The sequence below is a fragment of the Hydra vulgaris genome, chromosome 12 (assembly GCF_038396675.1).
Source record: "Hydra vulgaris chromosome 12, alternate assembly HydraT2T_AEP".
NCBI lineage: Eukaryota > Metazoa > Cnidaria > Hydrozoa > Anthoathecata > Hydridae > Hydra > Hydra vulgaris.
Window position 1 is genome coordinate 59,302,447 of NC_088931.1, and position 72,089 is coordinate 59,374,535.

The following is a 72,089-nucleotide window of genomic DNA, read 5'->3' on the forward strand; positions in this document are numbered from 1 at the left end:
GTATAAGTAGTATAGTATAAAAGTTTATAAACATATTATAATAGTTATGAAAAATATAAAAAATAAGACTAGGTCTTTTATAACTATATCTTATTTATAACTTTCATTACTTTTATAACTATATCTTATTTATAAATTTCATTACTTTTATAACTATATCTTATTTATAACTTTCATTACTTTTATAACTATATCTTATTTATAACTTTCATTACTTTTATAACTATATCTTATTTATAAATTTCATTACTTTTATAACTATATCTTATTTATAACTTTCATTACTTTTATAACTATATCTTATTTATAAATTTCAAGGCCTATATAATCCTATAACTCTTATTACTTATATAAAGTTAAAAAGTTATAACGTAGTTTTATATGTTATATAGTTTTAAAAGTAGTTTTATATGTTATATAGTTTTGTAAAAGTAATATGTTATATAGTATATGTTATATATATATATAGTATATAGTATATGTTATATATATTTTGTAAAAGTAATATGTTATATAGTTTTGTAAAAGTAGTTTTATATGTTATATGTTACGTAGTTTTATATGTTATATAGTTTTAAAAGTTATAACGTAGTATATTTGTTTTAAAACTTAAATAAAATGAAATTACGTTAACTAAATAAAAGAAACTATTAGACAAGATCTGAAAGTTTAATATACGTTTACTTAGACTAAATCTAAACGCTTTATATACGTTAATTAGACTAGATTTAAACGTAAATTAGACAAAATCTAAACGCTTTACATACGTATAATAATCCTATAATAGACGTCTAAAATACGTTTGAATATAGACGTTTTATGGACGTTTGTTTTAAATGTTAATCTTGATTTCATTCTAAACAAATAATCGACCAAATCTGAACATTTTGTCAAAACGTTGTTGTACTTGTGTTTACTGCGCTACTAAAATTAGCTGATGTTTTAATACTCAGACGCATTTAAAGAACCGTAAGTCAGTATAAGGACAGTATAACCGTAAGGACAGTAAGCCAGAGATAAAAATAAAAAAACTGTCTGAACCATAATCATTTTTATTAATGATTTTTGAGATACCCCTTGTTGATTCTAATGTAAGCAAATAAAATGCATCATAAAGATTGCTTTGTGATAGATGCAATTTGTTTGCTCTAAATTTCCGTCTAATGAAATTTTATTGCAGGTGCATATGCACCAAGATAGTAAATATAGAACTTACAAAGAACCATATAGTCTCTTCGCTTGAAAACATTTTTAATTGATGCAGTTATGCCAAACTTTAATGCTTTCTTAGCTATATTGTATGTAGGTGATCCAACCTCTAAATTGTTCCAGATTCAGCTAACCAGGTTATCTGATGCCGGTCAGTGCAATCATCAAATCTTTAATACGTGCTTCAATTTTTTATTTTTTTAAGGTTCAAGTGCAATTTTGTCAACGACACTGACAGCATTGCATTTAAAAAAATTTTTCATGAAAAAAAAGCTGTAGAGTATTTGAAATGTTCTGAATAGCTCTCAAAACCTGTAAAAATCTGTACATAACCATTCTAAACAAAAATTAAATATTTATTGTCTATATAACCTTAACTACATAATTAAATTTCAAGGATTGAATTTTTCCTTTGAAGTGATTCAAGTTTTTCATTTTATTCTACACTTAATAGATATTATCTTTGATAATGATGATTAATATTTGAGAATACATATATATCTTTAATATTTTCGATTCATTAATGGGAAATAGTAGGAATATAATGTGTGACTTTAAAGTTATGTAAACAATGAATATGTTTTTTGCGGTAAAAAAAAAATTGTTTTTGCGGCATTTTAATGGAAAAGTTTAAAGATTTTTTGAAGCTATTTTTTGGTTAAATAAATGAAAACATGGGTAATTGCAATAATTTTGATGAAGAAGTAGCAATAATTGCCGCTGTATCTCAAAAATATAAAAATAGCAAACTGTTTCTATGCAGGAGGCCTGGCAAAAAATTTCCGAAAAAACCTTATCAGTTTATGCTACCTACAAAAAGTTTGACCAGAACGAATAAATAGTTGGCATTTAAAAAAACGACAAAATGGAGAAAGTCTGAAGAAAACTGGTCCAAAGAATGTGTTAACTGAATATTAAGAAGAACAATTGGTTAAAGAAGGTATGGTTGGCTTCATACCCTTGATCTTCCTGATGCTTTTTACAATATCAATTAGACAAGTTTTGAATTAAATCCAAGTTTGAAGAAAGTTCTCTCAAGGAAAAGTGCAAAAACGGTTTATAAAGTTGATTCATCAAGGTCTAAAGAAAACATTACTGGCTGTTGTTGCTTTGGAGCTAATGGTTTTATGTTTAAAACCCAGGTTATTTTGAAAGAAAAGTTCATTCGGATAGAAGATCTTGCTTATGCTTCTGGAACTATCAATGGCAATTTTTTGTTCACTGAAACTGAATCTGGATGACAAAAATAACGCTACTTTAAAGATTATATTCAAAGAATTTATAAACGACGAATTGAAAGATGTTGCACGTCCTGTTTTGATATTCTCAGACAACCATCCAACAAACATTAATTTCATTTATTTAAAATGTGCAAGGATTGGAGAATTCACTTAATTTCTTTTCCTCAAAATTGCAGTCAGATTCTTCAAATGTGTGATACATCAATTTTCAGACCAGTTAAATTAGGATAGGAAAAGGAAGTTAATAATTGGAAAAGAAAAAAATGGTTGCAAGGAGATTCATGAAGTTGAGTTTATAAAAATTTTAAAACTTATGAATAATAGAACTATTACAAAACCAAAAATAGTTAATGGTTTCCGTGGTACAGGAACTTTTCCAATAAATATTGAGAATGTTCATCTTGAGTGGTATATTGGAGTAGATAATGATTCTGAATCTGCTTCCAATTCAGATGCACAAGTAACTTCTAAATGTTTTGAAATTCCTACTTTTTCAAACGCAGCTTCATCTAGTAAAAAAATTATCAGTAATGAACTAATTGCTCATGTTCAAGGTTGTCAGTATAAATGAAATGGTTTATTATTTTGATTAAACATTTTTACGTTGATTTTTTCATGTAGAATCTTGTGTACCAATTGATAAGATAACAGCTATTCTTCATTACGTCTCAAAAATATAGGAAAATACAGAGCCATTGCATAACCTTTTGAGCAACACCCCTGGTTACTATGTTCTGAATTCGTTAGTTATGAAGCAGCAGCTTGATATACTTTCATCAGCATTTCATAATGAAACGGCAAGTCATTTGAACCTGCTGCTAAAAAGAAGCGTGAATTACCAGCTAAAAATATTTAATAATATGTTTTTAATTGTTATAAAAAACAAAATTCGAATTTCTTTTATTCTTACAAGTTCAATCATATTTAATCTTAATGTTTCTTTATAAATTAACTGTATTTTTTTCAAAGAAGAATTTATAACAGTCATTTTTTGATATCGTACAAATACCGCAAAAAATAAATTTTTCTAACGCAAAAAACAATTTCATGCCGGAAAAAATATATTGGTTATGTAACTTTGTTTTTAAGTAAAAAGTCTGAGGCACAATAAAAATGGGATATTAACACGTATAATATTTTTTTTACTGCACATTTTGCGGCATATTTCATTTGAAGACAGTATATGAGTAAATAGCTATAAGCAAACAAAGTTTCAAAGAGCGGAATACAGCAAAAAACAAATCTTTTGCTCTATATATGAATGTGTTTAAAGGTGAGTTTCCACTTATACATTTTTCTACGTGAACGGGAAAGGAAAGAGAAAAATGATCACGTGAGTACGCGTAGTTTTCTTTCGAACCAGTTAAAACTTATTTTACGCTTGCTCGCGTGATTTTTTTTTCCTTTCCATTCCCGTTCCTGTAGAATAAAAGATGAGTGGAATGAAACTAACCACAATACAATATCGTACCCAACTAGAATATTATATCCCCGTAAAAAAATCGAAAACGCAGACGCAATTTAAAGTTACAGCACCGTAACTTTGGGTAACTTTGCGCAAAAAGTTGAAACTTTTTGCTTTGTGTTTCTAAAAATTAGCTTAAAACATCTCTAATATTTATAAAACTTTGCCAAAAATTTTCTTTGGACTATTCAAAAACTGTTATTATTAGAATTTATTTTTTTAACCATTTAAGAAGGATTTTTCATGGGTGTCTAAATTATGTTTTAAGTTAACCGGGGTTTTGGATAACTTTGCACAGCCTTATAAAATTTGAAAAAAACTTTACCGTTTATATGAATTTTGCTATTTAAACTCATTTTATTATACTGTTTAAAGGAAATTTTAAAAAAAAATCAGATTTACGATTGTTTTGGTTAATAAAAAGTTTAACATGATAAAAGAAACACAGCCACATTAAAAACTAAAAACACAAAATTTCTTTTAATGTAGGCAATTATATATCTTTAAAATAAAAAATAAAAGCTAAATAAACAAACTTCAACAGAAATGAAATTCTAGTAGAGGTTCTTTGTAAAGTTCTCTGGTTTAGGTTATTTTTTGAGGCTTCTTAATGTGAAACAAGTATTGTCCCATTCATAAAAATTTTCTTGTGTGTCAAACAAGCATTTAATATTATTACCATTGGCTTCACGTAAGCACTGTTTTCCTTGGCATTTGTAATTTGTCAAGTAAAAGTTCACATGTTTCAAATTTTCTGAGTTTGATTTCTCATTCTTATTATATCTGTTTACAAGTTTATTTTCAATGCTACTCAATGATTTTGAGCTATAACTGTGATCATGGCACTCTTTCGGATCTTCTTCAGATTGAACTTTTGACTTTATGCTCTTCATGTTTTTATTCAGCTTTTTTTTCTTTGCAAGCTTTGAGCTAATATCAAAACTGTTACTAAACTTTTCTAAAGCTTCTGTGCCAACACTTTTACCTGCAGGAACAGAAAGCTTTTTTTTTCGTTGTTTGGTTTCTGAAGACTGCAAGGGTTTATATTTTTCTTGTAAAAAAATCTTAAAGCTGTCTTCTGAAAATTCTTTATCGTATGATTCTCTCTCTCTAAATTGTGTGAGAAGTTGATTGACATTTACTGGATAAATACCACACTTTCTAAAACCTGATTTTAAGTTGTTAGCCTGATTTAGTTCTATAGCAATCAATAACTTGTTTCAAAGTTCTAGAAAATGTTGTTTTTCAAGAGATGTTTTTGTGAAGCCAGCAGGAGAATCTTTGTACTCTGAAATAATTCTACGCCAAGCTGTTTAAAGGTTTAAAGAAAGCCACATCTAGAGGTTGAGTTATATACATGCTATTAAGTGGCAGGCAAACAAATAGTATTTCATTTTTTTCACAGGCATTAATTACTTTTGGAGAGATATGAGAGGATAAGTTATCGCCTTACAAAACTTTAACTCCTTATTTTTTTTTTAAAGAAGGTAAAACTATAGAAAAAAACCACTCTTCAAAAGCTGCTCCGTCAAACCAACCACTTTTAGTGTTTAAGTATCTGACTACTTTAGGACCTCCTTCACACCAAGTTGACCACAGATTTACAACTTTATAAACTACAAACGGTGGTAGAACTTCAACTGCAGCATTACCTGATATCATAATAGAAATACTTGTCTTAGAAGTGATTCTTATATTTGCTGGGTATTTATTACCTCTTTTTACCAAGCCTTTTTTTGAACCTGGATCATCACTCAAATTTGTTTCATCGTAATTATATATGTTGCTTGGAGGTACATTTTGTACAGTTTTTGATAATTGCTGACTATAATCCTTTAAAATTTCTTCATTAACCAGCTCGAGATTTTTTTAAGTTTGGCACAAGTTTACTTGTAAGTTGTGGATGTTTTTGTAAAAATGAGTTAACTAAATCAGGCCCAGGAAAGGCTTTAAACTCTTTTACTTTTTTTCCTGACCTAATTATATAACTATTCATAATATGACGTAAATCTTCTTTACCAATTGGCAATCCAAAATCACTCAATTGAATAGTACACTTCACAAAAGCAGCCTCCTCGAATTTGGAAAAGAAGTATGGCTTACCAGGTTTTAAGTTGTGTTTTCCTTTTAATTTATAACAAATTGTTCTTCGACTGATGCCATATTTAGCAGCAGCTTGTTTTTGTGTCAGTTTTTTACATTTTACCTCTTCAAGACATTTGGATAGGTCATTATTTGTATAGTCTTAATATTTTCTGGCTTTGTAACAACTTGACATCTGGAATAAACATGAGTGTTATTTAGGAATAAGCAAAAAATGTTAATAAAAACAATAAAAATATATGTAATAATTATGCTTATATATAAAATTTACCTCAAGTTTTAAAAAGTATTGTTTTTAGATGATTAAAGACAGTTGTGGTAATTTTGCACATTGTGTAAAGTTATCCCAGTTTAGTCCGAAATAGTAATTTATTTACAAAAATTAGTAATTTTTCTTCACCTATACTGACAATCGCATTAAAACATAAAATAATTCAAATTAATATTATGATGAGCATGTTATGCTGTTTACTTACCTTAGCCAAAGGCTTAGGGTCTAATTCTGATCTGCTTAACAGATAAAAGTTGCAAGAAATTATTTGCGTGACTTTTTTCTATGTTTAAGTAAAATTACTTGCGTAGAAAGAAAACTCGTTAAAATGACTTTTTTACACTATTTTTGTATTAAAACTAGAATAAGCAGCTGACTTCAAAAGTGCTTTGCAGTTATAGTTAAAATTTTTAACTGCTAGAGAATAAAATATCTTTGACTTTAGTTGTGCAATGTTACCCACGGTTGTGCAATGTTACCCAAAATTACGGCATTTAAAAGTGGATCTAAGCCGTCCGAAAAAAATTAACAAAAATAAAGATAATCTTTATAGAAGGTATATTTAAGACAGAATTTAAACACAATATAATATTCTAAGGTAGAAATTGACATTATATGCTATATTTTAACAAACTTTATGCCAAATACAATTGTTATACATGCGGAATAGGATCATCTAAGATAAAATTGATTATAAAGGTTATATTTTATATCAGATATGACTGTTATACATGGAATACGGCTGTGACACATGGGGAATATGATGATCTAAAATAAAAAACGATTTCATAAGCTATATTTTTTTGAGTTTTATATCAGATACGACTGTTATACATAGGGAATAAAATAAAAATTAATTATACAGTAAATTCCGGTTAAATCGAACCTCCAAGGGATAAAGGAAAACGGTTTGATTAAACGAATGTTCGACTTAACCGAAGTAAAACAAAATACAGAAAATAGTTCGAGATAACAAAAGTTTGCTTTAACCGGTGTTTGACTTACCGGGAATAAACTGTATATGCTCTATATTACTAAGTTTTATGCTCTACATTACTAAGTTTTATATCGGAAGATATTCATGAATAAGAGATTATTCTAATATACAAAGTGACATTATGTGCAACATTTTACAAAGTTTTATGTCAGATACGGTTGTTATAAATGGGAGATATGGTATTCGAAATAACATATTGATATTATACGCTATACTTTACCATATGTATGACGAAAAGATTCTTCATACATATGAACGTAAAAAAAATTTGGAATATTGTTTTTGTTTAAAAGTTAGTTATTTCAAACATTTAAAAAACTTCCTACGCCACTATAATATATATAATATATATATTAGGGCAAGCCTACGCAAAAAATTTTGAAAATTCTCTTGAATTAAATTCTATTTTTGATTTGCTATCTTATAAACATATTAGTCAAACAAGAGGAAATGGAAAAAAAGGTGGAGGGGGTTAGGGCTTTATGTCTCAAAAAAGCATGATTTCAAGGTAAAAAAAATAAAATGCTTCTCAAACGATAATTATGAAAGCCTTTTCATTGAAATTATAAATAAAAAATTTCGAAGTATTTTAATTGAACGCGTTTATCGTCCATTAAGTGGTAAAATCAAATCATTTCAAACTTTTATCAAAATTACAATTACAAATAAAATAAAGAAAATAAAACTTTATACGTTATTGGAGACATGAACCTTGATGCTTTAACTTTTTCAAAGTCTCCGAAAACAAAATCCTTTTTGATATGTTTCTTAAATTTAATGTCTTGTCAGCAATTAATAAGCCAACACGAGTGTCAAACACTTCAGCAACGGCAATAGATAATATTTTGATTAATAATTACCTGGAAATGGAATTTGAAATCGGGGTATTTATGATTGATATTAGCGATCACTTTCCGATATTTATAAAAGTAAGAAATTTAAAAGCCATGTCTGATTGTGAACCTATTTTTTTTTAAATTTTGTTATTTAGGTGTCCCAAGAAGACCTAACAGTCTTATCACAGAGCTCCGCGGAAACGCATTTAACTAGGAAGTTCACGCCTCCTTCCTTACCGTGACGCAAATATATGTCCAGAGTTCGTTTCGAACCTGCTTCCAAAGCAAGCGCTCTAACCACTGCGCCACAGCCACACAACCAAAAATTATAAATTTGAAAAAACGCAATCTTAAAACAAGTAATACTAATGAATTATCGATTAGACTAAAACAAGAAACGTGGTCCAACGTGTATAGATGTCATGATACTAACGAAGCTTTTAATAATTTTTTAGATATATTCCTAGATTGCTTTAATGAAACCTGCCCTTAAGAGAACATATAAATTAAGACAAAAGCAGTTGCCAATCCGTGGATGGATAAATCACTGATAAAATGCTCAGAAAAAACTCTATAATAAATTAAAAAAAAATAAAAACACTGAAAATGCGATAAACTACTAAAATTATAAATATTTTTACCAAAACAATATCAAAAAGGCTAAAAACAAATACTACAGTAATCAAATCATTAAATGCAAATCTGATAATAAGAAAATGTGGTCCATCATTAATGAGATAATGGGAAGGAAAAAAATAAATTTAACTTCTTTACCAAAAAGAATTAATATTAACAACACTGAAATTTTCTGTAAAAAACAAATCTCAGAAGAATTTAACAAATATTTTATAAATATTGGTCCTAATCTCGCTAATAAAATAAGTCCAACATCTGATTCATTTAAAAACTACCTAAAACCCGCAAATAACGCTATCATGTATGATAATGAATTCAACTATCAAAGAATTCGGAGAAATCTTTTCCTCTTTAAAAAAAAAGAAAGCACTAGGGTTTGATGAAATAACTAGCAATTTAGTTATCTTCAAAAAAATTAGTCTAAGCAGACCTCTGATCCATATACTTAAGGTCTCAATAACATCGGGGATTTTCCCTGATGTACTTAAATTAGCATCAGTAATTCCTATTTTTAAATGCAATGAGCATTCAGACATAACCAATTATAGACCTATATCCTTTCCTATATACTTTCTGTATTTTCAAAACTTTTTGAACGTGTAATTTATAATAGAATCTATAATCACTTCGCTAAAACAAACTACTTTACCCAAACCAGTTTGGATTTCTAACAAACCTCTCAACAGAGCATGCAATCATTGAATTAGTTAATCAAATAACTGATGGTTTTAAACAAAACAAATTTACTCTAGGAGTATTTATTGACTTATTAAAAGCTTTTGACACAGTTGACCATTGCATCCTATTAGATAAACTAAAGCACTATGGTACAATTAATAAAACTTACAATTGGATTAAAAGTTATGTTACCAATAGAAAACAAAATGTTTGTAATATACAATCTGGAGTTTTAAATGTTTTATGTTGAGTCCCCCAAGGATCTATCCTTGGTCCGCTCCTATTTTTAATTTATATAAATGATTTTTGCAATGTATCTTTAAAACTTAATTCAGTCATGTTTGATGATGGTGCAAATATATTTCTTACTAACAATGATATCAAGAAATTATACTTACATATGAATATTGAACTAGATAAAGTAAATAATTGGTTTAGGGCTAACAAACTCTTATTTAACTCAGAAAAAACAAACTATATGTTGTTCCATAAAAACACGATAAGAAAACCTTCCTCTTAAGTTGCCTAACCTTTTCTTAAATGATAACTTAATTAAAAAACAAGCCAGTATTAGATTCTAAGGAGTTTTTGTTGATAAGAATTTATCCTGGCTTCCTCAAGTAAGATATATTCAATGTAAAATCACTAATATAATTGGTATGATGTATCGAGTTCGCTTATATATCAATAAACAAAGTCTCAAGCTAATATATTTTGGACTAATTCATTGCTTCATCAGCTATGCAAACATAACATGGGCAAATACGCAACCATCAAAACTTAAAAGAATTTATAGTCTACAAAAACAGAATCATTTACTCTAAAAATAAGCGTGAACACGCAAAACCTATAATGAAAGATATGAAAATGATGGATGTTTTTGAAATAAATATCTATCAGCATTTAATTTTTATGTATCGATTCAATAATAATCTCTCTCCTGCAAACTTTAATAACAAGTTTGAAGTAAACATAAATGAAAACTATTATCTAAGAGCAAATATAAGTAACTTATTTAACTGCCTCAGAACTTTAATAAATATGCTGAATATAGCATTGCATATCGAGGGCCAAATAAATGGAATAGTTATCAAAAAGGATTCAAATGTATGGCAAAGTCATTAAGTTCATTTAAGTTTCTAATAAAAAAGGAAAATTTTAAAATTTGAGAATCATTTGTGCTAAAAGGGATCACCAAGTAATTTAATTATTTTAGTATTTATTTTATTTGATCTTTTTTTGATTTACTGATTAGCGCAGCAGTTTTATGTCCATTAGGGTTTTTAATTTAATATCTATATTCTATTGAAAATGTATAGAGGGGGTCTATGAAAAGATCACGATGACGTATTGTTATTTTCATCTTCTTTGAGCCCCTGTCTGTTTAACTCTTTATTTTATAAAGTTTATTGTAAAAAAGAAAAATTTTTATTTTTTATTGTATATACAAAAACGGTGCTTGTTGACAAGATTTTACTGTCTTCTTTGACAAAGAAGGGCAGTAAAATCTTGTAAATTTACTGTCTTCTACGGAAAAAGATAAAAATCTTGTCAACAAGATTTTACTGTCTTTTTATTTTTTTTTCTTGTATATATATGTTGATTATTTATTGTTAAACAGCAAAATACATGTAAAAAAAAAGCAACAGAATTTTTAAAGTGGTCAAAAATTACTTGTTGATTTAGCACAATACAAATAATTTATAAGCCTTTTTTATGAGTTACAAGACAGTTGGTTATTTTATTGAAAAATTTTTTTGTTTATAATAAATATTTCCTATTAATATAAAAACCCTAATATCTTTGGACTTTCCTACAAAATCTTAATATATTTACTTGACATACTTTAGGCTAAAAACGAAAATAATCAAATCAAATTTGGCAGCACTCAAAATTGTTTTACTTTATTTTTATGTGTTAATGGTCGTGCTTTTTTTGCAGACATGTACTTTTCAAAATTTTTATTTTTTAGCCTGCTCATATATATATATATATATATATATATATATATATATATATATATATATATATATATATATATATATATATATATATATATATATATATACATATATATACATATATATACATATATATATATATTTAAACAACTTTAAAAAGTATTCTACACAGTAGAGTGCTCAATGTTCTTAAAAAGAACAGAGCAATTATATATTAGTAGAAAATCACTTTTTTCCATTTAACACTGTGTTTCATCAACAAAGATTCATCAGAAATGGATGATCAAATTAATAAAACTTCAATTTATACCAAAAATTAAATTACAGGAAGTAGCAAATGTCTTAACTACTGTAAATTTTCACCCATTTGTGGAATTTGCTGACACTTATAAAAAGAATTCTTTAGAAATGATTATTTATGCTATTTTTTTAAATGTTTTATTAAAAAGGGTAGTTAATGTAAGTATTATTTGAACTCATTTATTTTTATAGTTTTTTAGGAGAAACTTATTTTCGTGCCTACATTAAGAAATTAATTCCGATCTTTTGTTTAATAAGCATTCTTGATTTGCATGTGTAATTATTTCAAATTTTTCTTGTAGGCATAGTATGCATTTTTTGGAAATATTGTTATATGCAGGCGCTGTTTTATATATATTGGCATAACAGAGGGTGAATGGAAAAAACATTTTGCCAATCATAAGCAATCTTTCAAGAATAAAAAGTATTCAAAAAACACCATGCTGTCAAAATATATATGACAATTAAAAGAAAAAATATTGATGATTTTATACTGAATTGGTCTATCCTTAAAACATATCTTTTAACTTTGAAATTTTCACACTATGTTCCTAAAAGGTACGAAGAGGTTATGAATCAAAATCATGCATTAAAGATGCATAGAACATTTTAAAAATAATTTTTTATATATTTAAGAAAATTTTTAACAAAAAAAGCAAGAAAAAAAGATTTTAAACATACTTATACATCATATTTATTTGTAGTTTTGGTTCATTACCTAAGTCAATCTATAACAAAAACACCCTGAAAATTTCAAGTCAGCATATGGTCCCAAACTGAAAATATTGCGTTTTAAAATTTAGGTATTTGGTAAAAATGACATTTTGAGAAAAACACAAAAAACAAAATAAAAGTTCGTTATATTAGGAAAAGAAGCACGAGCCCAATTAAAAACCTCCACTATTATATTGTGGGTCCTTTTCCAGTTCTTTTTCAATATCTATGTAACCTTTTTTGATGGTTCTAAGCTGTTTTCTCCTTATTTTACCTTTAGCACTTGATTTGTGATTCATTTTTTTAATTTGGTTGCAGTCCAATTTACGAAGTCCTTCCTGCATAAATATACTTGGTTCGATACCTCCATCACTAATTACTTTTTCAACTGCTGTGCTTCCATCATTAAATGCTATAATAACTGAGTTCATACTAATCTTAAGAACTTTTTTCCCAATAAAAAAATCTTTATGACATCTCTTCCATATTAAGGCATTCAGACTTTCATTGTTATTTTGAGTTTGTCCGATCCGATTGATAATAATGTTTCATTTGTCAAATCTGTAAATATAGGCATAAGTACTGCTTTAATTGCTAATGGTAAGCTTAATTTAGTTTTGTATGTTGTTTCACCTGTTACTTTATTACTCTGCCACAAACACCAACTAGTTCTAGTTCAGTGTCACTCTAAGGTTACGCACACGATTTCCAAGTCTCTTTTGGTAATGTCCAACACAATGGAGTCTGTTTATTTCAAAACCTGGATATGGATTACTTGCAACAACATCATTATATGCTGAGCTGTCATCGTCTCCAATATATCCTTCATTTCTCAAACCATGCTTTTCAATTGACCGTTGAAAAATTGAAACAGCACCAGAAGCTTCTATGGATCCTGATGATTTATTGTGGTTAGCTTCACAAATATGATTTATTTTCCAATTTTGATAACCTGGTGCTGACTTTTTTTTGTTCCAATAACTACAAGCTTTGCAGAACTTAGTTAACAAAATTAAAACAAAACATTTTCCATTCTCTCTTGATATTGCAGTGACAATACCATTTAAAGATTGATGGCCTCTCTTTTGCCAGGTACCATCAACAGAAACCTGGCAAGCAGAAACATCCTTAACATTGCTTGATTTAGAAATAATGTCTTTGGTTTCATTGGCTGCGCTTGATATACTTGCAGAAGCAACTTCATTATAAATATTTAACAAATTGTTATTTATTGCACTATAGTTTTTAAAATTCATAGGAGATGGCATGTTCATTACTGCAGCAAATTTGCATATAGGTTGATAACCTTTACCAATTTTACGAAAAGCAGTAACGACTTGAAAATTAACTGATGCAGTAGGAACACCTGGAGTACTTTTAGATTTTTTAGTAGAAAACTAATACGTGTGCCATCCTTTGCTAAATTGGCAACAAAGGCACTGTAAAGTTAAATAAAAACAAAAACCTTTCTTGCTTTTTAAATCATTTTCTAAACAAACTTCATTTCCACATTCGGGGCATTTAAACTCACTAACCATTAGTTTTAAAATATTAAACTTTATAATGATGTTGTAATTTTTTTGACTTCCAGATATTTCAGTGTTTACTATTTTTCTGGACCTTGCTGATAAACTTGGATCAGAAATTGATGTATCAAGCTGAATAAACTTTGAAGATTTTAGGTGTTGATTACAAGAAAACTTTCATTTTTTTAGTTCGAGCAATAGAACGTCCCATATGTTATTTAGCTATTTATTTATAAGAACATTAACAAATTAAAACAGCATGCAAGCACGATACATTTGATACATGTTCGCATTAGTAGTTCAAGTTATAGCTTTTAAAATAAACATGTAGCACAAAATAAACAAGCTGCAGTAAAAAGAGTTATCGATGTTTATAAGTTTGAGCAAGTTTACATTTTTTGTTTTAAAATGCGTTGATATGGCGTTGCTACTGACTTCTCAATTTACTATGGCCACAAAACACATAATTGTACACACTTCCTTATTTATTTATATAAAAAAAAGTTAATAATATTGTTCTATGAAAAATTTTGAATTTAAAAAACCAATTTTCAAAAAATTGATTTTTTCTAAAAAATTTCAAAATTAATGGGGATGTACCACCTTAAGTATAGTTTATTTTAATTTGATCGTCATAAAATCAAAAAAATCACAATATGACTTGGGACTTGAAAAGAATCAAGCTCCGGCCTCCACTGGTGATGCTTATATCATTAACCTCTCGGCTAAGCAGACGCATCAATTAATACGGAATTTAACTTTATTTAAATTAATATTTGTATAAATATTTGAAGACGTTTTTTAAATTAGGATCCTGTGCCGCAAACAAAGGACTTTGGGGTCGGTAAAATGCCTAAGGTACCTCCTCCGCGAAAATAAAACTTGGCCACATAGTTGGTTTTAACGTGTCCGATTTGGAAAGACTCTCTTATGTAACTAATATGTAATCATATATTTAACTCTGTTAAATATATGATTACATATTAAGGTTTTTTGTTCGCTACCGTGAGATTACCATTAATTCGTTTTCCTTATTTCTTCTGCAGAAACAAAGATAACGTGGCTTTAGTTATTTAATATTTTAAATATAATAAAATATGAATTCATATTTAACCGAAGAATTAGTTGCTTGTGCAATAGAAACAAAGCATAGGCCTAATGTATTAAATTACAAAAATAGACTCATTAAAGAGCTCTCAGAGATTAATTTAATGCAGCCAAAAATACCGGATTCTAACCAAGTTAATACAGATATGATGGATTTTGTACCCTTAATTAAAAGAAATCTTGGTTATACATCATTAAGGTATTGTTTTGTTTATTTTGAGTTTTTTAAGTTTTTTATTTAATGAAAATAATATCATAATATGGACCTAAAATTCTGGATGTTAGATCATCTAACATCTAACAAAATTAAATCAATATAGATTATAATCAAATAGATTAAAACTTTTGTTGTTGTTTCATTAATTGTTAAATCCTTTTACCAGATTTATACAGAGTTATACTCATTTTTACAATGAGTATAAATCTGTATAAATCTTGTATAATATTAATAAATCTGTATAAATCTTTGAAACACATTACCATGATTGTAATTTGTTTCAAAATGAATTATTTATTAACCAAACAAATGACCTATGTCATAAGTCATTTGTTTGGTTAATAAATAATTCATTTTGAAACAAATTACAATGAGTATAAATCTGCATAAATCTAAAAGGATTTAATAATTAGTTACAACAAAAAAAGTTGTTGTTGGATGTTAGATCATCTAGCGTACAGAAAGTTTTAGGCTATGATAGATTTATTTTATTTCTTAAAGAGTTAGAGTATATACTCTAATTCTTAAAGTGACCAACCGTCCTTCTTTAGGGAGGACAGTCCTCCTTTTGTAGATTCTGTCCTCCCTCGATAAGTGTCCTCCTTTCTGTCCTCCTTTTTGATATTATAAAACTAATCTGTTAATCTCTGAATTCAAAGATGCCGCGTCGAACTTTTTTTCACCCAATCACTTTCATAAGCTGTAAATATTGTATTTAAGATAGCAAATACAAAACAGTATCATAAATAATTGTATTTTTTTGTCAAAATACAAAAATAAAATATTTTCAAGACCCCACTGTCTGTCCAGGGTTAATTTTATTTATTCATAATGCGCTTGCATCGTTCGTGTAGCCCTATATTTTATTTTTAATTAAATTTTTTTATCTTAAATTTTTTTTCTTCCTTTTCATTGTAAAAAAATGGTCACCTTATAATTCTTTATGAAAAAAAAACTTTTAGTTAAACTAAATCTTTATCTTTTTTTTTATCAATATTATTAATAATATTATATTAAATTTTAGTATTTTATACCTATTATTACATTTCAGTATATTTTACTATTTTTCTCAGATCTACTGAAGATGGAAATTGTCTTTATAGCTCAGTCTCTTTGCTTTTAAATGACAGTAAGCATACTTCAAAAATTCTAAGGTTACTTACATCAATTGAGTTATTTGAAAACATATATTTTTACACAAGGTATGATTATTTTTTGAGTTATTTTAATCAACATAGCTCTGAATATTCTCAGCTTGCTAATTTATTTTTTATCGCTGTTTCATTTAAATGCTATGACAGTTTTTCAACGATTAATGATAATATGATTTCTGAACTTCTTTTAAAAGAAGCATATTTAAATTGCTTTGATAAAACATTTTCATCTTTCATTTGCCTAATAGCATTATCTAGTGTTATAAAGCAACCTATTGAATCTATCTATCCTGAAGTTGGTTTTAAAAAGTATCATTGTTTTTTTAATACAGTTGTAAAGCCTCGTATCCAAAAATTAAGTTGTCCGATAAACATTCTGTGGTGCAATTTAGATAAAATAAAAAACAAAAGTGTTTTATGTTTTAATCCAAATCATTTTGTACCACTGATTAAAGATCTTTCAAAAAAATGACCAGCTGTTGTTTTGAGTGATGCAAGTTTACTTGATATCAAAAAAAAAAAAATGTCTAAGTCTAGTTTTCCACCTACAAATAATAAAATACAAAAAGCAATCCAGTCTAAATTAGTTTTTCCTACTGTTTCTAAGAACTCTTTAGATTAGATAAGTCTGGAGATTGTGATAAAACAGTTAAAACTGAATTGATTATCTCAAAAGACGCCAACAACAGTGATAAAAACACTCTTGACTTAAATATTCCACTTAATGAAAACATGGTTGTTGATGTTAGTTTATTAACTATAAATCAGGTAGCATCTTATTCAAACAATGATGTTTCTTCATATCATCTACAGGTTGAAAATTTAAAATCAGGATCAAATGATAGCAAACTGTTATCTCTAATTAATAATGTCTGGATTCCTGATAAATGTTTCCAATTTCCCCTAACAGGTAAAAGCAGAAAAAGAAAATTCTTGCTAAAATGGTTAAGTGATTTTTCTTGGCTTTGTTATTCTAAAATTAAAGATGGAGCATATTGTCTTCCGTGTACTCTTTTTGGTGCAAGCTTACCAAACAAATATACATTATGTAAATTATTCAAAGAACCATTTAATACCTGGCGTAATGCTATAAAAGTTTTCAATGATCATGAGAAAACTGTTGACGGATTGCACATCAAGTCCATGCATTGTTATAATATGCTTTTATCTAGAGTTAAAAATAACACTTTTCCTATTGAAGTTTCTCTAGATTTTTCTAGGAAACAGCGTATAGAAGAAAACACAAAAAAGCTTGCATCAATTGTCAAGACTATAATCTTTTTGGGTCGAAATGATATGTCTCTACGAGGTCATAGAGATGATAGAAAATATCAAGGAGAAATTGGAGAATCTTCAAAAATTTCAGGGCTGGGTAATTTTATTGAGCTTCTAAATTTTAGAGTTGATGCAGGTGATTCAATTCTAAAGGAGCATCTTCTCTCTGCCCCAAAAAATTCTACATATATTTCGAAGACCATTCAGAACGAGTTAATTGAGTGTTGTGGAAATGCGATTGAAGAGATATTAATAAATGATATTAAAAAAAGTAAGTACTTTTCTATTATGGCAGACGAGGCTTCAGACTGTGCAACGCTAGAACAACTTTCTATTGTCATACGTTATGTTGACTTGAACAGTAATATAAAGGAAGTTTTTTTACGCTTTTTCGAATGCAAAACAGGAACAAGTGGTTTAAACATAGCTACCAACATTCTTGAAACTTTAAAAGAATTCGGCCTAGATATACAAAGATGCAGAGGTCAATCTTATGATGGAGCTGCTTCAATGGCAGGTGAATACAAAGGTGTTTCATCTCTTATAAAAAATGTTAATTCTAAGGCATTATTTGTTCACTATGCCTCACATAAACTTAGTTTAGTTGTTGGGAAAAGTTGTCAAATCCAGCAAGTAAAAAATTTGCTTGAGCAAGTTAAAGACATATCTTATTTTTTTAACTTATCTCCTAAAAGAAGCAATTGCTTAAAAAAATACCTTCTTCCTGGTCAAGCAAAACTTATTGACACATGTCGAACTCGGTGGGTACAAAAGCTTCGTGGACTTGATGTGTTTTTTGATAATTATTCTGCAGTTTTTTCTGCTTTTGAAGAAATGGAAGACAATAATTTAAAAGAGTACAATATAGAAACATCTTCAAAAGCGTCTTCTTTTATGAAGTTGTTGTCAAATTTTTCTTTTATAGTTTCTTTAGTTTTAACTAAACAGCTTATGGATTACTTTTACGGAATTACGATCACCCTTCAAACTAAATCTTTTGATATTTCCCAGCAAGTGGATGAAATACAAAATTTGACTAATCGTTTAAAAGAAATACAAAAAAATGCAGATGCTTACCATAACAAATGGTATAAAATTGCTCTTGCATTGGCAAAAACATTTGATATTGAGGAAAAAAAACCTAGAACTTGTGGTATTCAGAAGCATAGAGATAATCAAATATGTGATACTATATCTGATTATTTTAAAGTTTCTATTACACTGCTTCTTGTTAATCATCTTCTCAATGAACTAGAAAACAGGTTTGATGTTGAGAGTATGATTGTTTATAATGGTCTTAGTGCTCTTCCTGCTAGTTTAACAAAGCAATATATTAAATCTTGTCCATGGAAGGAAAAGTTCCTTAAGTTTTTAAATTTTTATAAATCTGATCTTCCTCATTTCTCATCAATTCATGCTGAATTAGAGTTATGGGAGGAATTTTGGAAAGAAAAGACAGAATTACCATCTACTATTTTAGATACATTAAAGTTCATGGATATGAGAGGCTTTCCAAACATTTTAGAGGCTTTTCATATACTTGCTACAATACCAATTACAACTTGTGAGTGTGAAAGGTCAATATCTACTCTTAGAAGAATAAAAACTTATACTAGGAGTACTATGTCAGAAAATAGATTGAATGGACTTGCCCTAATGTCTATTCATCAGGAAATAGTTCCTGATATTAACAGAGTTATTGAAATTTTTGCATCAAAAGGAGACAGAAAATTAGAATTGTTATTCAAATAAAAATTTAGTAAAAAGTAATTAGTAAAAAATTTAACTATCATTTAATAAGTGTCTTTTAAATAATCTGTAAATCGTTTCTTATTAATAATTTACTATTCATTGTTTTAAATATTTTTAATATAAACTACTAAAATAATATTTTCATTTTCTGCTTCTATTAATTCCTAATGTTGAAAGCATTTTCAGGTGAAATCTTTTTTAGTTATTATTTTATTTGTTGTATTATATTCTGTATATATTGTATTTTATATTATTATATTAAAATGTTAAAAAAGGAAAAAAAACTATAAAATGTTATCAAAAAATTTGTGCATAACTGCCTATAAAAAAAAAAGAATCCAGAAATGGAGGGCTAACCTTAGGCTACATTACTATTACTTTACTCAAATTGCCTATCAAGAAAAGGAAAGAATCCAGAAATGGAGGGCTAACCTTAGGCAATACGACAGTTTACTGATGGAGTGCAAAGTCCTATGGCTTACCTTCTCGTTGGTGCACTTCGTTAAGTGAATTAGACAAGTATTATGTCTAATTTATGAACTAAATAGCCAAGGCAACATTTTAAATAATTTTTCAATAAATAAATAACTAAAAACCATGAAAAGTAACTTTTACCAAGATTTTTTTTTTACCTTATAATTTGAAATATTTTATCTGAAATGATTTTAAAATTTTTTTACGGTTGTTTACGGACTTGATTTCTAACCAGAGATATCAAAATCAACTTTGCTTATATTCCAGCAGAAAATTATTTCTACTGAGTAAGATTAAAATAAAATGATATTATTTTTGTCTTTTATAAGTAATTTATTGTATTTTGTAAATTTGAACATTATTACAATAAGTATAATAATTTTTACGCCTGTTATTCTTTCACGCCTGTCCTTATGTCGTTATATAAAAGTTTGTCGGAAACGAATCATCTTAGAGAAATCAAATGTTTTTAGACACATTCTTGAAATTTGTTATACTTATTGTTTATTGCTCTGACAACTTTTTAAATCTAGGGTGGTAAGTAAAGAAGAAAACCAATAAATCAGTCTTCGCTGAACGACGTACTAAAACATAGCGACTAAATAATAATGATAAATGTCATTGTTGGTAGTCTTCAAAATTTGCGATTTTTAATGAGTGAAGAATTTATATCTTTTAATGGGTTAAACCGTAAATTTAGAAAGGATTTATTTCTAAAAAAAAAATTTAACGACGTATTAAAGAAATGATACATACGGCATCCGTAGAATTAATTTTTAACTTCCCATAGAAAAAACAAAATGAAAAGTATTTCCACTCCCGAATAGGGGTGGTGTCACCTCTTCTTTCCCACTTTCTATAATGGCATTGAATTCAGCAATTTTAAATACAGTTAGAAGATTTCGACATTTTGAAGTCTGGAAATTTAAAGAATTCGTCTAGTTGGCAAATGTCGAAAAAGTGCCCCCTCTTTCCCCTCCCCCCCCCCCTCTTTCAAAAAAAGCTCTTTGCGCTAGTCCCGAACCCAGATTTGGCCACACAGTTAAAAATTCCTGGATCCGCGCCTGATATATATATATATATATATATATATATATATATATATATATATATATATATATATATATATATATATAACATGTTTTTTAAGCAAGCTAAATTTTTAATGTATAAAATGTACACTTTATATTTAACTTAAATCCATATTTTACCAGCCGAAATAGCTCAGTTGGGAGAGCGTCAGACTGAAGATCTGAAGGTCCGTGATTCAATCCGGGGTTTCGGCATATCGCTTTGCGACACTTAACTTAACATATTCAATGTTGCACAGCAAAAAACGAATCTTTTGAATTTTATTTATTTTTTGAGAGTATATATGGAATTTTTGCTGAAAAACAACATATGATATTTAAAACTGTTATTACACTTTAGTGCCTGAACTCAATGGGATACATCTAATACACTGGGATAACTGGGATACATCTAATACACGTCTTCACTGGGATACATCTAATACACGTCTGGGATACATCTAATACGAACTGGGATACATCTACGTCTGGGATACATCTACGATACATCACACGTCTGGGATACATCTAATACGAACTGGGATACATCTAATACACGTCTTCACAGTTACGATAATTTCATGCGCACGCAATATATAATAGTACGTCATGGTTCTTTATGCGCAGTATCGCATGAAAACAAGTAAATTCACATTTAATATAAAATAGTAACCTTGAAAGAAACAGTTGTTTATTTAAAATCATTTTTGTTTTTTCATAAAAAAGATATTGATTTAGCTTTATATAAGTTTATTTTACTCATTTTAAATCTAAAGTCTATATACTGTTTATATGTTCTTGCTATATAATATTTGTAAGCAAAGAAAAAAAAAAAAAGTTTGAACGTTGAACGTAAAAGCTCTAAATAGTAATAGTAATAGTAATAAAATAGAGCTTATCAGGAAAGAAGATTGCAAAATGGTAATATATATATATATATATATATATATATATATATATATATATATATATATATATATATATATATATATATATATATATATATATTTATATACATATATATATATTTATATACATATGTATATATACACATATGTATATATATATTTATATATATGTATATATATATCGCGTGCTAGTATGTATGCCCTTCGAGGTAACAAATACCAAAATATATATATATATACATACATACATATATATATATATATATATATATATATATATATATATATATATATATATATATATATATATATATATATATATATATATATATATATATATATATATATATATATATATATATATATATATATATGTATATACAGTGGCAGCGTTAGGGTAGGGCCTGGTTGGGCGACGGCCCAGGGCGCCGAATATAAAGGGGCGAAACTAATTGGTTATTTTACCCTTTGCCTTTTTTTTTGAATGGGGTTAAATTGAGCTAGGGGCGCCGTAGAAATCTCGCCCAGGGCGCTGGTAGTGCTAAAACCGGCACTGTGTGTATATATATATATATATACACAAACACACACACGCGCGCGCGCGCACACACACATACATATATATATATATATATATATATATATATATATATATATATATATATATATATATATATATATATATATATATATATATATATATATATATATATATATATATATATATATATATATATATATATATATATATATATATATATATATATATATATATATATATATATATATATATATATATATATATATATATATATATATATATATAGTATTGGACAAAACATTTGCAACCAACATCGGACAATGCTAAAAAGTGATCCTAAATTTACATGTCTTAAAAACGAAACGAACTATACTACCACAGCAAACAGTTCAGGAGTCTGGAGTCATAGCATGCCATGACATGAGCAATCTGACAGGTGACAGCACATATGCAGAATTTCGTTGACAAGTGCCATTTTGCAGCGGACAAAACAAGTGCAACTTTTTTGGTTTGTTTCATTTTCTTAAGTCTGGTCCGTGTCAACGTCACGGAAGTTTTTTAATAGTTAAAGGAAATATCCAGAAGTTTCTAGAAGCATGCAGAAGCATCCAGAAATATCCAGAAACATTCAGAAGCATCCAGACGCATCCAGAAGCTTCCAGAAGCATTGAAAAGAAGCATCTAGAATCTTCCAGAACAGGTTCACACAGGTTCATTTTACTATATAAGAGACATGTAAATCGACATGTAATTCAGTCAATATATGGAAGTCAATCAGTCAGTATTATCAAGACAGTTTATCGAAGTGAGTTTTATCAAAGTGTTTTATGGAAGAACATCAATACAAGAAGTGAAATACAACAAGTGTTTCATTAAATCAATACAGTCCATATCCAACCAAGACGTTGTGTTCCACAGAGCATTATTGTATCATCACAAGGTAAATGTAACACGGTAAGCCTTGAGAAGCGTGTGTATTTATTTTTATTAATTTCATGACTTCAAGTGCAAAAATGGCTCCCGAGAGTCTTGGATTGGAACTAAGAAAGAAAATTATTGGCAATTGCATAAGTGGAATGTCACAAAAAAGTATTTGTGATAAATATTGTGTGAAAAAATGGACCGTATCAAGACTATGTTCCAAATATCGTTCAACGGGGAAGTTGGCAGCAGATAACAAAGGTGGAAGACCGCGTTCCACCACTTCTAGAGAGGATTCTATGATCGTCAGATCAGTCAAGAAGGATCCCTGGATATCATCAGTTGAGATACAAAAGCAATTAGAGCTGCCTGTATCGGACCGAACAATCAGACGACGTGCTGTTGAAGCCGGATAGTTTTATCGACGCCCTGCAAAGAAATCGCTGATTTCACTAAAAAACCAGAAGAAAAGACTCCTGTTTGCTACATCTCATATTGACTGGAATGTACAGAAATGGCAAAATATCCTGTTCAGTGATGAATCGAAGTTCAACATCATTGGGAGCGATAGCATTCGCCGTGTACGTCGACTGGCCGGAAAACGCCTCAATTTATGTTACTGCCATAAGACCGTGAAGCATGGTGGAGGCAATGTAATGGTCTAGGGGTGTTTTTCTGCTAACGGTCTAGGTCCAATACATCGAAACGATGGAATAATGGAGCGTTTCATGTATAAAAATATCCTGAAAGATGTTATGTTACCTAATGCTGAATGGAATATGCCAACAAAATGGGTTTTTCAGCAAGACAACGATCTGAAACACACTGCAAAAGTAGTCAAACAGTGGTTTCAAGACAACCACCTATCGGTGATGGATTGGCCGCCTCAATCTCCGGATCTCAACCCTTACGAGAACCTGTGGGAGATCGTCAACCGCAGAATTAATCGTGAAGGTGTTCGTAATGAGGATCAACTGTTTGAACAAATCCAAAAAGACCTGAGCAGCGATTCCACAAAGTTTCATTGATCACCTGATCGAATCTATGCCTCCAATATGCAAGGCTGTGATCGACAACAACGGATTCGCCACGAAATATTGATAGCGAAATTCAGCTTGGTCAACATTTTGTCGAGTTGCAATTGTTTTGTCCAAAAGGAAATCAACTTTCTTTAATACTTTTGATTAATTTATTAATTTTCGTGGACAAATAATGAACTTTGTGATGAATAAAACTTGAAGAACTTTGTCTCTAAACAGTTACATAGTTATTTCTCTAAATTGAAAAAATGCAGCACTTTTATATAAAGAAAATAAATTAGCATTATTTGGTTGCACTTGTTTTGTCTGATACTGTAATCAACGCCGCGTTGATAAAAAAAACATTTATATCAACGTCATCGTTAATAATATCGATAGCGACATCTATTTCATCCCATACTAGGGCATGAAGCAACATTTCATTTACGTTGTTAATTTGTTCGTCGTTGTATTTTCTATTAAATATTATGTTCCAATAATTCAGTTGATGCATTTTCAATACTAGAACAAATGCCACGTAAATTGATTTCGATTTAAATGAATCACTACATTAGAAAGAGTGAGACCTTGTACTTTGTGAATAGTGAGCGCGTAGGCCAACACAAGTGGCATGCCTTTGCATTCGGCTATAATGTTTCTTTTGGCACCATAGAGCATTTCGGTTTGAAGTGTGACTTCAATTCGTTGTTCGTCCACCATCATAACGACTCGCTCTTTATTTACCGACTTAACAACTCCTTGAGTGCTGTTAACAATGCCTAACTCGGGTATGTTGCGAACATAAATGACCGGCGCTTGTTTTTTAAAAGTTACAGTTTGTGGTGTTTTAAACGGCCATTTCTCTTCTAGTTTGTAATTGTTAAATGTTTTTGTTTCGCTGTTAAATACAAAATCAGGAAATTTGTTTTTTTGTAGATACTCTTCGTTATGTGCAATTCTATCGTTATTGTACATAAACAGTCTTGTGTAATTTGGATTTAAATGTTTATCTGCAGGCTCTAGTCTTTTTCTTAAAAAATCCAAAGTGGATTCGCAAAAGACGCCCTCGCGTGTATTGTTCAAATGCGTTTGAAAAACGAGATCATTGTTTTGTCGAAAGTTTTTTACAAGTTCTATATTAACAAATTCACACTCTTGCCAAAGCAAGTCTTCAAACAGCAACGTTTCCTCGCCGACTGGCGTTAGTTGGTAAAAATCACCGACAACAAGCAACACACATCCTCCAAAAGGCATATAAGATTTTTTGATATTTTTTAAGATCATACTCAGCGTTTTGAACACGTGCACAGGCAACATTGAAATTTCGTCAATCACTAACATATGGACATTTTTTAATCGTTCTTTGACAACGTCTGTCATATTTTTCATAATCGTTGCTTCAGATTCCAGCCGATAGCCGAGTCCGGCAAACGAGTGTGCAGTGCTCGCCTCGGAATACATTTGAGCAGCAATGGCCGTACTTGCTGTAACGTAAATGTTCTTTTTCGACTTTAAAAAACGTTCATATATCATTTTAATGGCAAATGATTTGCCAGTTCCCGCCTTGCCTGTTAGAAAAACATTTTTGTTGTTCAACAACGCGACATAAGCTTTCTCTTGATCTTCGTTCATTTTTTACCTCCTGTATTTTTTTTTTAAAAATGGATGTTTTTATAGGCGACAAAAAAGATGTTCAAAAATAGATCGGTAAATAAAAAACTATTAAAAAAATAGGCCGCAAAAAAAAAAATCGCAGTGATGTTTACTTATGCGAGGGCATTAAAAATGTTTATATAAGCAAAAGTTACAGTCGCTCAGAAAAATAATTTGGCAAACGTTCATATAAATGTCGTAAGATGAAAAGTAGATGAAAGGTTAACAACATAAAGGCGACTGTGTGATAATATTTTTTTACGAAAAAACGGTGAGGTTAAAAAGATTTATGGAAACGAAAGTCAAGTGACAAAGGTGTAGTTTCGAAATAAAAAAGTCAAGTGACACGTAATGAATTAAATTTTTGAAAAAACAACTGAGTGAAAATATTTTTAAAAAAATTAGAACGGCGAGATTAAAAAATGTTGTTGACATCGAATGGCGTTATTGATTTAAAAAAATCATATAAAAAGGGCTACTTTTTACACTAAAGTTAAAACAAATTTGAGTTGACAGAAAGTATTCTTCAAGAATTATCAAAGAAAAAAATGCAAGGTATAGAATTAACTGGCAAGACACCAAAGTTTATCAGTAGTGATTGCCTAGCTCCTGGAATATACCAGTTCTCCGATGTCGATTTTAAAAATAACACTTCATATTTTTTGGCTACTGTCAGGCTTATTGCGCAATATGATCAAATCAAAAAAGTCTGGATTTTTTGTGACAAATGCGATTTCAATCGAAAAATTCTTGTGAATCCGTCGCAAGTAACGCTTATCAATAATTCGTTGGTGGGGCAATTCTTCATTAGAGCACATTTTCATAATGTAACAAGAGTTAATAAGAAAGGATAGACTGTTTTTGTTGTTCGCGATGAGTTTTTTCGTCTAGATACAAAAAAAAAAGTCAATGCCAAAAATATGGCTCACTTTCTTCCCGTCTTGAGAAAATATCAAGATGAAGTTTACGTTGAATATCTTCGTTCAAAAGGCGTGGAATTAAAAACTTCTGATGATTATCTTAAAATGGAATCGGGAGTGGCAGCTCAGTTTCACGCTTATCATTTCGAATATGAAATTGCAAATTCTACAGAATTAGAAGATGTACTTTTGGAGGAGAAGACGAAAAACGCAAATGCAGTAATGCAACAAATCGCCATTTCGTTAAACGAAGAGCCTGCAGCAAATAAAAGAAAGCAACAAATTATTTCTGACGATGAAGAAAATTAATTAAAATGTAATTTTTTCAAAAAAATATTTTTTTAAAAACGTAATATGATTTGTTTTTAATTTTGTTTTAACGCTAAATTTTTTTTTTTAAAAAGTTGAACTTATTTTTTATTTGTTTGCTTTTTAATTAAATACTTTTTAAATAAATAACATGTGAAAAATTTTTTTATTTACTTAACGCGCTTCTATAAACATATTTTACATTTTTAAATTTTTATTTTACATTAAATCTACATTAAATTTATATTTTACATTTTTACATTTTTAAATATGCCAAATGTATGGTTATTACAATGATTTATAAAAATTTTAAATTTTTTATTTTTAGAAAAAAAATTAAAAAATGCATTGAGCTTTGCAAAAATTTTTAATGGTTCATCCGAGCGAATTGTGTGTTAGATTTGGTAATTGTTCTTTTGATCCATGTTCTTTTCTTGAATATTTTATATTAATTGACAAGCCAGAATGTATATACGATGTTGCTGCAGAATATTTGAGACAACGCAAGCATGAGAAATTGCGATATAGCGTAGACTTGTATACAGAATATTCTAGGAAATTGCAAGTGTTGAACAAGATAACGTACGTAACCAAACATAAAGATTTTGATTCAGAATCGTTTACAGCTATATATAATTTATATTATTTTAAAAATTTTCAAATAGCGTTAAGTGAGCCTATGGTGTGGAATCAACCTTCGGAGACAACTGTGGAGACAAAGTTAAATGAATTTTTAGAGCGAATTCGTTACGTTTGTGAGCTAAGAAAAAGAAAATTAAACATAACCTTTCGACGTAATCAAAGCATTGAAGACAATGGCAGATATTATTACGAGATGTGTCTTTACTGCTACATAAACCTGCTGTTAGACAGTAAATATGAAGTTTGCGGTTCGTTACTTAAAGGAATTTACTTGAGTTTGTTACTTAAAGGAATCAATAAAGTTGATTGTAAAGTTGTATTTGTTGCATTACTGCATTTGCGTTTTTCGTCTTCTCCTCCAAAAGTACATCTTCTAATTCTGTAGAATTTGCAATTTCATATTCGAAATGATAAGCGTGAAACTGAGCTGCCACTCCCGATTCCATTTTAAGATAATCATCAGAAGTTTTTAATTCCACGCCTTTTGAACGAAGATATTCAACGTAAACTTCATCTTGATATTTTCTCAAGACAGGAAGAAAGTGAGCCATATTTTTGGCATTGACTTTTTTTTTTGTATCTAGACGAAAAAACTCATCGCGAACAACAAAAACAGTCTATCCTTTCTTATTAACTCTTGTTACATTATGAAAATGTGCTCTAATGAAGAATTGCCCCACCAACGAATTATTGATAAGCGTTACTTGCGACGGATTCACAAGAATTTTTCGATTGAAATCGCATTTGTCACAAAAAATCCAGACTTTTTTGATTTGATCATATTGCGCAATAAGCCTGACAGTAGCCAAAAAATATGAAGTGTTATTTTTAAAATCGACATCGGAGAACTGGTATATTCCAGGAGCTAGGCAATCACTACTGATAAACTTTGGTGTCTTGCCAGTTAATTCTATACCTTGCATTTTTTTCTTTGATAATTCTTGAAGAATACTTTCTGTCAACTCAAATTTGTTTTAACTTTAGTGTAAAAAGTAGCCCTTTTTATATGATTTTTTTAAATCAATAACGCCATTCGATGTCAACAACATTTTTTAATCTCGCCGTTCTAATTTTTTTAAAAATATTTTCACTCAGTTGTTTTTTCAAAAATTTAATTCATTACGTGTCACTTGACTTTTTTATTTCGAAACTACACCTTTGTCACTTGACTTTCGTTTCCATAAATCTTTTTAACCTCACCGTTTTTTCGTAAAAAAATATTATCACACAGTCGCCTTTATGTTGTTAACCTTTCATCTACTTTTCATCTTACGACATTTATATGAACGTTTGCCAAATTATTTTTCTGAGCGACTGTAACTTTTGCTTATATAAACATTTTTAATGCCCTCGCATAAGTAAACATCACTGCGATTTTTTTTTTTGCGGCCTATTTTTTTAATAGTTTTTTATTTACCGATCTATTTTTGAACATCTTTTTTGTCGCCTATAAAAACATCCATTTTTAAAAAAAAAATACAGGAGGTAAAAAATGAACGAAGATCAAGAGAAAGCTTATGTCGCGTTGTTGAACAACAAAAATGTTTTTCTAACAGGCAAGGCGGGAACTGGCAAATCATTTGCCATTAAAATGATATATGAACGTTTTTTAAAGTCGAAAAAGAACATTTACGTTACAGCAAGTACGGCCATTGCTGCTCAAATGTATTCCGAGGCGAGCACTGCACACTCGTTTGCCGGACTCGGCTATCGGCTGGAATCTGAAGCAACGATTATGAAAAATATGACAGACGTTGTCAAAGAACGATTAAAAAATGTCCATATGTTAGTGATTGACGAAATTTCAATGTTGCCTGTGCACGTGTTCAAAACGCTGAGTATGATCTTAAAAAATATCAAAAAATCTTATATGCCTTTTGGAGGATGTGTGTTGCTTGTTGTCGGTGATTTTTACCAACTAACGCCAGTCGGCGAGGAAACGTTGCTGTTTGAAGACTTGCTTTGGCAAGAGTGTGAATTTGTTAATATAGAACTTGTAAAAAACTTTCGACAAAACAATGATCTCGTTTTTCAAACGCATTTGAACAATACACGCGAGGGCGTCTTTTGCGAATCCACTTTGGATTTTTTAAGAAAAAGACTAGAGCCTGCAGATAAACATTTAAATCCAAATTACACAAGACTGTTTATGTACAATAACGATAGAATTGCACATAACGAAGAGTATCTACAAAAAAACAAATTTCCTGATTTTGTATTTAACAGCGAAACAAAAACATTTAACAATTACAAACTAGAAGAGAAATGGCCGTTTAAAACACCACAAACTGTAACTTTTAAAAAACAAGCGCCGGTCATTTATGTTCGCAACATACCCGAGTTAGGCATTGTTAACAGCACTCAAGGAGTTGTTAAGTCGGTAAATAAAGAGCGAGTCGTTATGATGGTGGACGAACAACGAATTGAAGTCACACTTCAAACCGAAATGCTCTATGGTGCCAAAAGAAACATTATAGCCGAATGCAAAGGCATGCCACTTGTGTTGGCCTACGCGCTCACTATTCACAAAGTACAAGGTCTCACTCTTTCTAATGTAGTGATTCATTTAAATCGAAATCAATTTACGTGGCATTTGTTCTAGTATTGAAAATGCATCAACTGAATTATTGGAACATAATATTTAATAGAAAATACAACGACGAACAAATTAACAACGTAAATGAAATGTTGCTTCATGCCCTAGTATGGGATGAAATAGATGTCGCTATCGATATTATTAACGATGACGTTGATATAAATGTTTTTTTTATCAACGCGGCGTTTTTTTTATATCGCTTTTAAACGAAATAACGTACAACTTTTTCAGGCCTTAATTCACTATTTTGAACGCTACAGTATGTATAGCAGCCAACCGGGTATTACAATGAAAAACACAATGACACATATTCGTTATTTAATTTCCGCTAAAAAAGATGTGACACTAGATTTGACTATGTGGCAAGAGTTTCATAAAGTTTGTTTTTTATCTCGTTTCAATAAATGTAATATGATATTAAAAAATAATTTTTTTAAACTTTTTTTAAAAATACTTCTTTAGACTCCGTTTTCTCACCCTTATTTTTAAAACACCTGCTAACCCGTTTAACAATATATATTTATATCGAATATGTTCTTTTTTTTAGCAATATTTATTCATTTTAGCAATTTTAAACACCCCCCTTTTTTCCCCCCTTATTTTAAAACACCTGCTAACCCCTCCATTTTCCCCCTCCTTTTTCCCCCTCTTTTTTTTCATTTTTTTATAACAAGGATCCCCCCTCTTTTTTTTTTCATTTTTATTTTTATTATAACAAGGAGCCGTTTTCTCATAGTACTATTGGAGTGATGAGATACCCCTATCATCATATATATATATATATATATATATATATATATATATATATATATATATATATATATATATATATATATATATATATATACACACACACACTAATATATGTATATATATTGTATATATTATATATTATATATACACACACACACAACTATCATTGTGCATTTTCACACTCTTTAAGAGCTTTAATTTCTTTTATATATATTCTATAACCCAAACATGTAAAGAGTATATATATATAAATAATATTAGGTTTGACTAAAAATAGTTAAAATAAACTTAAATAAAGCAAAATCGATGTCTTTATAATGAAAAAAAGAAAAAAAATCTCATGTAAACAACTGTTTCTTTCAAGAATGTTTTCATTTTATATCTGTGTATTTACTTTCTTTCATGCGATTCTGCGCTTAAGGAACTATGACGTACTATTAAATATGCGTGCGCACGAAATTATCGGAACTGCGAAGAGTTCTATTAACTTGCCTTGATCTAATCATCATGAAACCACTCATGAATCAGACGTTATATGAGGACTCATAGGAATTTCTTGGCTATTGGAGTACCTAAATATTATTTTTTTATCATTCAATGGTAGACCTTGCGAGCAGTGTGGCTGGGTTCGACGATTTGGTAACTTCCAAAAAAGTTATTTTAAGTTCCCGCTAACTGTTGTAACTTGAGCTTAACTTAAGGTAACTTAAGCGTAACTTATCGTAACGTTGGGTAACTTATAATACAAAAAAGTAAGTATAAAATAATGACATTAATGTATTAAAGTTGTTTAAACACAAACACTTCAAGACTTTTGTTGTTACGCAAAACTTATTTAGTTGCCAAATATTTTATAAGAAAGCACCTCGAAATGTTAAACAATTAAAATTTTTTTATTAGCATTCAGTTGTTAAGTGAAAATATAATGGTTTTACAAAAAAATCACTGTAAATTTAAAACAGTTACTTTAAACTTTAATGCTATAAATATATAATATGCTATAAATATATATAATATAATATATATATATATATATATATATATATATATATATATATATATATATATACATATATATATATATATATATATATATATATATATATATAATATATATATATATATATATATATATATATATATATATATATATATATATATATATATATATATATATATATATATATACACTGCAGGCCAAAAGTTTTCGGAGACTTGATATTTTTATATAAAAAGCTAAAATCTATCCTGTATCCTTAAATTAATCAATAATGTTATTTATAATACTTAAACTTACTAATTTTAAGTGTTTATGTAAGTTTGAGGTCAGAAATTGGGTATTACTGACCTCAAACTTACATAAATAAGTTTGTTTTTTTAATTGTTTATTTTAACTTAATATATAACGTTACATTACTCTTAAGAGTTAAAGTTATTTATTTTTAAATTGTTAAAGTTATTTATTTTTTGAAACATGAAGTAAATATTTATAATATAATGAAAGCCGACGAAAATAATTAAGAATATTTAGTTTTGTTTAGTTTTCATTTGATATTAATAATAGTTGCATTAAAAAATCTTGAAAAAAATTTTAAAGTTTTATAATTTGACTATCTAATTAAAAATATGGGTAAAAAACCTTCTTTAACGGTTGCAAAACGTTCTGAAATAATTACATTACATAAAGAAAGTTATTCAGTTCGTAAAATTTTCAAAAAATTTAAAGTTGCCAGAAGTACTGTACAAGATACCATCAAACGATGGAAAGAAACAGGCATTTTTGAAGATAAAAAAAGATCTGGTAGACCACGGAAGAAAACAAAAGCAGAAGATAATAGCATAATATTGATGCGTAAAAGAAATCGAAGACTTACGGCCCCGAAAATGACTTCAGGCTTTAATAGGAGTCATTCAAAATCTATTTCATTGACCACTACGAAACGACTTCTTAGACAAGGAGGACGTTCTGACCGTATAGCGGTCAGGAAACCGTTGCTACGGATTGGAAATAAAAAGAAAAGGTTACAATGGGCTATGGACCACCAAAATTGGACAGAAGAAGACTGGGGAAAAGTATTATGGACCGACGAGTCCAAATTTGAACTGTTTGGGCAAAGACGTAGAACTTACATCAGAAGAACAACAAAAGAAAAAATGATCCCAGAGTGTTTTGTGCCAACAATCAAGCATGGTGGTTGGTCAGTTATGGTGTGGGGATGTTTTTCTTCAGCTGGTGTAGGTGACCTAGTTAAAATTGAGGGTATTATGAAAAAAGAACAATATAAAACAATTCTAGAAAACAATCCTATACCTTCTGGCTTAAGAACTATTAGTCATGGCTTTGTTTTTATGCAGGACAATGACCCTAAACACACCTCAAAATTATGTAAGAACTATATTAAGGAACAAGAGGATAATGGTGTCCTCAAAAACATGACCTGGCTGGAGTTGGACAGAAAGGTCAGACAAAAATGCCCAACATCCAAAGAGCACCTGTGGCAGATATTAGAAGAATCCTGGTTATCAATTACACCCGAAATAAAAAATAAATTAATAAATAGGATATATATATATATATATATATATATATATATATATATATATATATACATATATATATATATATATATATACATATATATATATATATATATATATATATATATATATATATATATATATATATATATATATATATATATATATATATATATATAAATTAATTCTTGAATGTAGACATCATGTATGAGAGTATGTAAATTATTATTTTATAAACATCAATTAATACGAGTTTCTCTCGATACTAAATTTATTTTTAATTTTTTATTTATTTTTATTAAAGAAATTTTCGCTGGATTGTTGTGACCAGAGTCTTCAGCTTTAAAGTTTTTTTGTTTTTTTTTGTTTTTTTTTGTTTTTGTTTTTTTGTATCTTATTTTTAAAACGGCAGTTTTATTTTATGTCCATGGGATGGTTTCATTTTTTTCTGACGTTAGTGCACCTTAAATGGTGTTCAAAATTTTGTTGAAACATATTGACCCTCATCTAAATTGATACCGTTATGTTGAGGGGCACATTGGTGGTACTGTATTTCGAGTGCCTCACGAACTCTCCTATCAAACATTTTAGCATCAACTTTTAGAGTTCCGCAACTGTCCCAGTTAATTTGTTGTGAACAATGTCTCATGTGTGTAGCTAATGCAACAGGAGTATCAAAATCAAAATTTTCAGCCAAATATCTTCTAGTATATAACTTCTAAAAAGTTTGGAGAGCATTACAATCCTAATTTCTTTCAAATAGCCATCAAAATCAATCCAATTAAAATAGGTAAGTGACATGAAAATTTTAAAATGATTAAACACTAGAATGAACACGGTTCTTTAAACAAACTAATACAGCTAAATTCATTGAAAAGAAACTCATGAAAATACTTGAAACGAAGAATTATGAAGCCGTAAAAAGAATCACTGAAAAAGCACGAGAAAATATGTTCATGAAATCAAGAGACAGATTAATCAAAAAGTTCAAACTTCTTCAAGATCAACGCGTTAAGCGAACATCCCATTCGACAATCTATACTAAAGAAGCTGTTTTAAATTTATGCGACACAGAAATTCCAGAACAGCAAAAAAGTCTCCTTAACCTTGGACCAAAATTTGTACCAACAATAAAATCTCTTCCGTATCTTGACATCATCTCATTAACTGAGTTATCAGCTCTAAAACTTGAATACAACAAAAAAGATGAAGCCGCGCAAACGCTGAGGAGAGAGGTTTTAAGAGAATTAAAACTAAACAAAAGTAATAAAAATGACAACTTGACTCGTGAACAAAGGAAAGCACTTACACAATAAAAAAAAGATAACAATATTGATATATACCCATTTGATAAAGGAATGGGCTTTGTAACGATCCCTCATTATAAAGTAATAAAAAAGATTCAAGAACAAATTGGGCCAACTAAAATTATCAATGAGGATCCGACACAAAGTTACGCAATGAAAATCAAAGTCCAACTATCAAAATTAAATAAAAAAGGTCGGTTCACAAAAAATGAAATCAGCAAGTTTATTCCAGTGACCCAATACTACCTCGTATGTATGGTGTAGTAAAGGCACATAAGCCTGAACAATCTTACCCAATGCAAATTGTAGTATCCACAATAGGCACACCAAACTACGGAATCTCAAATTACTTAGTAAAACTAATACAACCAATATTAAATGAAAACCCAACTCGATTAAAAAATTTACAACAATTCGTAGAAAAAGCAAAATCGTATCCAGTGACAAAATTCAGGTGTCATTGGACGTTATAAACTTATACCCATCAATTCCTCTTAAAGAAGCTGCTGAAGTACTCATAAGGTTATTGGAGGTGAGCGATAATTTTAAAAAAGCGACAAAATTAAATATAAAAGAAATAAAAATTCTAATAGAACTATGTTTATACCGACCATACTTTTTATGGAACAATGAAATACACGAACTTGAAAATTCAGGTCCGATAGGTCTTTCATTTATGGTAGTTTTAGCTGAGTCTTTTCTTCAACATCTTGAAAAAAGAGCACTTAATACAGCGCTGAAAAACAACCCACTTATTGATTTAAAGTCATTTTATAGATACGTAGATGACAATCATGCTAGAGTCCCTAACATTGCCCATGCTGATCAATTTAAGACAATACTTAATCAACAGCATCAAAAAATACAATATATAATCGAATTTGAAAATAACAAAAAAACACTAAATTTTCTAGACATATCCATAATAAATAACAAAAGTGGTAACTATGAATTTAAAAAACACAGAAAAAATGCAATTACTAACATTCAAGTTAAGGCAACATCAAACTATGACCCACAAATTTTAATTGGAATATTCAAGGGTTTCGTACATAGAGTATTTAATGTATACAGTCAAAAAAATATAGAAAATGAACTGAAATTCCTTATTCGAGTATTTGTCGAAAATGGCTACAAACAATCTAATCTCATAAAAATCATAAAAGAAATAAAACGAAAGAACAAAAAATCACTAGTGACTACTAAAAATAATGAAAACATCACCAGTACATATCCAACAACTTCATTACCTTGGGTACCAATATTGTCTCCCAAATTACGTAAGGTGTTTAGGAAGGCAGGATATAAAACGGTCTTTAAATCAAACCTGAACCTAAAAGCAATATTAACATCAAGAAATAAATCTAAACTACAAATGAACAGCCACCCAGAAGTCTACCTTATTAAATGTTATTGTAACAAAAAGTATATAGGTGAAACCAAAATGAAAATAAAAACATGCATGCAGCAACACAAAAACAGTACAATAGGAAATAAAACAGAACGATCTGCATTAGCTTCACACATGAGGCATTTTTCACAACAAATTAACTGGGACAGTTGCAGAACTCTAAAAGTTGATGCTAAAAAGTTTGATAGGAAAGTTCGTGAGGCACTCGAAATACAGTACCACCAATGTGCCCCTCAACAAAATGGTATCAATTTAGATGAGGGTCAATATGTTTCAACAAAATTTTGGACACCATTTATGGCGCACTTACGTCAGAAAAAGATGAAACCATCCCATTGACATAAAATAAAACTGCCGTTTGAAAAATAAGATACAAAAAAAAACAAAAGAAAAACAAAAAAAAAACAAAAAAACTTTAAAGCTAAAGACGCTGGTCACAACAATCCAGCGAAAATTTCTTTAATAAAAATAAATAAAAAATTAAAAAATATATTTAGTATCGAGAGAAACTCGTATTAATTTATGTTTATAAAATAATAATATATAAATGAGTAAAAAACACCATCCTGATGATCCATTGCTGGATCATCAGGATTTTAAGTGTTTTTTACTAATTTATTATTGCTCTGTTCTTTAATAACATTGAGCACTCTATTTGTAAAATACACTAACATAATTTACATATATATATATATATCTATATATATATATCTATATATATATATATCTATATATATATATATATGTATATATATATATATATATATATATATATATATATATATATATATATATATATATATATATATATATATATATATATATATATATATATATATATACATATATATTGCATTTTTTTAAACGTTTTTGTATTTAAGCTTAATAAAACTAGATATTTTGTGAAGATAATATTTACCCTCACAGCTGTCACCTGTTTTTCCTGGCATTTTGTTTAAACTGGACAAAATATTTGATTAATTTGTTTTTGAGGACAAATCGTAAACATTTCGATGTAAAGTTGTATGATTTTCCTGACGTTTTAAACGTTACGTTTTTCAGTGGTTATAAGCTATTAGTATAAAATCGCATTTATTGTCTCATCTGTTTATTTTTTTCACTATTCTCTGCCTACTGATTATATGTCTGTATTTTTTTATCTCTGGCCAATCATTTTTTAATTTATCTGAGTCTGTTTTGTGTGATAGCTTTTGTCTCTACTTATCAGGCAAGATTTATATTTCTCATACTATTGGAATCACCAGATTTTCTACCATATTTTCAACTAACTACTTTTATACTAACGACAAACATTCTGAGTTTCGATGATTATGAGTGATATTTACGTATTATATTTATAAGACACATTTCAGCCATAAAAGAAACGGTAAGTTACTCATAATTATTAATTTCTATTTTCTATTTGCTTTGTGTTATTTCTATACATTAAATTGTTTATTTTTATACATACGCATACATGCATGTGTACACGTTTGTCTTTTCTAATGTAAGTGTACATGATATTTATATGTATCAACATATTTGCTTATATTTACACCACGCGCATCCCTCACCACCCTCATGAGATCTCTAAGAATGTTGGAGCTGTATTAAAAACTGGGATAGGGATTGGGATTTTTGGCTTTTGTAGTGTAGTCCTGTTATATTGCAATATTGACTAGCATGACGTAGAGTGCAGGCGGTGAGATCTGTTGCAAGGACACGCCCCTGACGAGTGGCGTTAGTGCAGGTCTCGGGCTCTCCGAAACGTCATTGGTGATCGCAGTGCATTCCTGAGGAGGGGGATCACCATTATGCACTACTTAATTCTGATTGGTTACCATGGCACCAACATTTTTTTACCTCTTACACCCACGTATTATAGCGCTTTGTGAGCTTTATATTATGAATTTGTTACATTAATGACATTTATATACTTTTATCTCACACAGGTGATGATCAGTTTTCAGTTGGTTATCTAGAGTTTAAACCATATATAGTAGCACATTTACTAGCCTATTTTTTCTTTTTATATTGCTCGTACTTATATTTTGTATCATTTTACTTTATATTTTGTTATCTACTTATTTTATTGTTTTTGTATGGTGCGATAATTTTAGCCATGGTTGCCTTTTTTTTTAATTTTATTTTAGGTGCCCCAAGAAGTCCTAACGGTCTTGTCACAGAGCACCGCGGAAGTGCATTTAACCAGGAAGTTCACGCCTCCTTCCTTACCGTGACGCGAAAATTTGTCCAGAGCGCGTTTCGAACCTGGATCTCCTGCTTATAAAGCAAGCGCTCTAACCACTGCGCCACGGCCGCTTATACCCTTTAATGAACCAGCGGATCGATATTGACTTGTTTACTCATAGACCATTGTTTTATCATTTGTTTAGTATGACTAGAGCGTGAGTTATTGTTCACCTAATCCCTGAGTCCTAAAATTTTCTTCCTCCTACAAAATAGTCTTTACATTCATTTATGATTCTCACCCAATGACATCATCTACAATCTACTTCTATTTTCACATCTCCCAGATCTACGTGACTGGACGGCTCCGTTGGTCACTTTTTGCGACCATTGTGTCGCATAAACAAACAAATTTATTCTTTGTGGCTGGTGAGCCCCGACTTCTTCCAATGTACACTACAACGACAAAACGGACATTAGGCTATCCCGCTGGATGTGGTTACGGCGCTCAATAACCTAATGGCTACGCTAACACTCACGCACACGTTCATTCGGAAGCTCCACAATGCACGTCGGATCAGCGCTCGCTGACTATGTGCTCGGATCTAAAATCTCACTCCATAGCACATCATTCCACACCAGCACGGGGCAGTAGCTCTTTTGACTAAGAGCGATGGCTTGTGGCCTATGGTGACTAATGTGTGCATTCGATCAATTGAAATCCATTCTGTAGGTCTTACGTCTGGCTCTGATGTGCTAGCCCATAAGCGCAAGGAGTGAGTGTGTTTAGCTTTCTATTCACCCGATTTGAAAGTGAACGAAAACATAACGAGACCATACAAGACGACCAAACGGTACATACTAATGCACTACACCATCACACCTGTAGACATCAACAGTCTCTAAAAATATTATATATACATATATAAATTAGTAAAAAACACCATTGCTGGATCATCAGGATTTTAAGTGTTTTTTACTAATTTATTATTGCTCTGTTCTTTAATAACATTGAGCACTCTATTTGTAAAATACACTAACATAATTTACATATATATATATATATCTATATATATATATATCTATATATATATCTATATATATATATATATATATATATATATATATATATATATATATATATATATATATATATATATATATATATATATATATATATATATATATATATATATATATACATATATATTGCATTTTTTTAAACGTTTTTGTATTTAAGCTTAATAAAACTAGATATTTTGTGAAGATAATATTTACCCTCACAGCTGTCACCTGTTTTTCCTGGCATTTTGTTTAAACTGGACAAAATATTTGATTAATTTGTTTTTGAGGACAAATCGTAAACATTTCGATGTAAAGTTGTATGATTTTCCTGACGTTTCTTACTTGTGAGATGATTAATGTTACTTATAAGAACAATTCTTAACATTTACAATTAGGCAGAATATATCAATAATTGAGATAATTTTGTTTGAAAAAATCATCGTTTATTATTTAAAATGCTGTTGGGGCAGTTTTGAATAAAATAAATGGGGCACCTTTGAAACGTTTAAACTTTTCGCACTGTATTGCTTGATTATTACGGCCTGATTTTGATTATTAAAAATGGTCCGAAATTATAAAATAAAAGAGTGACAGAAGTCATAGAGGAAGATATTAATAATACTGTTGTTCAAGTTGTAAATGGAATAATGAGGCCAAGAGAAGCTGTTAAAACTTATAATATAAAACGTAATACTTACAAAATAAAGAAGTATAAAAATTTATCTAAGACCAAGCTTGGTTTGACAACTAAATATACTGTTGCATAAGTATTAAACAAAGATGAGGAAATAATGTTAAGTGACTACCTAATAAAAAGCTCTAAAATGAATTATAGCTAAGCATTTAAACAGGCAAGAGAATTAGCATTTCATTATGCTCGTTCAACAAGTTTCAATTAGCACAATGTAAATCAGTTTTTTGAAAACTATGAAAAAGTTTAAAAAAATATAATTTCACTGCTGATAGAATTTATAATATCAATGAAACCAGCATTATGACAGTAGTACAAGTACCCCATATTATAGAATCTCTTGGAACAAATTAAATATGACAGTGTGTGTCTGCTGAACATGAACAACTAATTACTATGTATGGTATAGGAAATGCCATAAGAAATGTCATTGGAAATTTCATTCCACCTGTCTTCATATTTCCAAGAGCACGGGGTTTCATGACACCATGATAAAAGGAGGACCACCTGGTTGTACAAAAATTTGTGTTTTTGAAGTGTAAAATTTTAATTAGATCAGTGGATGCTTTAATATTTTTACATAACCCTTGTTTTATCTATTGTTACTAATAGAAACTTAAACTTTATCCATTACCATTTACCGGTATAATTGGGTTTTTTTAAGTTTAATGTTTAGTTAGTTTTGTTAGCTTTTTTTTTTAAGCTGCGTCTATTTACAGCTCAAATAGCTTTATATAACCTTTGTTTGATCAACTCTCTAGAGTGATTTTAAGATTAGGTTGTATAAAAAATATATATATATATTTACTATTAGAAACCTAAACTTAACGAAGTTTAAAAGTAAACCAATGCTCTATTAAAAAAAAAATGTAATCGCTAGTTATTTCCATTTGCCGGAGATAATTCAAAGCTGCCCCAGGTGTGTTCAAAGTTACCTCTGGTTGGAGCAGTTTTGAACATTTTCACGCGTGTTAAAGAAATAAGAATGCTGACTTAATTTTTAGCTCAGAATTTATTAAAAGATTGCAGTTTTGTTCCTTAATCATTGTTTTAACTATTAAGAAGTAAAATATTGATTAGAATAATTAATATATTGATTTATAAAAAAAATTTTTAAAATTTTATAAAGCTGCCCCCCTCTCCCCTATATATATATATATATATATATATATATATATATATATATATATATATATATATATATATATATATATATATATATATATATATATATATATATATATATATATATATATATATATATATATATATATATATATATATATATATATATATATATATATATATATATATATATATATATATATATATATATATATATATATATATATACAGTAGCGGATCTCCCATTAGGCTGAAGCATAGGGCATCCAAGAGAAAAGGGGCCTCCAATGAGAAAGAGTCCCAGCACCAAACTAATGTCCGCATGCGCTGCGTTTAGAAATAAGATAATAAAACATAATCCAAATTAACCACCACTGAAAATATATTAGACAAAAAGTACTTTATAAATAGCTGCAAGCAGTTCTATTTGGTTGCAATCTCAGCAAAGAGTAGCGAAACAAAAAAGAGGCGTAAAAGTTAGTAAGATTATAAAAGTTTAGTTGACTTTGTATTATTATTCGGAAATATATATTATATAATATATATTTCCGAATAATAATGCCTTCAATTTGATAATTTGTCTTGTTTGTGATTACCACAAACAAGGCAAAAACACGGTCTTTGCCTTGTTTGTGGTCATGAATTTTAGCTTAAATATTTCAAAAATTAAAAAAAAAAATTAAAACTTTTTACATCTAAGATAAATTATAAAGATCCTTAATTTATAAATAGGTGAAATTTATTCTGTACTAATATGTCTGTGTAATGTTTGTTTAAAATATTTATTATTTATTTTAATGTTTGTTAGGTATGATATTGTATGTTTGTGTAGTTAATTTAAAAAATGCATTGTCCTTCATTATATGTAACATTTTTTTATATATATAAGATGTCTATTTGATTATTATCATCAGAAGATAGTTCTACCTTTACATTACTTCTGCTTTACATACCTACTCTCCGGTTAAATAATGAAATATAAGTCTATATATGTAAAGTTGGTGTCAAAATTTTGTTTAATAAATTAAGAACTTGTAAACGTTATTGTCACAATTTTGAGTGGAGCAATTGTTCCTCTGGTTTAGAATGAAGAATGAATCTAGTATCAACTGGGTGTACTAAGATAGTTTGATACTTAAAGAACTTATCAATAGACCAACTGACTAAAAAAATAGGTTTTTATGAGAATAAAAACGAATTATCAAAAGATTTAAGTTAGCTATTTGTATATTTAAACAAAAACTTTTTTTTTTGTGAGAAGAGAATTTTGATTCAAGTGCCATAAAATAATTCTACTACCAAAAACGAGGTTAATTCAAAAACCTTAACTCAACTTTAATTATGAATTATTTTATTAGATTCGGTGAGTCTTTATTTATTAACAACCTAACATCATATTAGAACTGTATCCACAGAAAGAAATAAAATGCCTAAATTTTTTAAATACTAGAGCTTTAAATGTTTAGACTAAATATTCCAAAATCGAAATCTGGCTTTATTTTGTAATACAATGAGTTTATCAGCTCAGTGAAATTATTTTCTAAACTAAGAACTTCTAGATTTAAAGACTCATTTAACAGCTAATCCCTCTTTTAACGACATTTTTCATAATTTTTTAACAATTAAGTTTTTTTGTTTTTATAACAGTCAAACAATAAGTGTATTTGATAATAACTATAAGAAATATATTTTTCTGATTTTTTTTTAATAAAAAGTAACATCAAATTAGTAAAATTCAGTCAAGTTCATCATTTGTCGCGTTTATTCTAAGGGGCCATCCATAAAGGACGTCATGCAAATAGGGAAGGGGAGGGGATCCAGAGTAAAAGGACAAAAAAGGACAAGGAGGAGGGGGAGTCATCAGAAAAGGACGTCACTTTATATAATTTTTTTTATGTAAACATATGTCTTTATGAAGTTAACTTAAGGGAATGTTATGTTTTTATTTATCGTAATATAGGAAAGAAATTCGTGTTGATATTTAAATTTTATTTTTGTATATATAAATATATTGAATATATTACAATTATTTATATATTGCTCAACCCTTGGTAATTTCTCGTATCATTTATATCATTAGCTGATCGCTTCGGGTTTTCGTGCGAATTCTTTTTGCAAAATTCGTCCCCAAGGACTTAGTGTTGATATCATTTATGATTTTAAAATAGAGTTTTACAAATATTTGTCCGAAGGGAATTGCTTGTGTAGCTATTAATAATGATTGTCTAAAGCGAATATTACAAATGGATGTCCAATGGGAATTGGTTGTGCAGCAATCATTACATAAAGCATATTTTTTTATTATTTTTTCAATGTCTGGCAAAAGTGTCAAAGATCATTGTTGCCTGTATGTTAAAAGATGGATAAAAATAGTCTTCTAAATTCGCTGATAAAATCTTACAATAATGATCACCCGTTCGAGAAAAAAGCCGATAGTCAAAAAAAAGTCCATAAAATATGGAATGAGATCTAGGAAAAGCAAGATTTGGAGGTTCAAGTAAAGACTTTGATCCAAAAGTATACCTCAATGGTCTTGAAACAAAAAGGTTCTTTAATGTCATTTTGGGCCTATCAAACAACCATCAATCTGTTCCTTGCCTTGCCAGTTCTTCCTCTTTAGAGTTCCAGCTTTTTTCAGATCAATTTATTGAGCCAATAGATGTCGTTGATATCACGTCAGATGCCTCTTGACACGACATCCTGAGGGCAGTTCAAGGCCAAGACTCATGCTCAAGACACAATCAAAGCAGAGATCTTTGTTTTGAATCAAGAAATAGTTGCTATGAAGAGCAGAAAAAGAAGTGGCCTATGAACCGATGCTGAAGAAGAAACCATTAAAAAGAAGAAGGCCAATGTCCAGGAGCTCACGAGTAATCTAAACAAGTTGATTAGCAATATGAAGTCAAAACAAAAATCAAGGGCTGATAAGAAAATTGTCATGAACCATGTAATATTTATCGCATCATATAATAATAAGTTATAATAATAATATTGTAGAAAATAAACATTAACTTATTTGTATAGTTTTTTCGGTACTGTAGGTGATTGCTAACCACCCGGAAGTGAAAAAAACTTTTAAAGTACGTGACGGAATCGGTCGCCCTACTATTAAAATAGAACAATCTGAGACATTGTGTGTCATCATTCAACTTGCTAAACATGGATCTGCTGCCCACGAGAAAAGACAATCTGAAGTAAATAGGGTGAGAGTACAACTTTTGATAGTAAAAAATTCTAATGGACTAAATTAGGTCTCAATATAACTTTTCAGCCTCTGAACTCATTTTGTACAGCAACTATAAAGAATGTGGAAAAAGTTTGCTCTTTTTTAGGCCCAAAGATGTTTGCTTTATAAGTCAAGACAATAAAGCTTGGATCCCTATTGGAATCACCGCTACCAACAAAACAAGCTCTTATATTGATGCATATGGAATATCGAGTTTCTCTTCCTGATCATGATTGGGTTATTGCTGAAAAGCACAAACTCATTCCGTCCTTCTACGCAGGTATTGCGATCAAACCAGATGGGCTTCAAAAATCTGACGCAGTTTCCTATTCTGGTCCCACTTATGTTGCTGTTCGATCTGGAAAGCATTCATCATCGACAGCGTATGCTCACGGATTGGACTTTGAACAACTTTTGACTCTGCTAGAGTTTGATTTTATCACAAAAGATCCTTTGACCAAGTTGGTCAAGCCAGTAGTTGTCTTCAGTGTTGATGGTTGACCAGATGAAAATCCACGATAAAGTCATCGAAACTGGTAGCTAAAGTCATCGAAACTGGTATAGCCTTCTTTTTCAAATTTTTTTTAGTGCGATTTATCAATATAATTTTGTTTCTCCTAATTCAAATATTTATTTTGTTTACAGCAGTTCATCGTTTTCTTACAAATGATTTGTATGACTTATTCATCATGACGAACGCCAGGACGGAGTGCTTTCAATCGAGCCGAGAGAAGGATCGTTCCACTGAGTAAAGAGTTGGCGGGATTGATCCTACCTCAGGATCATTATGGATCTTGTCTAGACTCTAAAGGTATTCTAATTCATTTAAAATATCAACTATTTATCAAAATACAATATATATATACAAGGCTTAAGGAGTTAATTATCTGCATTGCGACTTATATTTAAGGCAGGACAGTGGATCTTCTTTTGGAGAAACAGAACTTTGAACTTGCTGGAAAGAGCTGTGCCTCGGTCTTTTCAGGTCTGATGATTGACCAGTTTCTAACGGTGGTTGAGTATATTGATTTATACAAAAAGACGGAGCTCGATTTTCTATCATCTCTTATCAAAGAATCAGGACTAGTTTGCCTCTCATGTGCGCACCAGTCAATATTTTACGCAAATTGTGAAATTTGAAGATCCCGGATGTTGCGATTTGAAAAGGAGCTCTTACTTCCATGTTATTCCTGGTCGATTTCTGCCTCCACCTATTCTAATCAGCCAGATGGCTTGAAATCTGTATCCATTTCAGACGTCGCCAGCAAGAATCATTTTCCTTCTTTATTTTTTATTTTTATCGCTTCCAATATTTAGAGTACCATTCCTCAATCATTGAAATCATTCAAATCTTCTCCTTACGATCTGTTTTGTCACTCTGTGCAATCAAGTTTGTCTCAAAAAATCTGCAAGCAATGTAACTAGTACTTTGCCTCCCAAGTCATGCTCAAAAAGCATGTCAACTTTACTCCAATGTTATTAACCGAATGGCTATTACTCTTTTGCAAGTCAGGTCTGTTCGCATTGCCACCAAGCGCAAAAGAGAGCTAATGGCCGTAATTGCAGTAAAATAGAACGCGGCCTTTGCTGAATGATTCGATGAGGACGAAATCGAAACGGAGAGCCTTCATATTTCGAATGATTCAACTATTTCAGACAAACCGGACTGCTCTTTTCCAATCATATCAATTGATGATCACTTAAAAAATCCTTGGATGGATGATGAGTGAGGCAAGTTCCCATGATATACTTTGATTAAATTTAGTATATGCGGCCGTGGCGCAGTGGTTAGAGCGCTTGCTTTATAAGCAAGAGATCGAGGTTCGAAACAAGCTTTGGACATATTTTCGCGTCACGGTAAGGAAGGAGGCATAAACTTCCTAGAGCGCTTGCTTTATAAGCAAGAGATCGAGGTTCGAAACAAGCTTTGGACATATTTTCGCGTCACGGTAAGGAAGGAGGCATAAACTTCCTGGTTAAACGCACTTCCGTGGTGCTCTATGGCAAACCCGTTAGGTCTTCTTGGGGCACCTAAATAAACAAAAATAACAAAAAACAAAAAAAATATGTCGGGTAAGACTAAAGTAATATTAAAATTTTTTTTTTTCAGAAAGGCAAAAGAACAAAAGCATACCTGGAAATAATCAGTTCCTAAATGGTATTTATAGGGGGGAGGGGGGAAGCTCAATTTATGACGTCCTTTTTAAGGAAGGGGGGGTGATGGATAGAAAAAAAGGACAATCGGTGACAAAGGAGGAGGGAAGGGGTTAAAAAATGCCTAATAAATGGTGACGTGCTTTATGGACGGCCCCTAAAAAAGTAAAACTTATTCATTAGTAAAAGAAGTTTTTTTACTAATGAATTAAAGTCGTGAGAAAAAAACAAAATTTCCTCTAATATTTCAAAAGCTATAAATGTTTTAGTAAAACCCCTTAAGTCAATATTTTCGAAAAATAACAAGAAGCCGTAAAGTTCGGTTTGAGACAGCCGTGTTATATAGGATACATGCAAAATACTTTTTAACGTTAAAATTCAATTTGAAGCGATCTAAGCACATCCATATTTTTTGTATAGAAATTTTTCCTTTTATTTCATTGAAATTTATTTTGAAGGTTTGGGGCTTAAAAGTATAATAAAAATGTCCGGAAGTAAATATTTTAGTGGTAGTCAAAAACAAAAAATAAAAGAACAACAGGTTCAACAAGCATTATCAAAATTTCCATAATTAACCAGCTTTTTCTAACACTGTCGAAGTACACACTGGTGAAACATTCAAAGAAATAAAAAGTTCGGAAGCGATAACTAATGATGTAGAATTAATTTTTTTTTTTTTTAATTTTTTTTTTTTTTTTTGTATATTCATTTGCCTTTAACAAAAAAAATTACAATTACAGAATAGCTTTATTACAAATATAATCAGGAGGACTTCCAGAAGATCATACGATCTTATGATGAAGTCCTTTACACTATCAAATATAATAATAATAAAATATAATACTAATAATAGAATCAAATTAACCAATAACATTAAATCAACATAAACTATTTATAACTGTGCATTTAAAATATAAATATACTGAATAAAATATATGAAACAAAAGAACTAAAAACAAGAAACAATATTTTCTGCCGAAAAAACAACTTCTTTCAATTTTCGTTCGAAAGAAGTTAAAGTCCATTTCAAAGACAAATCAAAATTTGGTAAAACTATTTTATTCCATATATACGGACTGCGATAAGAAATAGTTGTTCAAATTTAGTTTGGCAATAAGGTTTTACATTATAAAGGTTTATAAATACATCAGGTAATAAATAATTTTTACATTTAAGCGTGAAACATAAAATATTATAAACATTTAGTTCGTATACATTTAAGGCTTTCTTTTCTCTCAGAAGTGGTTTTGAATTTGAAAAACGAGCTGCATGTTTATGATGTTGTTTACTCACTAGTAATATAGTTGTTTTAATTATTATTTATTTATATATGACATATGTCAAACTTTATATGTAATTCCAATACTTTTAGAAAATTTCATGGAGATATCGGTTTGTTGTATCCAGGATAAGTTTTCGTCTACAAGAACTCCAAGAAGTTTTGTAACTTTTTCCCTTTTTAGTATTGCATTATAAATAAAGAGGTCGGGCATTGTATTTTGTAAACATTTTTTTCTGGATATTGGGTAAAAAAGTGTTCATTTTGTTTTATCAATATTGAGGGACAATCTGTTTTTCTTAAATCAATATGAGATTTTTTTGAATAATTGAAGAGCATACTGCTGAGGGTAAAGTAGATACCAAATGCCAAATCGAAAATATTGCTCAGGACAGAGAAAAGGGCTGCATGCAAGATGAGAAAAATTCATATTGATATATTATGGATGTAAGAATAAACTATAGCGATATAGGATATTTGCCAAAGTTAATGAGTTCTAAGTCTATATTTGCCTAAACCGGCCATCTTTATTTTTCTAAATTAAAGAGGAAGTTGATTCATATCCAGAACCTAAGCAAAGTTATAAAGATCAAAGCAGATTTTTTTGTAACAGTTTTTTTAGTAAATTCATGAAAAGTTGTCAAACAGTTGTAAGATCCTGGCTTTTTTGTTATTTATGGAAAAAATGTTTTAAAACGAATTATGGAGCAAATAAACGATGTCGATACAAAATATTATACCCTTATTGTAAATTCCACGCAAGACATTGTTCATACAGATCAACTGACAATAATATTAAGATACTGATATAAAAAATATTTGAACAATTTACAAACTTTCTACTGATCGAAACAGTGGCGGACTGGCCCCAGGGAGCACCGGGAGAATTCCCGGTGGGCCGGGAGAATTCCCCGTGATAAAAAACAAAAACTAATTCAATCAGCAGCTAATAAATGTCTCAAAATAAGTGACTTCATTTCTAAAAGAGATTCCAGTACAAGCATGGCTCATGAAAATATAGAAAACGCTGAACAGGCTCTAGTCAACTCAAATATTAATTACATATCAACACTGACATAAACAGTGCATGATGATACTATGGTAGTTGATGAAGTATTAAGTACTACAGAGGTAGCAGTTAAAAGTTTGTCAACATATATGCAAAATGAGACTCACACTCAGAGCCAAATCGATCCAAACACTAACTGCATAGAAACCGTTAGCGAACAAATTGTTAATATTGTTGTTGATCAAGCAGAACAATATATAAACTGGTTTTTTCATCCACCATCAACCCTTCTTACATAATGGTACGAACCGTAAATGGTTATCTTATTCTGAGGACGATAATGCATTATACTTTTCAAAATGCTTAGCAATTTCTTCGGTTGACGTACTAAACTCTTTTATAAAAGAAATGACAGATAGAAAACACATTCATAAAAGAGTAGAAGAGCATGAAAATCAACAGAAGGAATTTCCAATACTTTTTAAAATCTAATGTTCAAAACATTCTGTTTTCCACACAATTACCAGTACGACGAGAACAAGTTCAAAAGCGACGTAAGGTATTGTTACAAGTAATAGAAATCATAAAGGTAAACGTGGTCTGAGTTATAGAGGACAGGAGTTTGAAGCGGCATACACATTGTTAGATAAATCACTTGATCATGGCAACTTTTTAAAAATGGTGTTGTTTGTAAGTAAATACGACGTCTGCCTAAACGAGCATAAAAATACTTGCATTGAGAAAAGTGCAAAACGAAAAAAAACAGAAAGTAATGGAGGAGGTTCCATGGTAACTTTACTCTCAAGAGCACAATCACAAAACTAATTCAACTTACATGTCGCTTGATACAGAAAAACATTGCCAAAGAAGTTAACGCAGCTGGTATGTTTTTGGTGCAAATTGATACAACACAAGATATAACAACTAAGGATCAATCCTCAATTGTCGTTAGATATGTAACCGACCGAATTTACGAAAGGTTATTAAGAATGGTTGCATGCGAATCTTCTACTGGGGAATATTTATCAAGTATAATGTCACAAACTCTGCGTAAATTGAACATTGATATATTAAAATGCGTCGGTAATGCAACTGACGGAGCTGCCAACATTAATGAAGAATACAAAGGATTTGCAGCATGGATGATCAAAGAAAATCCCAACCAAATACATATTTATGTTCTTAATTTGGTTATGTAAGATGTTTGTATTACCGTACTTTCTAGTATCACTATTTAATTTATTGAACGCGTAGCAGTTTTTATCATATCAGGAACGGACATTTTTTTGGCGGAAAATCAAAATGACGAATACCATCGCAGGATTTCAACTATTGGTGAAACACGCAGGTAGTCAAAGGATGCTGCACTTACAAAAATATTTGGCGAATTTGCAAATCCAAATTTTGGTTCATACGTTAAACTTGTAGTTACATTGTTTCACATCGAAAACAATTTAAATTTTATACCTAATGTTCTTGTAAAGGTAAAAGGCTTCAAAGACGAACTCCTGAAATATAAAACGATTTTAACTCCACAGATATATTCACGCATTTTTCAGTTAACAACACCACTGTCAAAATATTTGCAAACCGTTAATATGGACATTTTGATTGCAAAAAACATGGTAACAAAAACTACAGAAAAACTAAAAAATTATTCTACAGAGTTTCATACTGTATTGACGGTTTCGAATAATTTTGTAGGTAAAATTAATAAAAAACTTGATTTACATTATTTGGAAGCAGAAAGTACTCTGCCAGAAAAGTGAATCCGTAAGAAAAAACTATTTCCTGACGAAGATGGTCCGAGCCAACCTGAGAGAAGTTAGTGAAAGTATATATACTACTGTGATCAAAAAGTAAGGTGAATTTTTAATTTAAACTTCCGGCCTTATTCGAATCGTCCAATCTTTTTTATTTTTAAGTTGGTAGGAATGTCATTAACATTTGCGCCAAATTACATATACTTAAGCTCTCATTAAATTCTGGGATATTTCCGGATGTACTTAAATTGGCAAAAGTAATTCCATTATACAAATGTAATGATCATTCTGACATTACAAACTACAGGCCTATATCAATACTTTCTGTATTTTCAAAACTCTTCGAACGTGTAGTTTATAATAGAATCTATGATTACTTCATTAAAAACAATTTTTTTTACCCAAATCAGTTTGGCTTTCAAAAAAATCTCTCTACAGAGCATGCAATCATTGAAATAGTAAATCAAATAACTAATGGTTTTGAAAATAATAAATTTACTTTAGGAGTGTTTCTTGATTTATCAAAAGCATTCGATACAGTGGACCATTGCATTCTATTAGATAAATTAAGGCACTACGGAATAATAAATAAAAGTTATTATTGGATTAAAAGCTATCTTACAAACAGAAAACAATATGTAAATAATGTCCAATCTGGAGTATTAAATGTCATATGTGGAGTCCCGCAAGGATCGATTCTTGGTCCACTTCTTTTTCTAATATATATAAATGACTTTTGTAATGCATCTTTAAAAATGAACTCGGTCATGTTTGCAGATGACACAAACTTATTTCTCACCAACAATGATATCAAGAAATTATATGCAGACATGAATATTGAACTGTGTAAAGTAAACAACTGGTTTAAGGCAAACAAACTCTCACTTAACGCTGAGAAAACAAAGTATATACTATTTCACAAAAAAACACAAGAAGAAAATCTTCCTCTCAAGTTGCCTAACCTATCTCTAAATGATAAACTAGTAAATAAGCAATCCAATATAAAATTCTTAGGAATCATTGTTGATGAAAAATTATCCTGGCTTCCACATATAATATATATCCAGTCAAAAATCACCAAAATAATAGGTTTGATGTATCGAGTTCGCTCCTACGTCAATAAAAATAGTCTTAAATTAATCTACTTTGGGCTAATTCATAGCTTCATCAGCTATGCAAACATTTCATGGGCAAGTACTCAAGCGGCAAAGATTAAAAAAATTTATAGTCTACAAAAACATGCCTGCAGAATCATTTACTCAAAAAATAGGCGTGAACACGCTAAGCCCTTAATGAAAGATATGAAAATGATGAATGTGTTTGAAATTAATATCTACCAGCATTTAATTTTCATGTATCGTTATAATCACAATATCTCTCCTATAAGCTTTAATAACAAGTTTAAAATAAATAAAAATGATAGCTATAATCTTAGAGCGAATATGTCCAACACATATAAACTGCCTCGGATAATAAACAAATATTCAGAGTACAGCATTCTATATCGAGGTCCAAAAGTATGGAATACTTTTCAAAAAGGATTCAAAGGCACGGTAAATTCGTTAAGTTCCTTCAAGTTTTTAACAAAAAAAGAAATTTTTAAAATATAAGAAATGTTTTTGGTTAATCATACTTTGAATAATTTCTCATAAATCTGTTTTTGTTTTATTTCTACTTTTGTTGGTTGCTTATCAATTTTATTAGCGAATTACGCGTTTTATTACGATATTTTATTGAAATTTTATTACGCATTAACATATTACGATATTTTTTTGAAATCTTGTTATAGGGGCTCTATGAAAAGATTGCGATAACGTACTGTCATCCTCATCTTCTTTGAGCCCCTATCTGTTTTACTTATTTTATTTATTGAAATTTTATATTACGAAGTTGTAAAATCTTATATTATATTAAAACAGAGAAAGAAAAAAAAAAAAAAAAAAAAAAAAAAAAAAAAAAAAAAAAAATATCAAACTCATAATTATTTTTTTTTTGTTTACGCTTGTTTCTGAAGTACCAAAAGTGCATTCGGCGATTTTCACGATGTCTAATTTTGTTGAGCAAAGAAGTGCTATTAAATTTTGTTTGCGGAATGATATTTCTGCTGCTGAAACGTATCGAATGTTGCAAAAGGCCTTCGGTGAAGAGACTATGTCTCAAAAAAATGTTTACAAGTGGTACAAAGACTTCAAAGAAGGCCGAGAACGTGTTGATGACTTGGAACGCTCCGGACGACCATCGACTTCGATTGATGATCGCCACATCAACAAAATCAAAGAATTGGTGCTTGCAAATCGTCGGTTAACCATTCGAGACCTTGTTGACATGGTTGGAATATCATTTGGGTCGGTGCAAGCGATTTTGAAGGATCATTTGGGCCTCAGAAAATTCAAATCACGTTTGGTGCCGAAATTTCTCAATTTCTCAATGAAAAAGAGCGTTGCGTTAAAACGTGTGAAGCAAAGTTTTCTGACTATCAAGACGTCTACAAACAAATTATTACTGGCGATGAGACTTGGGTCTACGCATACGACCCTGAAACAACCGACCAATCGAGTGAATACCGTAAAAAAGGCGAGCCGAGACCGAAGCAACCACGTCAAAGTCGCTCAAAAATCAAGGTCATGTTGACTGTTTTCTTTGATTATTGTGGTGTCGTGCACTACGAATTCCTTCCAACTGGCCAAACTGTCAACAAGGAATATTATTTAAGCGTTATGCGACGTTTGCGTGAAGCTATTCGCAAAAAGAGACCGGAATTATGGGCCAATAACTCTTGGATTTTGCACCACGATAATGCGCCTTCGCATACAGCCTGGTTCTTTGTGAGTTTTTCCCCAAAAACTCTACCCATGTTGCTCCACAACCACCGTATTCGCCCGACTTAGCACCGTGTGACTTCTGGCTGTTCCCAAAGCTCAAGAGACCACTCCGGGGAAATCGTTTTGAGTCCATTGAAGAGATCCAACGTGAATCGGCACGCGCATTGAAGGCTATCCCTACCGAGGACTTTTCGGCATGCTTCGAAGACTGGAAAAAACGTTGGCAAAAGTGCATTGGGGCCGGGGGGGATTGTTTTGAGGGGGACGATACAGATTTGGAAGAATAAATAAAGATTTTTCATTTTATAAAAAAATTCATCTTACGTTTTGATCACAGTAGTATATATATATATATATATATGTATATATATACATATATATATATATATATATATATATATATATATATATATATATATATATATATATATATATATATATATATATATATATGTTTAAATAAGTTAACAAAAAAATTAAATACGTGACGGGGGAGTTATTGTTTTTTTAAAAGGTACTGCCATTATAACAACCAAACGCCATAATAGCCTATGCCTTAGACTATTTATAATATTAATATTAATAACAATTGATTTGCTTGTCAAAATGGACACTTTTGAAACAGCTAAGACTTTACTTGATTTTGATAATTATATAGACTTTTTTAAAGCAGATAATACCATTTTTCTGTTTAGAAATGGTTTCGTCATCTAAACATATTTTTCAGAAAGAAAAAAAATATTTAACACTGCAAAAAAGCTTCATAATATCGTGAATTCTAGAAATATAAAATGCAAAATCCAAACTGTCATTAACAAGCTAAATAGGCTTTACAAAGAAATCCAGGTATTTAAGAAAAGATTAGCAACCAATTGGAATTCTATAATTAAAATTTTAGAGGAAAAATTTGTTGTTACTCCAGCTAAGCACAAAATAAGCAAAATTATGTTTAATAATGAGGATGTTTCTGATGCAAAGAAAATAAAGACATCTGAAATAGAAATGCAATGTAAAAAATGTTCTAAAGTTATTAATCATCTCAGACAACAGATAAGGTTAGTTAAACATGAAAATGTTGAACTTAAAAGAAAACTAAATTTAAAAAGTTGTATAAGAGAGAACATTCTAACAGCAGAATTGTTATTAGAAAAAAAGACTACAAGTTCATCACATTGCTTGGTATCAAAACATAAACTGAAACAAAAGGAGTTGAAAAGAGTTGAAAATGTAAAAATTCTGAGAATGCCTATTTGCAGATGGTTGTCAATAAGCTGAAAGTAAAATTAGAGTTAGTGCAGAACAGTTCTCCCACAAAAATTGCAACAACGAAAACTCCAGAATCAAAACACATTTGTTATGATGTACCTCTACGAAAATGTGTGTACATGTGCTTGTTAAATAAGGTTCCAATAGAAAATATTGAAATTTTGATCAAATTTATTATCAAGGAATTGACACTTAAATATGTTGTAAACATTCCTGTTCCTTCCACATATGCACAGATGGCTTATGAGTTAGGGGTTATTTCTGATATCCAAGTAGCAGAACATAATTATTTTTCTTCTTTAGCTATTGCTCTTTCTTGGGACTCAACCTCTATTGATGGAATTCATATAAATGAATGTCATATATCATCTGACAGAAAATAATTAACTCTACAAATAGCAGAATTATCTGGAGGTAAAATGAATAATTATATGGAACATTTAGTTAATGCTATTCAAGACTTAGCATCAACGTATTCATTATTTAGTGGCATCCAACAACATGTAATCCTTCACAGATTTGTAAACACATTTCAGTCAACACTTGCAGACAGAGTATCTGTAAATAATTGTGTTAATAGAGAACTGAGCAAATTTTTCGGAAAGCAACTTTTAGCATTCCATTGCCATGTTCACCCTCTTGAAGGACTTGCAACAAAGGCGCGCACATTGCTACACCAATATGATAGTGAGATGAGCATCAAAAATGAAATTTATGGCACAGAGGGTAGAGCTGCGAACCTACTATATGCAGTCTCAAAGTTAAGGTATTTAATGCTTTTTTTTTTTAATTTTCATTTTTGTAATTGTGTTCATTTTCAATTGCAATAATAGATAATGGTTTCTGTTTATAGATACAAAATGAAAGCTGGTGACCCAGCAGGCTTTGAGACATTTTTGATTAGCATTAGACTACGCCTGGGTACAATAGCGCGTTATGTTGGCAACAGACTTCATATACTTTTCCACTTTGCAGGAACTGTATACTGGATGAGAGATAATCTTATTGTCTACTTAAAGAAATATTGCAAAGCCAAACGACTTAGACTCGCTCTTCTTGCTGATTTTCAAAATTCTTGTATTATAATGTAGTTGAGAGTATTAGGTAGTTATTATAGTACATATATAAAGTTTCTCTAGCATTTATCTGAATATATATCTAGGTATTTATTTATTTTTAGTAGTGTCCTTTGCGTTACATAAATTGAAATAAAAGAAGGTCTTATAGCATGTCTTATTTTTATAGGTTTATATGGCAAACTAATCACAGGGACTTGGATGACTCAGTTTTATAAAAACAAGGATAAACGTTCACACATGGAAATGGTAGGAATAAATATTATAGTTCCTTTTGATTAAATTATCAATTTCTTTACTTTTTAAGCTTACAATGAATTAAAAATAGTTTTATATATGATAAGAAATATTTAATGTAACATGAAATAGTATAGTAGTATGAAATAGTACATTTCATTATAATGAAATAGTATGATATAATATGAAATAGTTAAATAGTCCATTATAAGGAAGTATATTACAATATAATATTACTATAATATATATTATATAATATTAAAAAATATAACTTATAAAATGTTTGTTTAATAATATTATACAATTACACTCATGAAACCCACTCATGAAACTTTGTCTCCCCACTCAAGAAACTTTGTCTCAGCTGGCTTAAGCTTGTTAGAGATGACCCATTTTAAGTTATTTTATCAAAGGTTGACTGTTTTGGAGCTGAAGTATCATCTCATGATGTTATTCTTGCTTCTCTAAGAAAAGAAAATCTTGACGAGTCCTCTATAACTGTTGCAAAATCGTTAGCATCAGGATTTCTTGTTGTGCTCGAGAGACAACTGAAACGGTATTTAACAGGTAATCTGAGCAATGCCACCACTGAAGTTTTCCTGAGTGCTTCCTCAGCATCAGTGGATAATATGCATAGTGAAAGAGTTGTAGGTATGGTTGATGCTCAGTACAAAAGGACTTCTAATGCAACAATAGGTTTATTAGACAGTAAAGTAAAAAACAAAATTAATAAAACAATGGATTGGCTGCTGGAAAAGAGTGAAGTTAAAGAGCAATTGTAATGTTTGCTATAAAACAGGGATCTATTACAAGGAAGTGTTTATCAATACGAAAAGAAGGTCTGAAAGCTGCAGCAAGTATGCATCAGCAAGAAACAGCTGAGAAGAGAGACAAATCTGAAAAAAAGAAAATGGAAAGATCAATCAATGCAGATCTTAATGATGGTCTTGAAACTGTTGCTTTTTCTGTTCTTTTAGAGAAAATGAAAACTTTTGCGTTAGCGGTGCTAAATAAAGATTCTAACATTTTAGGGATGGATATTAATCACATTTGGGAGTTGGATGATAAAGACATAATTTTTTGTGGTTCCATCGTGCCTTTTTCTTTAAAAAAAACTTAGAGTTTGTAAATATTTTGTACATTGATGATAGTGGGATAACAAACATTTTAATCCGAGAATTTCTTACTGACATTGTTCTTGGAGATGTGAGTTTCCCAACTATCTTATAGTATACCACTAAACATTTATATAAAGTACTTTTTGGCATTGTTTTTCTTAATATATTATCTGTGATCTAGAAAAAGTGTTTCTTGACCTTTTAGAGGTTTTTTTTATTTTTATCTGTTTTAATGGCTTTATTTATGTTTGCAAATTTTAAGTTATTCATAGAAATGATTTCATAGAACATTTGGATCATCTTTAATATACTTTTTTGTTTATTTGTTAAAAATAAGTAATTTTAAGTTTTATTGTTAAATATGTTAACGGTGTATTCCATATTAGTGGCCATCCATAAAGTACGTACTATGGGGGAGGGGGAGTTACCTGAAATCGAACGAATGCGTACAAGGGGGGAGGGGTGTTAAAGACAGCGAGTACGTCGCGGTTTGACTATCTCTCATTCTCCTAAACTTGATTTTTTTTTCCTTATAAAAACTTGAACTGAAAACTTGAAATGAATTTTACGAGTGTAAAAAATCAAAAATATGTTTTTTTTCTGACTTCGGTCAGAACTGTTTTTTATATTTCTTTATAAATAATTACGACAGAAAAAGTTTTTTTTTTTATTAATGTTTTAAAATATTCATGCGTTGGTGAAGGAGGAGAGGGGATCATAAATAATGCGTACAAGGGGGATCCTAAATCAGTGGTTTTACTGCGTATGTACTTTATGGATGGCCTCTTATGTTAATGAAAATATGCAGAAAGAATGGCCAATATACGGGGTTTAAGAAGTTTCCACCCCCTACGCCTCAAAAATTTTGTTAGAATTTTAGATAATATGTAACTTCATTAGAATTTTAACAGTGTTTTAATCAACATTTTGAAAGATGTGAACCACCATAAAAACCGACTCCACTCCCTCATAAAAAAATTGTATCCAAGCCACTGACGAAAAAACATGGACAGTTTTAAGATTGAGTAAAAAATCTTATGGCTTACCTTCCACGGCTGTTTCACTCAATATAAAAGCAAGCTTGACGTCACATGAATTTTTGTGTTTTAAAAAAAGAAAAGTATTTCCGCGTAAAAAGTATAAAAATTCACTAACTTTAAAATAATAGTACTTTTTTTATATAAATTCTTTTATCTTCAAATTAAAAAAATATAAAAGAACTATCCTTCCTTGTTAAATATATATTTCCATTAAACGGACTAAAATAAGATATTTTTAAAATATTGCTAAAGATTTGGGATCACTTTTCTGTTTTTTACAATTTTTACGGAAAACCTGTCTTGGGCCAACTAAGATATTCGGACATAGCTTCATGTTTGATAGTTAAAATTTAGAACACTTATCAATAAATGTCTATTCTATCTGAATTTTGGTGCATCTTGCTCATTTTTGTAAGAAAAGTTAGTTTTTAATGCATTTCTATTTTTAATTCTATCACTTTACAATGTAAATCAAATTTTTTTTGTAATATGCACCAAATTATTGAAAATTCAGTTCTTGATAAAAATGAAAATCAAAAAATTATTTTATGTACCTCCAACTATGTTAAAAAATATGGTAATCAAACTGGCTGGTTTAGCAACATATTTTTATTGTTTTATGCGTAAATTTTTGTTTACATTTTTAAACAATCACGTGACCTTAATACCTTACGACCCAAACAAGAATATCATGAATTTTATGAAAACAACTTTTTTAGCGAGACAAATTTTGAACTATAAAATAAACAAAGTTAGGCGGGTTTTTTCTCTTGAGGGTAATCAACTAACATCAGATAAGTTTAATCCAATTATATCTTGTTCATCTATTTGTCAATAAATATTATTGGTATAATTACAAATATATAAATTGGTGTAAAAATGTAATTTAAGAATTAGTACAAGTTATTGTCACAAGTTATTGAGTCCAGCAACCGTTCTTCTGGTTTAAAATGAAGTATGAGTCTCGTATAAACTGGGTGTACAAAAAAATACTACTTAAAGAACTTATCAATGGACCAACCGATTATAGAATAGTTTTTTATAAGAATAAAAACAGTTTCAAATTTTATTTGTATAGTTAAACACGCAAAAAAAATTAAAGTTGGCGAGTCTTTATTTATTAACATTCTTACAACATTATTAGAACTGTGTGCCCATAATAAAAAGTTTTATAAAAGCTTAAGCTTTTAATTTTTAGGCTAAATATTCCTTAGTTTAAATCTGGTTTTATTTAATAGTATCAATTTTCAAAAACTAGTCATTTAACAGTTTATCCCCCTTTAACGAGTTTTTCGTAATTTTGCGAAAATTCAATTTTTTTTACTGGCTTAAAATAAATCTGTTTTAGTTAACTTTAAACGTTTAAGTAAGATTTTTTTGTTTTTAAAATAGCCCAACAATGTGTACATTTAATAATAAATATCGAAAATATATTCTTTCTGATTTTTTTTTGATAAAAAGTAACATCAAATTACTAAAATTTAGCAAAGTTCGTCATTTGACGCGTTTATTCTAAAATTAAAGAAGTTTTTAATATATTTGTAAAATGTCATCAGATAAAACATTTTATTGGTGTTTTTATTTTTTTTACAGAACAAAATTATCTCTAATGTTATAAAAGTTATAAAGGTTTTAGTAACACCCCTTACGTGAATATTTTCTGAAAATAACAAGAAGCCGTAAAGCTCGCCTGAAACAGCCATGCTTCTCGGTGGTGCGCTTCGTTAAGTAAGTTAGAAAATTATTTGTCTAATTTATTAATGCCAGAAAAATTTGCTAATATCTGGAGTATTTGTTCTAAAACTTTTCTTTTGAAAACAAGTTATTATTTTTTGAATTGATTTATATATTACTTTTAGAAAATAAATGTTACATTAGAATATTGCAAATGATGTTTTGCTAAAAAAAGGTTTTTGTGGCAATAATTCGTTCCTAATCTTTAATAATTTGCTACCTCTCCCAAAATTTAAGAAGTACCATTAAGACCACCATAATAAGCACAATTTGTTATTTTACAAAGAAAAACTTAAGGTGGTAGTATATCTTTAAACCTAAATCCTATAATTTTGTATAAAAAAACCCAAGTTTTGGCTGCAATATAAAAAAACTTACAAAACTAAGGAATTTAAATTTAAATTTTAAAATTTGGTTTTGGAACACTGTTTTTTGGTCTGCGGGACCAAAAAAAGGGCATTTACGCTGCGATAAATAACTCAAGAACGATTAAAGATACAGTTCTGGATTTTTTTGTACATCATCTAATAAGGAAGTTGAATTGGCTGAATTAAGGAAAAAAAATATTATTAAAAAGTTTTTGTTTAAATGATAATTCAAAATGGCAGCAAAATTTTGACCCAAAATACAGATTTTGAGCCCAATTAACTAAAGAACCAAAAAAATTAAAATAATTTTTTTTAATTCAGCTAATAGATTATATATAAAAGAATCAATGTACCAAATTTCAGGTCTATAGCATTTAATTGAGAAAAGTTATTTATCGCACTGTTTCAAAAAACCTTATTTTGAGAAAAACAGAAAAAAAAAAGAAAATCCAACTCTTTTAGTCTAATTTAAGCCAAAAACTCACAAATTGCATTAACAAAGCAGTATTTTTGAAAAACAAACTGTTTCAAATCATTATTGGCTTTAGAAATGTTTTTTTAAAACTTCAAAGTTTAAAAACCACTTTAAAAACAAGAAAAGAATAAAAATACATAAAGCAATGAATTAGTAAATTGTAAATTAGTAAAACGCTATATATAATAATGTGGAAAAAATTGTATAATAACGTAGAAAAAAATAATTTAAAAAAGACCAGTCTCATATACTATTCCTTCCATTTCTTCATTGGCATCTGCAAATCCTTTACGCTGAGCTCTTTTTTTTTTTCTGTTTAAGCTTGACTTTCGGAGTAGACTTAAGATTCATATTAGCGACTCTTACAAAATCTTTATTTGTGCAAAACTAGATAAGATTTTGAGTCATCATCACCAATATAATAAGCATAACGTAAATTTCTGTCTGACTCTGATGATGTAAAACATTCAACAATTCCAGCTGCCTCCATTGCGCCTGATGAGCCCTTATGGTTAATGCTACATTCATGTGTACTAAGAAACTCATCATATTCATCAGTGCCTTTTTTTGTTTCCCATTTATCACATTAATGGCATACTTTAGATTTAATGCGGTAGTCAATGCATTTTCTAGTATCGCTTGAAATTATAGTTACAACACCATTTATAGAAGAGAAACCTCGCTTTTGCCAGGTGCCATCACATGAAACTGTAATATCTGTCTTGTTTCACCAAGACCTTGCTTAATCTCAACAGCTGCTTTATTCATAAAGTTTAGAGCAACTTGCTTGTAAGCCACTAATATATTCCTTTAAATATCATGAAATGTTTTTTTATGCATTGGTGGAGGTAAATTCATAAAACCACAAAAGGTTGTTAAAGCAGCATGCCCCTTTCCTATTTCCCTCATAGCAATAATGGATCTCATGTTTACATCCGATTGATATTGCCCACGAGATTCATCATCAATTTCTTGGCTAGTGTAAACCCTTTTACTCCAAGAGCAGATTGAGGCTGTACATGTAAACTCTAATAAAACAGACAGTCCTTTCTTTCTTGATAAATCTGTAGTAAGTTCAATACTCCTCGATTGACATTCAAGGCACATAGCAATTTCATCTATGATACTTTTTAAAACAAAGCTATCCAACATGATGTAACAGTGTGGAAAATTCGATTTGTTATTAGGTAATGAAGTTCATTTTGTTGATACTGTTGTTGCTTTATGATTTAATAATGTAAGTTTCTTTGATGAAGTTGAAGCATTTAAATTACTTGTTGAAGGTATGTTATTAACAAGACTATTTTCCGAGTCAATGTTGGGTTCAGGAGCTTTAAAAAAACTTTTGCCATGAAAACGTCGTTTTTTGAAAATTTTTGATTCTCCTGCCTTTCGTCCTTTTCCAGCATCAAGTTTTTTATTTTCCATACTTATTTTTTTCTAACTTTAAATAATAATCATAATCATCTAACTGAATACACAAGTAGGACTTCTAGCACAAATCAAATAAATTATAGTAAATTAAGAACTATAATAATATATAAATACAAAATATATCTGCCAGCAGCAAAAGCATGCTTCTATTAAATCTTTTCGAATATATTTCAAGTTATACTTTTGGTTATACTTTAAAACTACATGTAGATGTCCTGGATTACTTTTAGATGCTTACCAATGATTAAAAAAAGTTCAGGTAGGCTTCGTTTTTTAAATTTCTTTAAAGATCCGATTTTAATTTTTTTTTTTTTTGAAATCGCAAAATTTATGCGATTTTTATTAAAAAAAATTATACCACCTATATCTAATGATAAAATCATATAAGTTGTAAATATTTTTTTGAAAAACAAATATCACCATCATTTTCTACGTATATGATATTGGGTAAAACAGTACAATTTGAAATTTTGAAAATTTTCATATTTTAAGGTAGACTACCACTTTAAGCACCATCTTATTAAAAAGGTCATTTTCCTTATTACTCTTTACTTCTGTTAAAGTTTGCTAGTAACTTGCACTAGGTCACTTTTTAAAAAGATTTAGTTATTCAAATTTGGCTACTCGAAGTAAATTCTTATTCCCCTTGGAGGTTCGAATTACCAGCGTTTACAATAATTGATTAAGATATCTGGTTAATATTTGAAATTTTTTAGCATGTTTTAAAAAGGACGTTTAAGGTGGGGATGGGCGCTTAGGTTTCTTTTAAAATTGCCTTACAAATATATTTTTTTCCCCTGTTGACCATTTTAAAAAACTCTACGTAAGAGTTTTTTTTAAAATTATAAAATAAACCAATATTAAACGATTTATTTGAAAATTTTATTATGCCGTGGTTCAGTTGGTTTATCTTCAGTTTTAGTTTTTGGCCACATATTGAAATCAAATTTTTAAACGAGTTTTTTTTATCGTTGTTTTTTAAAAGCGTGTTTTTTGGAAACTTTTATATCATTAACGAGTTTTATTTTGGTTCTTTAAAACCTTATAACTATTTTTATCTTTCCGATATATTTTAAATAGTGGTATTTTTGGAATGATAATATCGAGCTTTATTTTTCTATTTAATTTTTTTAACATTAATTTTTTAAACTTAACCCAACCTTTTAATAAAGTAATCCATCAAGGATCTATTCTTGAGTCTTTGCTTTTTGTGGCATACAATAATAAATTAAACACATGCATTTATATTTGTCTACTTATTTTTTGAGACAATTAAATTTTAGGTAAACCGGCAATAGATATATATTTTATGCTTATTGAGCTCTTATCAGTGGAAAATTTTTAAACATAATAGAATATTTATTGGTGTTGGTACATGCATCCACTATCCTATAGCCTGCTGCCACATATATGAGTGCCTCTACATCGACTGACGGTTTGGTAGCAATAATCTTTTCCAATAAGCTGACAAATAGTACTTTATATTTAAAAAGTCTTTATGGGTGAGATAATACAAATAATATAATTATTAATAGTACAAAAAAATATAATTATTTTAAGCCGCTTAACTGCAGACTTAATATTAACTCTCCTAAAATTAGTAAGGTTTAGTGAATTGTGTTGGATAAAAATTTTTCCTTTAATTTGCATCAATCATATTTATAAAAAATTAGACCCATCAATTGGTATGTTAGCAAAAGTTGTGTCAACTTGTTTCTAGCATTTGTCATGCTATACTTGGTTGTCATTTGAAATATGCCTGCCAGTTCTGGTGACAAACTAAAAAATAATCGTTATCTATATTTACTTTTTTCAGATTAGAGCTATTAACATTATCAATTCAGAAAATTTCACTTATCAAAGATCTTGAAATAATTAACAAACAATATGATTTTGTTTATCATATATCTATGATATTTAATTGTAACATAACCATGGCTGTGTCATTGAAACTGGAAAACAAAAAGAAATTTTTGATTTTTCACTGAAGATGAAAAAGTGTCATTAGTCTGTTATATAAAATAAATAATAACAAGAATAGGTAATATTCATATACACATATGGTGTCAAGAAAGTTTGTGCAACTTATTAAAAAACTTATTTATTTAAACAAATTTTATGTCATTATTATATAACAGTTTAAAGAGCATTCATTTCTCTTCATTTTGGTTACATTTTTATTATATATTGCTTATATAATAAAAAAATTATTTCCATTTCAGTAAAAGCACTTTAAAAAAAACTTTATAAAATGAATAAATTTGAATATAGAGCATATATTAAAGCTCGTGCTATGCTTGGAATTCCGGGAAAGGTTTAAGCTTGTCGTGAAAATTTAGTGAAATTCAAAGAAGGTAAATGGCGATTGTGTGATGTTATTTCTGGTGATGAATCATGGTTTACCTTGATTGGACAGATTGACATATTGAACAAAAGTCATCTAATGCCAGCTAGGTAGCCCAAGGTGAATCTCCTAGAACAGTAGTACGGCAGGCCCATTTTGAAACAAAAAATATATATTCTATCTTTTTTAAGACAACAGGCATTGTTCATATTGATTATTTGAAAAAAGGTAAAACTATAACGTCTAATTATTACATTGAAAATTACATTGAAGCCAATTATAGAAGAAATAAACAAGCAAAGACCTACCTCAGGTACAAAAAACATGAAATTTCTTCGTGACAATGCTAGACATCAAGTCACAAAAACAATGAAAACTTTCCTCGGTCAAATCGGACTCAATAAAGTTCGTCACCCACCTTACTCGCTAGACTAAGCTCTGTCAGGTTTTCGGCTATTTGACCGCATCAAAACTCAGCTTGACAATCGTACAGACGTTGAAAGTCAAAAAAGACAAATTACGAAGATACTTTAAGGCATACCTATTGAAGAATATAGAAACATATTTGAGAAGTGGTTGGAAAAGATGCAACTATGCATAAATAATAATGGCAAATATTTGAACATTTAATAAAATTAAAAAATACATTTATTTTTTAATATTTTTAGGGGGATGCACAAACTTTCCTGACACCCTTAGAAATTAAAGACATGGGTGAAAAAATAATTTAACTCCACTTTTTATCGATTTTCAGGTTTCAATGAACTGGTGGTATATAAAAGAAGTTCTATCAGTTAGTATAAAAATGACATAGCATCAGCTGAGAACTAAGTGGCAGTATGTCCATTTTTTGTGTTTCCGAGGGAATCAAGTTTTAAAATTTAATTTGTAAAGGCTTTCTGCCAAAATGTCGGACTAACTTTTCAAATATTTTCAAAATTTGTACCATTCTTAAGAGTAGATTTATTGGGCGCATACTCCATTGATTGTTGAATATTTATTGATAATAATCAGAAAAAATACAAAATGTGGACATACGCCCTCTTGGTTCTTGGCTGACAATAGAATAAAGAACTTCTTGTGTCATTCAACACATGGTTGGTAGAAAAATACGTATTCCTTATATATATTTGGTGCAAAAATGAGGTATCTCTGTAGTTACCTCCTTTTTGCACTGGATATATATTGTGTTTATGTCTCATTGAGTAGTGTCCGGTTGCATGTGTTTAAATATTAACTTTATATCTTTTAAATAGATGCAAGTTTTCAGCAACCAATAAATCGTACTCTTTTTTGTAACTTTTAAAAAGTTTTCCCTGAGCATTTTTTTCTTCTAAACTGTATTTATCTCGGCCAGTTCTTGAAAATTTCCGATCTGACGCCATGCTACAATATAAATATTTTTTATAAAAAATTTTAATTTATAAAGGCGAACCAATATTTGTTACAAAACACGCATAAAACTATTCTAACGTGGCTTGCGGTCCAATGCGCATTTTCTAACAGCTGTTTTATCATAATTTCAAATGGATTTAGTATGCTGATATAAGTTTTATACTTTGCAAAGTATGAAACTTATATTCAGCATATTAAATCCTATAATTAAAACCAAAGCTTTGCAAATCTATGGTTTTAATTAAAAATTTAAACCAAAAAAAGAATTAAAAAAGAGTAAAATCAAAGCTTTGGTGAGAAATAAACTAAATGTTTATTTTTTAGCAAATCGAGATTTTTTAAGTCAATGATTTTTAAAGCCAGTTTACACTGAAAGTTTTTGTTTTTATCGGTGACTGAAATTATTTTAATGTTATGGCCGATTTTCACTGAATTCTTTTTTTTGGTTTTGAGATATAAATTTTTTGTTGATAAAAAGTAAAAAAAGGGGGGAGTCTTAATAAGCTTAGGGTGGGTGGGAGAAATATTCAAAAATTAATAAACGGGTGGGGACGATTATTAAGGACTCGAGAGTAGGATTTTCTGCACTTTTATTAAAATTATCTTGTTCTATATCTAGTTGTGATTACTCTAAATGTAATGGTTTTTCAAAATCTGATAACTTTTCTAAATTATCAGAACTTGAAACCTTTAATGCATGCACATTTATCTGATAAATGTTTCATTACATGTTAAAACAAAATCAATGTTACTTGTCGGTGGAATAAATGCTTTTTTTGTTATATGACACAATACATCATTGTTAAGATTGATTTAAGAACTCATGGCACATTCTGAGGTAGTATTAGTTATTAAATCAATTGATGACTCCAAAACAGTAACCTCTGCATGTTTATAATCTTCCCAAATTTTAACTAAATTTTGAAGAATGTTTATTCGACTTTCAAACTCACTATGTCCACTTTCAGAAACAAGCTGTGCTAATCGCTGATATAGGCGATTTGCTTTTTTAAACTTTTCAGTTTGTGTTAAAGGTCTTTCTTTATTTACACCTATTTTTAAATGATTGCGGTTCTCACTGTGGTGCTGGAAAAGCCAATGGTTTTCAGTAGCAAGAGACTTAAGCCACCTTATAGAAATGCCATAGAATGAAAATATTGGCAATTGCTTTATTCGCCTTGCAACAAACATATGTTTGCAGGGTAAGCCCATGGATTGGAAAAAAAATACAATGGCAGTTAAGCTCATATATTAACACTTAACTACCCGAAATTTCACAGGTTGGATGATCATTATCACCTCCAGGGTATACCTCCAGTGCTTCATGTAACTGACTTCTAACAAAACTTACTGCATAAGGTGTAACTTTTCTTTAAAAAACAGTGGAAGAGGATTTAATAAGTTTAATACAGAATTTATTCTTCGGTTTACAGACTCTAATCGGTTTGTTGTTCGCTGTTCAAAAGTCAAGTTCTGCTGTTGCCAACAATACACTCACTCATTTTTGCAATTATTCCCGTTTGTTTCCAAGTAACAAACCACACTACTTGGCATTTTTTAATTAAATCATGTCTTAGCTCCTCAAATGCTATTTCAAAAGATGCATATGCCATCTTTTGAAGTGCTCTCAATGCATATAACCTCTGACTCTCTGAAATGCCCATTTTTAACACTTCTCTACTCATAGCACGCAAAACATGAAATAAGCATAAATGCAATACTGCATTCGGAAAAGTTGTTCGCAGAGAGTCATGCTTAGTTATGTCTTTATCGGTAAAAATGGTGACAGTTTCAGTCCATTTTACATTTTTGATTTAAATTCTCTAGAACATTGGTGAATGTCAATGCATCTTCTGATGCTGTTACAAAAATAGCAACAATATCACTTTCTCCATTTGGACCAATTGCCAGGACAATGAATTGAATGCAACATATTAGTTAACTAATTTGTGGCATGCACAAATTAGTTAACTAATATGTTGCATCTATCAAAGTTAATTCAGGATACAATAAAAAAAATTTCATCATTTCTGCATCCTGGAAAAATATTGTCTGGATAGTACCACTATTGTCACATTTTATATCTACATCTGCACCTGTTACAAAATAAACACACACTTGGAAAAAGCAATATAAATCAAAATACAAATAAAATATTACTGTATCGTCCATAATTATTTTCGTTGCAGTCCATAATAATTTTCGTTGCGTCCACAACTATTTTCGTTATAAAAATACTTTATTTTTCAAATGTTTTACAGTAAATTAAGAAAAAAATTCAAGCATAATTTAATCACATAAACTCATTACACTGAATTCCTTTTAACACCCACTTACACATGTGAGAATAATAATTTTCAAAAGAGTATTCAATAAAACCTGTTAAAATCTCAGTAATAATGTTAATCATTTCTTGTGGATTATTAGGTCGTGGTTGCATCCTTCTGAATAAATTTTTCATCACACCAAAAAACTCCTGGATAGAATTAAGTTGAGGGCTGTAAGGTGGTAAAAACTAGATAGTACAATTGCTTTCTCGAAATGCCGATTTTACAGTTGATGAATAGTGGAATCGCGCATTGTTCATTATTACAACAGATCTGCGATCACTTAAAGCTGGTCTTAAATCTTGTTCGATCCACTCGTTCATGCTAGCAGTATTCAAGGCCCCAACCTTTATTTTAAAACCAATACATCCCGTAACTGAAATGGTGCATATTAGGCTAACATTCCTTCCTCTCTGTGTGGGGACTGTAATATATGGAGTACTTCACAACAATGCATATCCATAATGTCGTGAATTGTGATCAGAAATCAGATCAGAATTTTGCAGAAAAGAAATATGATTGCAAAACGTGAACCTTGTTGCTATTACATGAGCTGAATTTCTCGCAACAACGACCGATTTAAGACTTTTACGGGTATATCCCATTTGTTTTAATTCTCTTTTAATTGTAGTTGTCGAGCATTTATGTTCTTTGGGCATTAATTCTGCAATGTCGATCGTAGTTAATGCATTATTTGCATTAATTAATAATTCAATTTCTATCCTTCTTTCAATATTATCTTGTGGCGCTCTGCCACACTTTTTAGGCACTGTATTTTGATCTTGTTCAAGTTTTCGTATCAAATTTTGAATTGTCCTAATTGAAAGACCTGTTGCATTTGCAATAGATCGACTTGATTCGTTGCTATTCATCATTTTTTTTATTGTAGAAATATTTTCTTCGGTTGCAGTTTTGTTTTTTGTTTGTTCTTCTGTTTCGACATTCGAATGATTGATGTTTGTATTGTTTTCGTTTGCCATTATATATTTCGTGATCAAAATACTAAAGTATTTTTATTGCGAAAAAAATTGTGGACGCGACGAAAATAATTATGGACTGCAACGAAAATAATTATGAACGCGACGAAAATAATTGTGGACGATACTGTAAATTTACACTAAGAACAATAATGAATAATAATAAGGTTTTGTTAGTTCTGCTAAGAAATATGTAATATAGTTAAACGTGGGTAATATAGAATATAATTTATATGAAGCCATTTATTACCATGTAATTTCAACATTTGCCTCAGATTATTTTCTTGCTCATTATCTAATTTCCTATATTTTGGAAGCCTTTCTATAATTTCCTAAATAATCAAAAATGAAAATTAAATAAATAATTTAAAAATTATTACTTGAAGATAAACTAATAAAATAAAAACTATACTAAAATAAAATATTAACTAATATTAAGAAAAAATTAAATATAATTTGAAAATTACTTCCAAGAAACTTATTATATTATTAAAATCTAAATTATTTAAGTTTAAATAATGAGCTACTTGATTAATACTTAAAAGGAATCAATATAATATTGGTAATAATAAACCAAATGAATAGTTTTGAAAAACTTTTATTGGTTCTATATTTAGTATATGAATTAAATATTCCCTCAAATCATCAAATGTTAACACTTTAAAAATGTTTTAGTTTATTGCCTTTATTTCATGTTGTAATTTTTTTTTTACATTTTTGATACTAAGCACTTCGTCATTTTTAATTATAATGATTTTTGTTTCGTAAAAAAAAATTTTTTGTCATAAAAAAAATGGCATAGAAAAAAAGATTTCAAATAATATAATTTCTATAAAATAGAAAAAAAGATTTCAAAAGTTTTTAAATTATTTTTATTTATGCATTTAAAAAAAATTTGTCTGAAGCAGAGAAGGATGTAATCAATTAGTTTCTTGGGACATATTCTGAAATAATTGCAATATCAAATAATTATTTGATTTTTAAACTCACATTTATATATTAAAATACCAGTATATATTAAAAAAAGTCTTTACTCTATGATCAAATACTAAATAAAGAGTTTTTTACTTTATCAATGGCATGATTGTGCTCATTAATAACTTTGGTAACACAGAACTGTTCCCCAACTTCACTAACACCAACGCAAATAGTAAACAGACATTTAATGTTATATGTGCTAACAATCAGTGATAAAAATAAATTTAACATCCTTTGTAAAACTAAATCAGATTTTATGAAGTAAAACAGCTAAATTATCGATAGCAAAAAAGACTGAAGAAAAAATAAATCAAAAAATTTTCGAGACTTTAATTGCAATCTTTTTTTATTATTTACTTCCTTACATAAATTTAAATAAAATACTTTTACCTACCTTTGACGTACCTTTAATTTGGACGAATACCTTTTGATCTTGACTTAAACTGGCGCCCACCATGATAACAACAATATGTTAGATAATAATATTTTAATTCTTTATTGATATAAGCGCTTTAATATTTTTTTGATTGCTAAATCAATGGTTCGACTATCTCGAACATATAATGATATAAAACACGATCGTTCATACTCTTTAATTGCCTGCTTAAGATCGTTGAAACTATTAAATACACTACCAACACCCATTCTTGATACAAATATGGTATGTTATAAAAAGTATTTATAGCACAAACAATTTTCAATTGCGGACGTCTGGAAAAATAGCAAATAGCTACGTACTTAGCTAGAACCCAGACTACCCGGTACTCCAGAAGCTAGCGCTAGAAATCCAGCAGCCGGTACCGAAGCCACTGCTAAAATTTTATTGTTTTCGGAATTTATAAAATAAATAATTAATTAATGTGGTTGGTAATTTCTCAAACTTGTACAAGATACAAGTTACATAACCCAGTAAGCACACAAACGTTTATTAAACGTCGAAACAACGTTTAGATTAAGGGTTTAGATTTGGTCGATTATACGTTCAGAATGAAATCCAGATTAACGTTTAGATCAAACCTCCATAAAACGTCCAGATCAACGTTTAGATCAAACCTCCATAAAACGTCGAGATTACAACGTATTTTCGACGTCTATTATAGGGTTAATAAAGGCATATAAAGCGTATATTATACGTATATAAAGCGTTTAGATTTAGTTCAATTAACGTATATAAATTGTTTAGATTTAGTCTAATAAACGTCTAAAACGTGTTTAGATTTAGTCTAACAAATGTATATAAAGCGTTTAGATGTAGTCTAATTGAACGTATATTTAACGTTTAGCTTTAGTCAAATAAACGTATGTATATCGTTTAGATTTAAATCTAATTAAATCCAACCTAATATATATATATATATATATATATATATATATATATATATATATATATATATATATATATAATATATATATATATATATACACACTTTATATGCTTTTCCCAAATATACAAATATTTTATATACTTATATATTATTTATAACTTTTTATA

The 72,089-nt window shown here is 29.5% G+C and overlaps 3 protein-coding genes and 1 non-coding gene across 4 annotated transcripts; 3 read left to right on the top strand and 1 right to left on the bottom strand.

Moving 5' to 3' along the window:
- The first annotated feature begins 15,034 nt into the window (after window positions 1-15,034).
- LOC136088243 (52 kDa repressor of the inhibitor of the protein kinase-like) lies at window positions 15,035-19,442 on the top strand. The gene is made up of 4 exons (XM_065811928.1): window positions 15,035-15,243; window positions 16,335-16,415; window positions 16,500-16,724; window positions 17,033-19,442. Exons 1-4 carry the CDS (start codon window positions 15,035-15,037, stop codon window positions 19,440-19,442), a joined length of 2,925 nt encoding a protein of 974 aa, XP_065668000.1.
- A 1,687-nt stretch (window positions 19,443-21,129) lies between these two features.
- Window positions 21,130-21,202, top strand: trnaf-gaa (transfer RNA phenylalanine (anticodon GAA)). The gene has a single exon. It is a non-coding gene; the product is annotated as a tRNA-Phe (tRNA).
- A 3,695-nt stretch (window positions 21,203-24,897) lies between these two features.
- LOC136088244 (ATP-dependent DNA helicase pif1-like) lies at window positions 24,898-26,007 on the bottom strand. The gene has a single exon (XM_065811929.1). The coding sequence runs from the start codon at window positions 26,005-26,007 to the stop codon at window positions 24,898-24,900; it is 1,110 nt and encodes a 369-aa protein (XP_065668001.1).
- A 3,384-nt stretch (window positions 26,008-29,391) lies between these two features.
- On the top strand, window positions 29,392-30,501 carry LOC136088245 (ATP-dependent DNA helicase pif1-like). Its single transcript, XM_065811930.1, has one exon. It carries the CDS (start codon window positions 29,392-29,394, stop codon window positions 30,499-30,501), a length of 1,110 nt encoding a protein of 369 aa, XP_065668002.1.
- Window positions 30,502-72,089: the final 41,588 nt, after the last annotated feature.

Bases quoted from the DNA above. Each gene is read 5' to 3' on its own strand.
- LOC136088243 (XM_065811928.1), top strand. From the start codon at position 15,035: ATGAATTCATATTTAACCGAAGAATTAGTTGCTTGTGCAATAGAAACA. The intron at 15,244-16,334 runs GTATTGTTTTGT...TATTTTTCTCAG, and splicing joins CTTGGTTATACATCATTAAG to ATCTACTGAAGATGGAAATT. The intron at 16,725-17,032 runs GTATCATTGTTT...AGAACTCTTTAG, and splicing joins CCTGAAGTTGGTTTTAAAAA to ATTAGATAAGTCTGGAGATT.
- LOC136088244 (XM_065811929.1), bottom strand. From the start codon at position 26,007: ATGAACGAAGATCAAGAGAAAGCTTATGTCGCGTTGTTGAACAACAAA.
- LOC136088245 (XM_065811930.1), top strand. From the start codon at position 29,392: ATGAACGAAGATCAAGAGAAAGCTTATGTCGCGTTGTTGAACAACAAA.